The following is a 68,783-nucleotide window of genomic DNA, read 5'->3' as shown; positions in this document are numbered from 1 at the left end:
CTTCTATATTCCCTACTGCATATACATGTCATGCATGTATTGCATACATACATAGTATTAAAGTTTGGTTGTAACTAGCCTCTTTTAAAAGTATTTTAAATATTGAAACTGATATAACTTGAAAAACAAACAGTATTATTTATTTACTCACATGAAACAAACCGGGATGCGGTATTCAGTACGTAGGTGAAACTGGACGACATTTATCAAAACGCACTCAAGAACATCTGTATTGTTTTAAAAGATCCAATAAATTCAAAAGTATCATTTATCAACACCTTAAGAAGCACAATCATCCTATTAAATATTTAGCAGGTCAACCTTTAGAAGTAGTAAATAAGCAGCCTGGTGAATCACATTCAAAGTTTGTACGATCACGGAAAATAATTGAATTAAATTGGATTAAAAAATTATAGACAGTCTATACCCTTTCGGTCTTACTGATAATATCATGGGAATTGGTAATATATCAAGAACCGATTCTGTTAACATTTTGGATATAGTTTCTAAAACTGTTCGTAAAAACCGTTCTCATGGTCGTAGAAAAAAATCGCAATCAAAGAAAATTTCGGACCAATCATACCAATATTTCGGACCTAATTTCTATTTCAAAAAACAACGGCAGACATTATCTGTTAACAAAGCTGTGTTCATTACCGGTTAATAAGTTAAATAAAGTTTTAGAGGATCGCAACACAATTTCATATAGCAGTCCTAAGTATGAAATCGTTCAAATTATAATGGCATATTGGCATATTGTTATTCTAAACTGTTTCCCAAAATTGATCGCCCTGAAGATCATCAAAAACATTTCATTAAAATAAATTATGTAAATAAAGGTTTTGATTTTGTAAATATTGCCGGTATTTTTAACGACCATTCTGTTAAAGAACAAATTCATGGATATTTTGATAATACTGAGCTCCCTCTTATTTAGTTATATTTACAAGAAATCTACCCGGAAATTTGTGTTTAATTATAGCCAATTGTGTAAAGATGTTAATATCAGCGAAAATACACCTACTTCATGTAATTGCAGTAATTCCGAATACATTTATGGACCCATTTCCCATGTTATAACAGGAGATCTTAACATCGTTCAAGACCGAGAGTTAAAATCATTCCTCAGTAAAGGACCTAAATATCGTCCCCCGTCAATTATCAATTGGAATGAGTGTCGTAGTATCATCCACGACTCACTCCGTACTTACTGTTCGAAATGGATAAAACGGGAAAAAGCTGACAAAAAATCTTTGGACTCTTTTTTTTAATTCAGTAATGAACATAGTTGATATACGTATTCAACATTTTAAAGAACATTTTACTCTTAACAATAACCATAATAAACCTATTTCTCGTATCAAACATAAACTAAAAGAATTAGTCAAGGAATTTGTTTTTGTCCCGGCCGATAAAGCTGCTTATAATATTAGTATTGTTTGACGTAAATTTTACATTGAGATTCTGCAAAAAGAAATCACCAATTCACCAACATTCCAACTGACTCCATTTTCAGAAAACGACATCTGTAACAAACATAAACTTTTAGCTACCGCTTTACAAGCAGAACCAAATACAATGAAAGTCCCAACTATGTATTGGCTTCCGAAGCTACACAAAACACCTAACAAATATAGATTTATTTCGTCTTCAAGCCATTGTTCAACTACTAAATTGTCTATTCTTCTTAACAGTACACTTGGTACAATCAAAAACATGATAATAAATTGTTCAAATAAGGCCTTCGAAAATAGTGGAATTAATTACTTTTGGAGCGTCAAGAACTCGTTGGAAGTACTAGACAAATTGCATGCTTATATTGGTGATTTTGAATCTGTTCAAAGTTTTGATTTTTCTACCCTATATACCACATTGCCTCACATTCTCATTAAGAAAAAATTTACACACCTAGTTAAATGGGCATTTAAAAAGTCAGAATGTGAATATATATATTCAAACTCTTTTAGGTCATTTTTTAGTAGCAATAAACAAAAAAACTATGTCAATATTGGACATGCTTTGATACTATATCTGCCCTTGAATTTTTACTAGATAACATTTTTGTTCGCTTTGGAGATTCCGTATATCGTCAGGTTATCGGAATTCCAATGGGGACTAACTGTGCACCACTTATTGCGGACCTGTTTTTGTATTGCTATGAGTTACCATTTATGACAAAAATCAGCAAAGACCCATCGAAACAACATCTGATACACAAATTTAATAATACTTTTAGATATTTGGATGATATTTTGGCTCTCAATAATGACGACTTCAGTATGTATACTAAAGAAATTTATCCTGTTGAACTGACTTTAAATAAAGCTAATATTAACAATGACCACTGCCCTTTCCTCGATCTTGATATCTATATCATTAACGGAAAGCTTAATACTAAAATTTATGATAAAAGAGATGATTTTTCATTTCCTATCGTTAATTATCCATTTTTAGATGGTGACGTTCCCTTGTCACCATCTTACGGTGTTTATATATCTCAACTTGTACGATTCGCTCGTGTATGTAACAATGTTTTAGATTTTAACGAGAGAAATTTATGTATTACTGAAAAATTATTACACCAGGGTTTTCGATATCACAAACTAGTCAAAACATTTACTAAATTTTATCATCGGTATAAGGACATCATTCGTAAATATAGCTCAACATGCAGACTTCTTATACGTTCAGGTATTTCACATCCAATTTTTTATGGAAATATTCTTTATAAAGCACAAAAATGTCAGTATTCACCTCAGAAGCTAACAAAACCTTTAAATATACTTATTAAGAAGGGATATAGTTACGATACTGTTGTCAGGTCATTAAAGATTGCATATTTTGGCGTTAATATTGATTCACTTATAGGGTCTTTGCATCGGAACTAAACACATTTATTTAAAAACCAGTTGTTGGCATGACACGGGTTATGTTCTTCTCATATATGTTATGATGGTATGATACTAAACCCCTAACGGGAAGGATTGTGCCTGATATTCATATGATGAAGACATAATCTTTCAATCAGTTTAATTGAAGTCTGGAGCTGGCATGTCAGTTAACTGCTAGTAGTCTGTTGTTATTTATGTATTATTGTCATTTCGTTTATATTTTTCTTTAGTTATATCTTCTGACATCAGACTCGGACTTCTCTTGAACTGAATTTTAATTGCGTATTGTTATGCGTTTACTTTTCTACATTGGCTAGAGGTATAGGGGGAGGGTTGAGATCTCATAAACATGTTTAACCCCGCCGCATTTTTGCGCCTGTCCCAAGTCAGGAGCCTCTGGCCTTTGTTAGTCTTGTCTTATTTTTAATTTTAATTTCTTGTGTACAATTTGGAGTTTAGTATGGCGTTCATTATCACTGAACTAGTATATATATTTGTTTAGGGGCCAGCTGAAGGACGCCTCCGGGTGCGGGAATTTCTCGCTGCATTGAAGACCTGTTGGTGACCTTCTGCTGTTGTCTGTTCTATGGTTGGGTTGTTGTCTCTTTGACTCATTCCCCATTTCCATTCTCAATTTTATTGTCAAACATATTTCGCCGAGCGGAGCGAGGCAACATTTTTTTTTGAAGGGTTTGGGAGCCGCCGAAGGCCCAAGAAGATATAGAACAAATGATACAAAATCATGCTTTCTGGGTGTGCCCCAGACCCTTTCTTCATCTGAAAATGCAAGTTTTGTTTTAATAATTTTTTGACAATATTTTGGTCTCAAATCAAAAGACCAATATGCATGATAAAGCAAAAATGGAATTCACATACTAGTAGTTAAGTCTGTGGTTGCTGTTTTATTTTTTAAACTCATGATCAAGTTCATAACAAAATTACTAGATTACAAAAGGAATGCAACACTAACAGAATACAGAAGGGTAATCAATGAACAAAAGACAAATAAATAAGAAACATCGATCACGAAAAATCAGGGCTACGTCTGAGGGAGAACAGAACTTGCTTCTTGCATTTGCACTCGCCGTGAGCACAATTTGATATGGAGACAAGCGTTTGGTTTTGAAATTTCCTATACATGAGGCATTTGCCTCAATGTAGTTACGGCCCTGTAAATAAAAGTGAGGTAAGTGTTCCTGAGACAATATTCCTCAAGTTAAATTATACCAATTTTCAGACATTTCAAGTATATTTAAATAATATTTATACTTTTATTATTAGAAGATTTGGGAAGTGTTTCCCGATTTTTTTGGGGAAAAAAGATGAATTTATGAAGAATCTGGGGCCATCTCATACTTTCGATTAGACCTGCTGAGTTATTTATTTTTAATACATTGCAAGTCAGGTAATTTATTTTCAAACTACCACAGAACAAACCATTTATTTTTGTGATTATCAAGGCTGAGTTATTTATTTTCAAAATCCAAGTCTAAATTGAAAACAACGTTCAAACCTATGATTGCGTTGGATAAAAACCGCAATTTTTATACGTGTGCATGCAAAACAAATTTCTTGTTAGAGGGGTCTAAATACAGCACAAACAACATTTTCCAAAAGACCAAAAAAGTGAAAAAGTATATTTTAACAAAACGCATTTGACTAACAGGTCGAACAACAAATGTTCTTAAATCCTGCTGACTGCCATTGGCGATTGCCAAATAAACGGATCATAAGGTGTACTAAAAAGGATCTTAACTATAAATTTAATACCAAACAGAAAAGAATAAACTTGCGGCAAAGATGGTATACCGCAAACAAAGGTGCAAAGATTTTTTGTACACCATATCCGGATTTCGACAATTAATGTCTCTTCAGTGATGTTAGGAATCGAAACGGTTATTGGAAGGCCACATAATTTACCTCAATTTAGGATAGACTCTTGAATTTTGAGGAAATATATATATAAGACTCAAATCTATGGTGGGTTCCAGATCTATGGCAAATTCCTAATCTATGGTTCATTTGATCACAAACGTCAAACAAATCATAAATCTATGGCAGTTTTGTTTTTGTTTTCTCCAAATCTATGGCAGATTTCGATAATACGTAATTTTAAGTAACGTCATGTTACGTCCAAGCCATCGCTAACAGTGACGGTTTCGTTATATCGAAGGATAAGAAAAGGCCAGTTTTCAAGGACCCTAATTCATAAATTAAATAATTTTTCAGAATTCGAAATTACGTTTACGGAAATCACTGCAGATGAGAGAATATGTAGCAGCAAAATCGCGGGTGCAGGCAATTTCACAACAAATGAATATGTTTTTGGTTTTTTCGCTATTTTTGTTTCGTGTTTGTAAATTGATTCTTGTTTCCGCTCCCTGTTTTCTTGTTCTCGTGTTTCCTGTGGTATCCTCACCATTAAATGTACAATTTTTCACTGTGGATTTTTAAAATTTGGAATTTTATAAAAAAAAAATCACTAATTAGTTCATTGTTTTTTAAAACTCCTTAAGTTTCGGTGATACCCAACCGTAAAGAAATACACCCGGGGCATATTTACGTTGCTTAGATTCGCTAATTTGATTGGTTAATGAAATGATTTTGTCACGCATGTCAAATTTAACTCTTTCCCTTAATTCGAGAAATATTGAGTAAGTTAGACGTGTTTTAAGTTTGAAGTAAAAAAAATAGAATTTAAATGATGGCAAATACAAACATTGAATTGACAATGAAATAGTTACACAGTTTATAAAAAGACCCATCATTTAAATTTAGTACAATTATGAGTGGGTAAAAATATAATCTTGAGTACAAATCCCTGAGATTAAAGAGTATAATTATGTATTTCAACTTTTCCTGTGAATTTTATACTGCTGTCGATGTCAATTTCTGTATATGCTATAAGAAATCACCCCTAGACATGAATACATACTTGATGAGTGATAAATGATCCAATAAATGTAAACATCCTAATGTCAGAAAATATAAAATGGCCGACTCTATTACAAAGATCTTATATTTAATTGTTGATACGAATTAAACGTGCTTAAGTTACCAAAGGTGACATTTTACTGCTATAAAGCCCTTGATTCACAGCTAATTTCAATGTATGTGAAGATCAGCCAAATAAAATAAACTACCATGAAAGATGATTTGGGTGTGCTTGAGTCTTTTTCTTTATGCAGGGTACCCAACAATTTTGACTAAAATGGATTTGGCTCATTTAATTTCCATAAAATTTTGACAAACATGTTTATTTTGACCTGTTGACAAATATAAGAATTATTCAAGAATATTCATTATTGATCCACACAATTATTTCTCTACTATTAGTATGCAATAAAAACTTTCAGCTGATATTTCAAGAGTCAACTCCCCTAGGCAGAGGTGGATAATGGGTAAAGCCCGGGGGTCCCGGCCCTGCCAAACTTTTGTGGGGGAAAATTTGGTTGAATATAAAATGAAGCAACCCTCTTAAGTAGTCAGTGCCCCCCCCCCCCCCCTTATGAAAATTCATGGATCAGCCACTGCTAGGTCTAACCCCTTGGAAGTCCAGTGGCAAATATTTTGTGTATATTCAGAACATAATATTGAATTAAGGGGCAATTACTTGTTAAGTTGAGTTAAATCTGATATGGACACATCAGGTTTTTAATTTATGTATTGTATTTTATTGTTTGATATTGACAGTGTGTCTTGTGATTCTTTTATCATAAGGCTAAGTTTAAGTAAATGTCAAGTTTGCTAAATTTCCATTATATGCCATCTATTTTAACCCCAAAAAAACAAGTTTACTTTGAATTTAATGTTTTTGACTCATCAATCCTCTTCCTGTCATCACAACTTCTCTGAAACTACTAACAGAATTTCAAGCAACTTTGATTCAACTTTTTTCTTGGAGTTATGTCCCTTGGAACTAAGATTTTTGCATAAATTTACTTAATACTACTGCAGCTGTTTGTCATTGTAACTCTCCTGAATCTGAACTACAGAATTTCATGAAACTTTGCAGATAATTATCAGATAGATGATCAGTACATGTGTATGTGTATATATACAGGAATTTATGATTCATTTTTTTTTAGGAGTTGAGCAACTTTAAACTTAGAATTTTGACCTTGATATACTACAGCAATAGTTTGTCATCAAAACTCTTCTGAAACAACACTACAGAGTTTCATGAAACTTTGTAGATAAGGACATAAATATGTAGATTTTAATATCCACAAAAAATTGATCCAATGACTTTATAATATTTATACCTGACTGTGGTATGGGCTTTGCTCATTGATGAATGAGGGGGCCTCGGTGGCCGAGTGGTCTAGGTAGTTGCTACTGTAATCACTAGCCAGTCAACACTGAGGTTGTGAGTTTCCCCGCTCATGCGGATGCACTGGACTCCAATCTTAATTGGCTAGGATTGTCAGTTTTCCTATCGAAGGTCGTGGTTTTCTCCGGGCACTCCGAGTTCCTCCACCAATAAAAACTGACCGCCACTACATAGCCTAAGTGTGGAGCTCAAAAGTGGCGTTAAAACACCAAAAATCAAAAAAATCAAGTCATTGATGAATGCTGTACAGTCCCATAGTTTGTCATTTGGTCTCTTGTGAAGATTTGTCTCATTGGCAATCATACCACATCTTTTTTTTAGCTCTCCTATCTTGAAAGGTCAAGTGAGCCTTTCTCGTCACTTGTCGTCAGTTGTCCTTTTACAAAAATCTTCTTCCTTTAAAACAACTGTGCCAAATTTGACAACACTTGGCTGCAATCATTATTTGAATGTAAAGTTTAAAAATGTGTCTTGACACCCTGCCTGCTAACCAACATGGTTGCCATGACTAAAAATAGAACAATTCTGTTGTCAGTCTCCATAGTGATTGGTAACTTTGCTGTGACAAACAATTAAAAACTAATAATAAACATGGCAGAATCAAAGTTTACTTGATGATCTTTTACCAGTAACTTTTTACAAAAAAAATTATAAAATGTATGTTTATGAAACACCAGCACACTCTAGCTCATACTTGTTTTAACCTTGAAAACTTAAAATGATAAATGGGTTGAAAGCAGTTAAAATGAAAGGAAAGAATAGAATTTGATCCAGACATATTACTTTAAAAAATATTATTGTTGCATTGTTTCATGCATCAATTGTGAACAAAAATATCAGGTGAGCGACACAGCTCTTGGAGCCTCTAGTTATGTAGGAAGTCTGTGAACTTATGAATCTGGTGACTGGTGAGATTGTGCTTGCTCGGTGACAATGTGGGGGGGGTTGAGTATGTGAGAATGCTGACATAGGTTCTTTAATTGTAAACAAAATAAAAATATTTGAAACAACATGCATCATGTACATTGTAAAATAATTTGAAATTTCTGACATAATGAAAAATTAAATTCAAATACCCTCTTTAATCAGTACAAATTATGGCTTTGTAAGTATCAATGTTGTTACTTCTAAATTACATGTATTTATCATCACTTTAACAAACATGTTAAGTTAAATTATGTTTTTGAATTCACCTTTTACATGATATGGCAAAGAATTCCTGATTTTAATACCACTTATAAAGAAAAGAGATTCTACACATTTGACATTTACAAAATATCTAGAGTTGCTCTTTAAGTATATCTTTTTGTGGAAGTTATTGAAAAAAACATTTTTAATGTTAATTTTTGGTATATATTAACTCACATAGAATTTTCTGATACATTGCCAGAAGATAGATTTGCTGATGTTTTTTTTTTGAAAAAATATTTAATAAATTATTAAAGTAACGGTCAAAACTGCCTAAATTTGCGTAGATTGTTAAAGAAACACTTTTTTGTGAATAAAATAAAATTTTTGAGATAGAATTTTGAAATAAAATATGAGAAGGTACTAAGGTAATGGCTGAATGTTGTTTTCTGCTCTATGGTCAGGTTGTCACTTTGATAAATTCCCTGTTTCTATTTTTATTTTATTTCAAATTTGCTTTCAGAAAATAAAAATAAAAAATGGTGAATAACTGACCTTGTTTTCTTGCTACAAAAAAATATGACAATTTATCATTTCTTTTTAATAAAAATTACCTTTTGAGTTATCTACCCTTCAATTACTAAGTTGACAATTTGAATTTGAACGAACTCATTTATTTGTTTTTTTCATAAATCAGAATAAATCACTTGTTTTACTTTATTCAGATAAACAGTTGAACCCATAAATAGCCAATCTGTCTAAAAATTTACAGATTTAAGCAAAGAACTAGACCTATAGTGAACTCATGTGCAGATTCAGCCATTTTCAAAAGTGGAGGGGAGGGGGTTCCAACCATATGTCCCCATTCTAATGCATTGATCGTTTTAAAAAAAGGGGGTTCCAACCCCTGGACCCCCTCTGGATCTGCCACTGGTGAACTGCTATTTTACAATCCAAAATGGTAGTATACTGGTATCTATACTAAGTATTCTGAACATTTTAGTCATGAAAAACATCAAAGATGTAATTCAAACAAAGTTGTGTCACTCTGTTACATTAAAATTCAATAATTCTATTTTTTTAAAACACGATCACTTACATACACTTTGTAACTATTAAAAAAAGTGAAACAAAAAATTAAATCCGTAACAAAATAAAATGTATATAAAATGGGCCTGGGAGAATAAAGGATACAATAAACTGTACTAATTAAAAATGTTTAATTAATATAAATTCAAAAATTACCATTAGAAAGAAATATTTTAAGAATTATGAAAAAGCATGTTTGAACAAATTAGTTTTCAGTTTTATTCTTAAAACCTTTAACAGAATGAATGTTTTGTAGATCATATTCATGAACTATGTAGTTCTCACTTACCAAATGCCTTCTTTCAATTGAAAAAACTTGACCATTCATGTTTAACATGGTTTGTGAGTATCTTACCTGGCCGTAGACCCCTGATTAGTTGTCTCAGTGGCAAAATAATAGGAACAGTAAAGAATGCACTTTAAAAATCAGCGCTTATAAAAAGCAACTAATTCGATAGAGCTAATGGCTTAGTAGAATTGGCTGATCCAAAAATATTCATGAGGGACCCACTGACTGCCAAAGAGGGGGCTTACTCTAGTCATGCTTTAAGGATTCCCTAAATAATCAACTAAATTATTTCCCACAAAAGACAATTAGTTACTTTGACTAAGTGACTTTTAGATTAAAAGTTATTCCTTTTTAAGCTCACCTGGCCCACAGGGCAAAGTGAGCTATTCTCATTGCTTGGCGTCAGGCGTTGTCGTTGACCGTCTTTATCGGCGTCCGTCATTAACTTTTTACATTTTGAACTTCTTCTTGAGAACCACTGAATGGAATGGAACCAAACATGGCATGATGTACCTTATGAGGTGATGACCAAGTGTTACTTTGTAGCCTATCCAACATCCAAGAGGGCCACCAGCGGAGGACTTAGTTTAACATAGGACTCTTACTAGGAAATACATACAAATGTCTACTTTAAGAGAACCACTGAATGGAATAGAACCAAACATGGCATGAATCTCCCTTATGAGGTGATGACCAAGTGCTGTTACTTTGTAGCCTATCCAGCATCCAAGATGGCTGCCAGCGGAGGACTTAGTTTAACATAGGACTCTACTAGGAAATACATACAAATGTCTACTTTAAGAGAACCACTGAATAGAATAGAACCAAACATAGCATGAATGTTCCTTATGAGGTGATGACCAAGTGCTGTTACTTTGTAGCCGATCCAACATCCAAGATGACTGCCAGCGGAGGACTTAGTTTAACATAGGACTCTACTAGGAAATACATACAAATGTCTACTTTTAGAGAACCACTGAATGGAATGAAACCAAACATAGCATGAATGTTCCTTATGAGGTGCTGACCATGTGTTGTTACTTTGTAGCCGATCCAACATCCAAGATGGCTTCCAGGGGGGACTTAGTTGAACATAGGACCCTATTGGAAATACATACATATGTCTACTTTTAGAGAACCACTGAATGGAATGAAACCAAACATAGCATAAATATTTCTTATGAGGTGCTTACCAAGTGTTGTTACCTTGTAGCTGATCCATTATCCAAGATGGCGGCAAGTGGGGGACTTAGTTTATTATAGGACCCTATGGGAAATGCATACAAATGTCTTCTTTTAGAGAACCACTAATGGAATGAAACCAAACATAGCATGAATGTTCTTATGAGGTGCTGACCAAGTGTTGTTTCTTTGTAGCTGATCCATCATCCAAGATGGCTGCCAGCAGGGGACTTAGTTTAACAATTAGGACCCTACGGGAAATACATATAAATTTCTTCTTTAAGAGAACCACTACTTGGAATGAAACTAAACATGTCATAAATGTTCCTTATAAGATGCTGATGAAGTGTTGTTACTTTGTTTCTGATTTACAATTTATTGTGTATCTGCTATGTTTCATGCCCCTGTCACTCGGCAAAGGGGGCGTTGCATGTTACCTAATTTGACAGTCCTGTCGGTCTCACATTGGTTTCCTTTCTCTAACTGGAGGATGTACTTCGGTGAGGTTTTGGAATAAGTGTCAAATGTTCGGACTCTTTGGTTTTTTTCCATACAATACAAGGTGAAATATTTTGCCCCATAACACCTATTTATTTTTCAACATAAGACTTAATAGCTCATAAAAGGTTATTTGACAAAATTTAAGCAGATTCTTGATTTTGTTTCTTTTGATTTGAGACCCAAATAATACCAATGGAAATATAAGGTAAAAGTCCGAGTCAGCCTTTTCCCGCCATATTTTATAAATCAAATATCTTGAAAAGGAGCTCCATGACCTATCAATATTTTAAGCTTATTTTGATTCTTAACTACATGTAATACTCTTCCAGCTTAAAGTATTAATTTTGAATTCTTGATTTATTTGATTTTACCTTAGATCACCTAAGTACATCCTTAAGTTTGCCTAACATGTGTTTTGGTTGAGAATATAAAATAAAATTAAATAGTTAGTAAAACTATGCTTAGAATATTTTGTGATAATAGCTCTGTTGTATCCTTGAAATCTGGTGCAAATATTGCAAGTTGCTACCTGTTACACAATGAGTACACTGTAATACTGTATTGATAAGTAAAAAAGACAGATGTTATAAAAAAGAAAACAGAAAGTTTGAGATGATCATAATGTTAAGAAGAAAATGCCAATAATAAATACAATCAAATTATTATTGTGATTAAGAGAAACATATCTAGAGCTCCTAATCAGCTGTGTTTGTTGCATTATTATGTAACAGTTACTAAGAAAACCCAATTCAATTTTCCTCAGTGTTTAAAAACCCAATTCATTCTAAGGAGAACCCAATTATTTATTAAAACTATGCCTTACCAACCCTATTAGCTGCTGTCAAGTGCGTAATTTACCCTAAATAATGAATTATTTTTGCGTAATTTATTAATTTATTGTTATATTTGTAATTTTAAGAAAGATACTTTCGTCATTAAAAGTGAGCACCAATCAAAAAGCAATAGTAACTACTGGGACATTCTTGGTCACTTACATTAACGTTAATGTAACCGAAACAATATGGGTCAAGAAATTACAAATGGCAGAACTGAGTCCTAATATGAATCTTTAAATCATTTGTAACGATAAAAAATCGGCAACAGTTCATAAAATTTTCTTTTAATTTACGTGGAATAGAAAATCGCCTCTTGTGCCAAAGAGATAGTTATATAAATTATCTCAAAACTGACACTTATTCTGAGGACTATAGAAATGTCACCCATATTATTGATTCACTCATGGAGAAAGGAATAACTCTGTGTGCAATGGCACTGCCCTTGCGAAAATGGGTCAGGATATCACAAGATATCCTCAGGATAATCTTGAGAAAAATCTCAGGGCAATCTTGAGATATCCTTATCCTGAGATAGGGTTAAACATGGGACGGTATTGGAACAAGGATATTCCAGGGATATCCAGAGACATCCAGACCATAAATATCATAGTGAAGAATCCTGTGATAATCCTGTGCTCAGGATTCATCAGGTCCTGATCTCTGGAAATTATCCTGATGTCAGGATTTACAGATTTGCTTGCATTGAGTTGGCCCTGGGATAATCCTGGTATATCATGTGAATATCCTGAGAATGTCCTTAGTTCAGGACATATAAATGTCTTGCATGTATTCTATATTAAGAAATTACAAAATTTGGGTAAAATCATTTTTTAAGGCACAAATTTGTTCTTTTGCAAATATTTTTTTTAATCAGTTTAAATGCATATTCCTCGTTATAAGGTAGATGTTTGCTCTTGTATTAAATCTATCAGGTATATATAAACATTCAATGGGGTATGAATTAAATTAGCTAATTAATTCATTACAGCTAGATGTGTTGTAATAAGTATATTAGATAGATTATTTCAATGGCTGTCAAGTTCCCATTAAAAAAAATGCCGCCTTAAGCTTCCATCAAAATTAGATACTACTAGCAAACTTGTTGGCCATTTTTAATGGCTCCTAATATTGTTTAATAACAGTTATAAAAATGGTACCCACCCCCACCCCCATGTTCACTTTCATCTTTTATGCATTTCATTGTTTAAATTGTATTTGGATACTCATTGTTCACCATGGCTCAGTCAATGATACTCACTGTTCACCATGGCTCAGTCAATGATACTCACTGTTCACCATGGCTCAGTCAATGATACTCATTGTTCACCATGGCTCAGTCAATGATACTCATTGTTCACCATGGCTCAGTCAATGATGCTCATTGTTCACCATGGCTCAGTCAATGATACTCATTGTTCACCATGGCTCAGTCAATGATGCTCACTGTTCACCATGGCTCAGTCAATGATACTCATTGTTCACCATGGCTCAGTCAATGATACTCATTGTTCACCATGGCTCAGTCAATAATGCTCATTGTTCACCATGGCTCAGTCAATGATACTCATTGTTCACCATGGCTCAGTCAATGATGCTCACTGTTCACCATGGCTCAGTCAATGATGCTCACTGTTCAGTTTCAATTATTCAATATTAAAATTAAATTATGTGATATATAAAAGGATACATGTAAAGTTCTGCTCCTTTCTGTATTATTCTGCTCTCTCTGTTCTTCCAACCATAACTATAGTATTGCTGAATAAAGGTAAGTGGAATCTGCATGAAATCTATTTACTATCAATTGGCAGCTCCATCTAATCATTCAATCCCCTACAAGTATCAAAAAATCCACAAAGAATCAATTGTTTAAGATGTTTTGAAACAATAATTTAATAGAATAATATTGCATGTTTATACAGTAAATTGGAAGCCATTTTGGAATCAAATTAATTTAAAAACCCTCCCCTTTTTTTATCCCCTGAAGATAAAAAAACTAGCGACTTATTATTTTCACAAAAGAACCATTTACACAATTCAATTAAATTTTTACATATCTTCCAGTTACACCTGATATTTGACATTGACATTGTTATGTTAAAAATAAATATATTTTCAGTTTATGCTTTCAGGCTTTCTGATGTTGATTTGTTCAAATAAAAACCATAAAAAAAATCATAGTTCCTCAATAAATTATATTTTATAATCATTATATACACATGTTAAATAAAGAGGTAGGGCCAATTTCCCCTGTAAATTTTTCACAGAAGGGCCATAAACAAGCTTCTGTCCAAGTTTGGAACAAACCCAGGATAGTTTAAGAAAGTTATTAAAATTTGAAAAACTTTAACCACAGAGTGAATGTAATATTTCCCAGCAGAAAAACTAAGTCCATTTATAAGTAAAATACAGAAAAAATGGAATTTTATTTTTACAAAATTTACTTCTGGATACTATCTTATGATCATAAACAAGCTTCTGTCCAAGTTTGGTAGAAATCCAGGATAGTTGAAGAAAGTTATTAAAATTTAAAAAACTTTTTAACCACAGAGTGAATATTTGTGGACGCCGACGACGACACCGATGGAATGTAGGATCGCTATGTCTCGCTGTTTCGACAAAAGTCGAAGGCTCGACAAAAATGATGAGTAAAATCTCTTAATTGTTAAATTTTTAACTCGAGCTCTGCATGTAATCCACTTAGCCAGTGTTCATGCAGAAATACAATAAGATAACTCTAATTGAAATATTAAAATTGTCTCCCTTGTATATTGTCTAGATCAAATTATATAACCAATAATATCTATCAACTGCTTTGGATATTTAATCAAAAACCAATTGCTTCAGTTTAATATAAAGATATTAAACTTTTTCGAGTTTTTGCTTAAATTTAATTCAAAGGAGTCAAACCAAAGATTAATGTACTGGATTGATTTTGATGAAATGGGTGTATTTTTTAGTTTTTAGCTTACCGGGGCCAGAAGGGCCACATGTGAGCTTATGCCATCACTTGGCGTCCGTCGTCGTCTGTCGTCGTAAACTATTTAAAAAATCTTCTCCTCTGAAACTACTGGGCCAAATACCTTCAAATTTTTAAATGAATGTTCCTTAGGGTATCTAGTTTATAAATTGTATCCGAAGTTTTTGATCCATCGACAAACATGGCGGCCATGGCTAAAAATAGAACATAGGGGTCAAATGCAGTTTTTGGCATATATCTCAAAAACTAAAGCTTTTAGAGCAAATCTGACGGAGTATGTTCAATTGGTCAAGATCTATCAGCTCTGAAATTTTCAGATGAATCGAACAACCCATTGTTGGGTTGCTGCCACCGAATTGGTAGTTTTAACAAAATTTTGCAGTTTTTTGTTATTATTTTGAATATTATTATAGATATATATAAACTGTAAGCAGCAATAATGTTCAGCAAAGTAAGATCTACAAAAAAGTTAATATGACCATAATTGTCAATTGACCACTTAAGGAGTAATTGCCCTTTAAAGACAATTTTACACAATTTGTTCATCAAGTTTGCTAACATTTAAAAATCATCTTCTCTGAAACTACTGAGCCAATTACCTTCAAACTTTAAATAAATTTTCCTTAGGGTATCTTGTTTATAAATTATATCTGAAGTTTGTATCCATCGACAAATATGGCCCCCATGGCTAAAAATAGAACATAAGTGTCAAATGCAGTTTTTGGCTTATATCTCAAAAACTAAATCTTTTAGAGCAAATGTGACATGGGTAAAATTGTTTAATTGATCAAGATCTGTCGGCCCTGAAATTATCAGACGAATCGAACAACTCATTGTTGGGTAGCTGCCACCGAATTGGTAGTTTTAACAAAATTTTGCAGTTTTTTGTTATTATTTTGAATATTATTATGGATATATATAAACTGTAAGCAGCAATAATGTTCAGCAAAGTAAGATCTACAAAAAAGTTAATATGACCAAAATTGTCAATTGACCCCTTAAGGAGTTATTGCCCTTTAAAGACAATTATAAACAATTTGTTCATCAAGTTTGCTAACATTTGAAAATCTTCTCCTCTGAAATACAGGTGAGCGATTCAGGCTCTTGAGAGCCTCTTGTTTCTTAATACAGTAAAATGTATGTGTTTCATTCTTTCTCATCTTTTATTGCCTTTAAATGATGATTTTTACCCTTTTTGCATTTTTATGGGGGAAACTTGTATAAAATTGATAGAGTCGGAATATTTTGATTGTAAAATTTTCAACAATATTTGATTTTCTTTTACAAATTTTTTAACACTTTTCCAATTACTGCAACAACCACAAGAACAATACTTTATTTTAAGAGGGTTACACAGTTAGCTATATAACTAATATCAAAGTACTGAAGTACTGAACATCGGATGACCACAAGTTCTTGAGGATGGTCAAAAGCACTTGTCTCAGAAAAAAACAACATATCTCTTTACCTAAAACTGAGGTTAATGTACAGAGATATATTTTTTTCTGAGACAAGTTCGTGCGTGGATGATGAATAAATGACAGGAAATTCAACTTCACCGTAATAACTATTATATTGTAGTGATACAAATCAGTATACACTGAGTTGTTGTTTATATTATATTAAAATAACAGTTACATATATATATGATTTGAATCCATTTGTATATCATTCTATTCTACTATTCTAAAAATAGTGCAATGCAAGTGCATGGTGGACACTTTTCTGTAAAAATTCAATTTTTCTAAGATTGGATACGAGTAGGCATTCATATTTTGCCGCAAAATCAATTACAGAGTTACCGGTCCTTGACGGTATTTTCACAAAACGTTCTTTGAGATATTCTTCCGCATGCTTTAACACAATTTTTCGGTACGTGTGCATTGATATTATCAATGATTTTTTACTTATATATATATATCTAACTACAAAACATTTTCATATTATTAATTTATGTTGTAAACAAAAATATTTTTATCAGTATTCATTGAAGAGATGTATTTATATCAAACGATAAGGAATGGTATTTTGCACTCGTTTATGTGCGCGTATTTATCATGTTTATAGATCGGTAACAAACCTAAAACTAATTTACATAATGGAAATCTAGGCGATAGCAATACATCGGGATGACCTCAAGGTCATCGCGATGTAATAAAAATTCAAACAAAATGCAAACACATACATTTCATACATTTATGGTATAAAAGTCAAGTATGATAATAATGTTCAATACAACTTGATAAAATGTGATGAAAAAATAAACATGACAATAAGCTCTCAATATATTTTCAACAGGTTGATTTCAATAAATGATCTGTTATTTTGTATTTGAAAGAATTAACATTTGTAATATTTCTAAACCGTATTGGCAAATTGTTTCACAAGAATGGTCCAGAATATACAAAAGATTTTTAGAACAATTCTATTTTTGGTTTAGGGAGTTTGAGGTTTCCTTGAACAACAACTCTCCAAGGGGTATGATTTTCTGTCTGAAACATGATGAATTTGTTAATAATAAGACGTGATGGGGCATTATTTTTTATTCATTTATGATATTTTATTCTCTGTTCAACTGTCATCTAGTGTTTGAATAAGGGCTCGGAAGGAGCAAAAGGGTCTGTTTCTGGTATTAATCTAGCAGCTCTCTTTTGTAATTTTAATATCCTATTTAAACCCTCACAGCTGCAACTACTCCAAACTATACAACAAAATCAATTAGTGGCAAGATATAAGGGACGACATCAAAAGTTCAATGATGGATAACTGACCCCCCACCCCCTCTTAACTTAATTTGGGAAAAATTGATTGACCAATTATGAATATGGATATATGTAAAAATCAATGTCGGATAACCAAAACTTGCAGCAGTTCAACGCCCCCCACCCCCAAACTATTTGATTTCAGTTTGTTATCCTACATTGATCTTTTGATGTCGTCCCTAAGTATTATACAAAAAATTTCTGGGTGATTTAGAAATTTCTTAATCTTTAATAGTAGATATAGCCTAGATGAAATTTTTGAGCATTATTAAGGTATTTAGTTTCAAAATTTGTCTGATGATCCTGCCCGCAAACAAAGATGGCAGACATGCCTAAAAAATGAACAGGGGAAAATGCAGGTTTTGGCTTGTATCTCTGAAACTAAAGCATTTAGAGCAAATCTGACAAGGATAAAAATGTTGATTAAGTTGAGATTTATCCAACATGAAATTTTCAGCTTAATCAGACACTTCGTTGTTGGGTTGCTGACCCTGAATTGGTAATTTTAAAGAAATTTTGCAGTTTTTGATTATCTTGAATATTATTAAAAATAGAAATATACTGTAAACAGCAAGAATGTTTTTCAAAGAAAGATCTACAAAAAAGTCAAATCATCCAAATTGTCAATTGACTCCTAAGGGATGCCTATTTACTGATAATATAAATATTATTCATCACTTTTAAAAGACAATGGTACTTAAGTTGAAACATTTTTGCAATTGCTTACTAGAATTTCATTGTCAATAATAAATTAATCTGAAAAAACTGAGTTATTTCCCTTTGAAAAAGTATTGTGAAGTCTTGCGTTTGGTTTTAGCTTCCATCTTAATAAAACAACTGTCAACAGAACATTTAGACATCTTATTTCAAAGGTTGGAAGCAACTTTAGGAAAAATTCTGTTGAACATAATACCATATAGCGGGTTATTTTTCATGGCGTGTAAATTTTTGCTTATTTTCGCAGATAGAACAAAATTGCCAAAATAAATTCTGCCAATTTAAAAGTGCACATGCATTATAAGTATTGATACAAGTTTTGAATCCGCCAAAATATTTCGTATACCTTATTCAATAATTATCGCGCAATTTTACACTCGCGAAAATAACCTGTTATACAGTATACCTTATTACCAATAACTCTCAAAATCAACAAATACAGCTGAGTGAGTTTCACTTGTTTAATTGAATAATGTGCATGCTCAATTTTGGAATTGAAAGTTGTCATCCTCATTATTTAATGCAGGGGAGTTGGCTGCATGATATAAATGAGATAAAATTTGTCAGGAGTATTAAGATTATTTGCCATTTCATGTTATTTGTTGTAGCTATGAATTTTGTTGGTTTCAAACATTTATAAAAAAGGAATATTGATTAATAATAATTCTCTCTTAGCTACCAGTTACAAATGTTGTTTCAATTTAAAAACAGATGGCTCAAAATATTATTGTCTTGAAAGCCAAAAATTCCACCTCATTTTGGTCCATATACATGCAACCTTTGATCAGTTAGTTGCCTATTTTATGTCAAGTGCTTGGTCAAGTGCATGAAATGTATGTCATCTAAAAGAGTAGGGAAGACAGGAAGCAATATGAAGATTTTTACATCAAGATGACCATGAGGTCATTCCGATGTATTGCCATTGCCCAAATTTCAATTATGCAAATTAGTTTTGGGTTTTCAACCGATCTATAAAAATTATAGATCCGCAGACATTATCTAGTGCAAAATAACATTACTTATCGCTTGTTTTAAATTCATTTTTTCAATGGATACTCTTAAAAATATTTTTTTTTTAACACAATTAATAATATGAAAATGTTTTGTCTTTACACACACATATATATATATATATATATATATATACATGTATATATAAGTAAAAAATATTGATAATATCTATGCACACGTACCGAAAAGTTGTGTTAAAGCTTGCGGAAGAATGTCTCAAGCCATTTAGGATAACGTTTTGCGACACTCCCGACAAGGACCGATAACTCTGTAATTGTTTTTGTGGGAAAATATGAATGGCTTCTCGTATCCAATCTTTTAGAAAAATCGATTTTTTTACAGAAGAGTCACAGTCCACCATGCACTTGCACTGCACTATTATTAGAATAGTGGAATAGAATGATATACAAATGGATGAAAATTATTTAAACATGCAACTGTTATATTAATATAATATATCACTGTGTATCATCAGTACAGCGGATATAGGTACTAACCAAGTGGGCATGATCGATTTTGATCTTACACGGTAACGAAAATCTTTGTTTTGCTTTATCAATATTAAATGTACATTTCTCAACATTTGAAATTCCTGCTCCCAAGTAATTTTTGCATCGATTTTTTCCTATTTATAAAACCACTTTGATATTCTAATAAGATCAATTAACTTGTTCATGCGCAAATAGTTGTGAATTTCAACACCAACTTTCAATTTCGATACAGTTGTTAAAAAGTAATAGTTACAAATCATAAACCTATACCTGTGATTACTCATTCCTTGAACTTTTTGGGTAATAAATGAGTATGAAAATAAAGTTTTTGTGTACGGTGTACAGCAACTTAACTATGCACCGTACAGAAGAATTTGTGTGGTCAGCTAAACACCGTACACAACTCTCTTTTCGGAATAAAATATCGAAAAATAACATATGTACGAAAGATTTCAATGTCAATTATTGAAACAGCTATAATTATTACACACACACAGTGGCCTTCTATCAGAAAAAGAGTTGCAATGAATATAGAATTATATTGGATAAGATGAGCGCCAACTTCTTCGACAAGTATTTGCACAAGTTTTTAGTAATCGTTCTTGTTTTGGGAAAATAATGAGACATCTCTTATCATCAACCTACGAACAAATCATTTCTTAAAACAACAATTATGTTTAGATTGAAGTACACATTGATCTTTTGTGAACAAAACAAAGATTTTCATTTCCGTGTAAGGTCACTCTGCTTGGTTAGTACCGATATCCGCTGTACGATGATACACAGTGTATATTACAACAAACCGCAGTGTATACTCTGGGACTATTATTATTATTTTAGTATAATAATCCCAGGTATACTGATTTGTATCACTACAATAAAATAGTTATTACGGTGCTGTTGTATTTCCTGTCATTTATTCATCATCCACGCACGAACTTGTCTCAGAAAAAAATATATCTCTGTACATTAACCTCAGTTTCAGGTATAGAGATGTGATCTTTTTCTGTGACATGTGCTTTTGACCAACCACAAGAACTTGTGGTCATCCAATGTCAGTACTTCAGTACTTTGATTAACTTACTGTGTTATTTGAATCAAATTGAAAAAAATGTTGACCTTACAGATTAGTCAGTTTAGAGACTTTAATATTGCCATTTAAAAACATACAATTCCAAATGACATTGTATACTATTTTTTTTTTTTATATTGGTATCACGTTGTCTCTGTCGTCTGGCGTTGTCTGAAGACACTTGGTTTCTGGACAATAACTTTAGTTTAAGTGAATGGATCTCTAATGAATTTAAACACAAGGTTTGAAACCACAAAAGGAAGATTGGGATTGATTTTGGGGGTTATAGTCCTAACAGTTCAGGAATTAGGGGCCAAAAAGGGACAAAAAACAAGTAATTTTATAGTTTCCAGACAATTACTTGTGTTTTGGTGTATGGATCTTTCTGAAATGGTATTGCAAGTTATCACAACACAAAGGGAAGGCTGGGATTAAATTTGGGGGTAATTGCCTCAAACGTTCAGGAATTAGGGGTCAAAAAGGTGCCAAAAACAAACGTTTTTCTAGTTTCCAAACAATTACTTGAGGTCATTATAAGTGTATGGATCTCTCTGAAATTGTACAGCAAGGTATCATACCACAAAGGGGAAGCTGGGATTGTGTTTGTGGGTAATTACTGAAAGGCGGGTTAAATAAATTGGGGGTTGGGGGTGGGGATTTTTTTTTCCTTTAAATTTTCCATTTTTCCATTGATTTATATTTCTTGTTTGTATATTAAGGCAAAAAATACTGATATGACAGAAGATTATACACACCAAACATGATGTGTAAATTATTATATAAAGTATTGTAACATGAATGGAAAATTTTCCTTTGATCTTCTGGTGAGTTAACTCGGTTATTTTTAGTAGAGTGCGTTAACTGAATGATTTTTTTGTTATTTCACTCTCCAATCCCGCCGTAGAGAACTTCTCGTTTGAAAAGCAAAGAAGTGGAGGAGCTTAAACCAGTGCATTAACTTCCATCTCAAAAGTTGTTAATGCACAGTCTAGTTCCGCCTCCTTGGGGTAGTAATTAGGGAGCAACCATTTGAACTTCAAGGGAGCTATGTTTTTTTTTGTCTCAATCGGAAATTTGTTTTCGCACAAAGCGCGATCAATCTTATTTAGTTTTTCAACACTATCAATCAAATTATTTTTAGCTCACCTGGCCCAAAGGGCCAATTGAGCTTTTCCCATTACTTGACATCCGTCGTCCGGCGTCCTGCGTCCGTAAACTTTTACAAAAATCTTCTCCTCTGAAACTACTGGGCCAAATTTAACCAAACTTGGCCACAATCATCATTGGGGTATCTAGTTTAAAAAATGTGTCCGATGACCTGGCTAACCAACCAAGATGGCCGCCATGGCTAAAAATAGAACATAGGGGTAAAATGTAGATTTTGGCTTATATCTCTGAAACCAAAGCATTTAGAGCAAATCTGACACGGGGGTAAAATTGTTAATTAGGTCAAGATCTATCTACCCTGAAATTTTCAGACAAATCCGACAACCCGTTGTTGGGTTGCTGCCCCTGAATAAGTAATTTTAAGGAAATTTTGCAGTTTTTGGTTATTATTTTGAATAATATTATAGATAGAGATAAACTGTAAACAGCAATAATGTTCAGCAAAGTAAGATTACAAACAAGTCAACATGGCCAAAATTGTCGGTTGACCCTTTAAGGAGTTATTGCCCTTTATAGTCAATTTTTAACCATTTTTCTAAAATTTTAGTATTCTTTTACAAAAATCTTCTCCGACAAAACTACTGGGCCAAATTTAACAAAACTTTGCCACAATCATCATCGGGGTATCTAGTTTAAAAAATGTGTCCAATGACCCTTCCAACCATCCAAGATGGCTGCCATGGCTAAAATAGAACATAGGGATAAAATGTAGATTTTGGCTTATATCTCTGAAACCAAAGCATTTAGAGCAAATCTGATAATGGGTTAAATTGTTTATCAGGTCAAGATCTATCTGCCCTGAAATTTTCAAACAAATCGAACAACCCGTTGTTGGGTTGCTGCCCCTGAATTAGTAATTTTAATCAAATTTTGCAGTTTTTATGCCCCACCTACGATAGTAGAGGGGCATTATGTTTTCTGGTCTGTGGGTCCGTTCGTTCATTCGTCCGTTCGTCCGTCCGTCAATCCGTTCATCCCGCTTCAGGTTAAAGTTTTTGGTCAAGGTAGTTTTTGATGAAGTTGAAGTCCAATCAACTTGAAACTTAGTACACATGTTCCCTATGATATGATCTTTCTAATTTTAATGCCAAATTAGAGTTTTTACCCCAATTTCACGGTCCACTGAACATAGAAAATGATAGTGCAAGTGGGGCATCCGTGTACTTGGGACACATTCTTGTTGGTAATTATTTTGAATAATTTTATACTTATAAGAGATAAACTGTTAACAGCAATAATGTTCAGCAAAGTAAGATCTACAAATAAGTCAACATGACCAAAATTGTCAGTTGACCCCTTAAGGAGTTAGTGCCCTTTATTGTCAATTTTTAACCATTTTTCTAAAATTTTAGTAATCTTTTAAAAAAATCTTCTCTGAAACTAGTTAGACAAATTTAACCAAACTTGGTCACAATCATCATTGGGGTATCTAGTTTAAAAAATGTGTCTGATGACCCCGCCCACCAACCAAGATGGCCAACATTGCTAAAAATAGAACATGGGAGTAAAATGCAGTTTTTGGCTAATATATCTGAATCCAAAGCATTTAGAGCAAATCTGACAGTAGTAAAACTGTTCATTAAGTCAAGATCTAACTGCCCTGAAATTTTTAGACAAATCAGGCAACCCGTTGTTGGGTTGCTGCCCCTGAATTAGTAATTTTAAGAAAATTTTGCAGTTTTTGGTTAATATCTTCAATATTATCTTATAGATAGAGATAAACTGTAAACAGCATTTATGTATAGCAAAGTAAGATCTACAAATAAGTCAACATGACCAAAATGGTCAATTGACCCCTGAAGGAGTTATTGCTCTTTATAGTAAATTTTAAACAATTTCGTAAATTATGTAAATTTTGGTAAACTTTTACAAAATGTTTTCCTATGAAACTTCTGAGCAAAGTTCATTATAGATAAAGAAAATTGTAAACAGCAAGAATGTTCAGTAAAGTGAGATTGACAAACACATCATCATGACCAAAACACAATTTTATCATGAATTCTATTCTCGTTTATAATTTGTGTCCTTTGTTTAATATGCTGCTTGCGCATAGACCAAGGTGAGCGAACAGGCTCTTTAGAGCCTCTAGTTTCAATATTTAACACTATAAGTTATGGGGAAAATCTGGATTCAGAATTTATTTTTTTTGTCATCTGCTTGAGTCAGACAGACCAGAATAAAAGAAACTTTTCATCAAATTGAGGATCAGAATATTATTTAGAAGAATAGAAAACATACCCCCCCACATAAAATTCTATTTTCGTATATTGAACAAGCTTCAAACATTTGTCCCTGGACCTTACGTGAATTCAACACACAATCAATTAACTCATAATAACTGATCTTCCCCAGTTTTGGGGAATGAAAGAACATTTTGATTTACCTTCATAATTGGTATTAGGGATATGTTTCCTTTTTATCACAACATCCTTTGAAACTATAAGTCTTTTTATGTTTTGATGGCAAATAATCATAGAATAAATTTTTGCATTACCCCCCCCCCCCCCCCTTTTCTCTCCCAACCACAACCCCTTTTTCAAGAATTTTTGGGAAGAAAAAATAAATGACTATCGAGTATGAATCAAAGGGCAACAATTCTTTGAATTTTAAACGTACCTTTATCGAACAAACAAATCCAACTGACATTTATTTTCTGAAATCATATATAGTATCACGCCACTATTTTATGGACGTATGATATCTAAAAGTGCAGAAAAGTTTTATTGTTTAGGGTTTAACCTTTAACATGTGTCATAGCCCATTAATGTTACAAATCATATATAGACACGCCTTACTCATTAACATATTTAATCCACTCAAAGCTACGCTTTTCGTGAATTAAATAAGTTAATTCGTAAAAGGCATGCTATATATATATAACTTATGCAATAGCAGGAAATCTTCAATTGCATAGTATTGTGCTATAGCACAGTATTGCGCATTAGCAGGAAGTCTTAAATTGCACAGTATTGCGCAATAGCAAGAAATCTTCATTTTCACACTATTGTGCAATAGCACAATATTGCACCAAAGCAATAAATCTTCAATTGCACAGTATTGCACAATAGCAAGAAATCTTCAATTGAAAATAAATACATATATTTCTACCAATTTTAAATTTGTAAAGATCTATCACCACATTTATTTTTTGTTAGAAACCTATATTATTTCAAAAATTTGATCACAATCCAAATTCAGACAGTATCAAGCTTTAATGTTGTGTCCAAACTTGCACCAACTGTTCAGGGTTAGACTACTGGGGTCATATCAGGCTGTGCTCAGCGAAGCATTTTATTGTAACGTATTGTTGTCTATTAATTAACAAGCATAACTAAGATTATTTTACTTTTCTATATTTTCAGACAAAACGACAAAAAAAGCAAGAAAAATGATTGGTATACTATGTATGGTGAGAGAGCTCGTCGACTTAGTAGGTCTGTGTCCGTATGGTCCCTCGGTTAGACCATGTGTTGAGCCAGAGAGTAGTTCACCCCAGGTTCAAGGTTTGTGTCGTGATGAGCATGTTCCTTCCCCTGTGGTAGAGTCTCCTGAGCTACCAAGGGCTGCTGACCCCGAGCAGTGTTTGGTGGGAGCACCCCGTGTTGCATTGTTTTCAGCAATGCCATTTGAGGTAGAAGTCATTTCTACTTTGGATGACACTGTTGAAAATGATACAGCGGTGTTTGAGGAGGTAGAGGAACATGAGTTGGTCTTCGACACAGATGATGCTGACCTTTTCTCAACCTGGGAACAGGAGCAGCAGCAGGCTGATGAGCTTTGGGAGGATTTGGAGAGGAGAGTTCTTGAGGTTTCAGAGGAGGTGGAGGCCCTATCCGAGGATTGTGGTGAGGTAAGACACAGGTTGGAGAGTGATGATGAGACTCTGCAGATGTTTGGCGCAAACTTGGAAAGTGAGGGTCGAAATCTGCAGATGCAGTATGTAATCTCCAGGGTTTTACCTTGCTGTGGTCCTTTGAATTTAGAAGAAGGTGTAAGTGATGTGGAGGAGCTGTCTCTAGAGGATGACGAGGTCTTTACTAGTGAGCAGGATAGAGTTGTGATTTGGGACGAGGAAGGCAGAGCAGCTATGAGGAGAGTTTGGTTCAGGAGGCATTTCATGGAGAGTCATGGTCTGAATGGTTTTTGGAGGACTTTTAGAGGGTACAATTTGAGGTGTCGGATGTTTCAGCTTAGTATTGTGTGTCGTTGAGGAGAGTAGGTTCAAATTTATATTTTTGTTAGTTTTGTCACTTTTGGCCAGTTGCCCCCAAATTACCTGACAAGTAATAAATGAATGACTGATGGTATTGATTGATCGGTTGGTTGATGTTTTAGTGATGATTGTATCTTGAACACTTCATTGACGGTTTGGTCTTTTAATAGGTCATAACAGGTTAGGAATTCTCTGGCAAAAATGAAAACTATAAAAAGATAGAAGTAAACCTGCCCTTAGTCTTACTCCCCGAGTCCCCCCCCCACCCCCTCTACCCAAGTACTCTACCCTTACTTTCTTTGTATATATATGTATATATGTGTAAATAAAAGCATGATTGTTTAATACAATTTTTAGTTAAGTCAGACATTGTATGTTACCAAAGGTAGATGTATAATGTTGTTGTAGTATGTTATCATCATTAGGATATCAGAGACCTTCATATGTACAGTAATCATAGAAATAGAGTATTAATTTTGTACAGCAAAAACATTCGGAATCACTAGTCATTTCAGTGCGAATTCGGGATTTCACTATACCCAGGGTAAAACTTGTAATTATCACATGACATCATCATTGAACTCAACACACCTGACTTTATCAGTAACACACACCTTCAAATTTGATATGGATCAGACTTTGAAAAAAAAAAAAGCAGCAGAAATTTGGTACCGATCATCAATCTTTGTCAGTCAACATTTTTTTGGTGTTGTTTCCCTTTTAATGACCTTTTTTTTTACCATATTTTGGACATATACTATTTATAGATACAAAAAACTATGAATTATAAATAGATAGAATAAACTATAAATTATAAATAGATAGAATACAAACTATATTATAGAGAGATAGAATAAAAACTATATTATAGAGAGATAGAATAAAAACTATATTATAGAGAGATAAAATAAAAACTATACTATAGAGAGATAGAATAAAAACTATACTATAGAGAGATAGAATAAAAACTATATTATAGAGAGATAGAATAAAAACTATATTATAGAGAGAGAATAAAAACTATATACTATAGAGAGATAGAATAAAAACTATATTATAGAGAGATAGAATAAAAACTATATTATAGAGAGATAGAATAAAAACTATATTATAGAGAGAGAATAAAAACTATATTATAGAGAGATAGAATAAAAACTATATTATAGAGAGATAGAATAAAAACTATATTATAGAGAGAGAAAAATTTTAAAAGAATTTACAAATTATCAGCAAGACGAGATCTGTTTTGTGGGGAAAAAAAATATATAGAAGATGTAGTGACAATGTACAACTGAAATGAATCAGTAAATCATTGAGATCAGAAAAGTCTCAAATTCCCAAGGTCGTAGAGATAAGGTTTAGAAAGGTCAGATGTTTATGTTCTCCCAGTTATCGTTGCCATCTTACAATATCTTTTTCTTTTTGATAAACATGACTTATTTTTATTTGGATTTTTTCTAAACTATTTTGTAAAATGTAAAATAAAATAACACCTTTCTTAATTAGCTCTTAATGCACCTTACACCTGGAAACCTGGTAAATGAAACTTCTTGTTTAATCATCCCTCCATGTCTAGTACATCAATGTAAAACCATTTTATTCACAAAGTATCAAGAACTAACCTGGGTGGGATAACTAACATGATACTTCCTAAATAGGTTGTCTGGAAGATGTGTGAATGAATGAATGAAAATGAATGAATGAATGAGATAATAATAGAGAGCAGAGAGACAGATATCTTAAGGGTATTGTGTACTGTTCTGTGGAGGGAAGTTATTTAGGAATGTTTATAATTCTAGTAATTTTCAGAACAGTTTGGTATTTCTGAGCTAGGAAAAATTTACTATTTAAAGAAAAATTGGTTAATGTCAAATTTAGAGTCAGATTAAATGTATAACTGTTCCAGTAGATTTTAAAGTCAATATTAATGAATTTATTCAATTTTTGTTTTGTCTTTAGCTTTCATAATTTTTTTTTTATAATTTTCATAACTTTTTCTTCAGACCAGTTATTTTTAGGTTTTTATTTTAGTATAGATGCTGTATTATGAACATCGTTCTGAAGGGCATGACTCTGACCTTGACATCCTTGATCAACCTTGAGGGTCTCCTCTTTGAATATGACCTTAAAAATCATCCCATAGTGCCATATCTATTTACATAGACTTCATGGTAAATTCAAAAAGGGGGAATCTTTAAAACCTGGTTAAGTCAAATGGTCCACTCCATTATGACAACCTGAACAAATTGAAAACCAGTGGTATTTGCCTTACTTGTTTCTTTTTATTGACATAATTGGTTAACATTACAATAATTACGACGGAGGAGCCAAAATTGTGTAAACATACAACACAACTGACTTAAAAAATCACACACTAAAAATTCACACACAAAAAATTCACACACTAAAAATTCACACACAACGAATTCACACATAACGAATTCACGCTCAAAAAATTCACACACAAAAAATTCACACACAAAAAAATCACACAAGCAATAAAATATGACAGTCACCAACAAAAAAAGTTCTTGGAGTTGACAGTACAGTAAAGTAAAACATAATGACATGTACACTGGTAAAAAATCATTTTTCCCTACAGTTGGCGCAGTAGATACCTCTGCTTTATCTGACTGCATGACGTCCATACTTGTTTTATTTGAGAACTTACAATTGTCCAGTGAAGGTTATAGTTGTAGAGGTGTTTAGATCTCTTGTTAGTACAAGTTTCAGTACTTATCTGTCACTAGTAATACTGAGAATAAAAGTCACTACAACTGAGCTTTTCCTGCATACGATTGGTTTCCTCACATTACTTGGTATTTTATGCAAAAGTCTATACTTTTTTAATATTTTGGTCAGTAGTTTTTTCCCTGAAAGCTGAAAGTAACATTTCATTGAGATTTAATTGGGACTGATTCAAACACAAAACATTGCAGATTTGTGATAAAAAATAACATAAACTTCGTTTTTAATATTTCATGTTTGTTAATTAATATCAAAAGTAACCTGCAATACATTTAATTTTAATTTGAAGTAATGTGTTGGAAAGATGGTCTCGGATAATTTGGTGGTGACAAACATTCTACTTTTATATAAAAAAAAAAAAAAAAAAAATATAAAAAAAAAAAAAATATATAAAAAAAAAAAAAAAAATACACTGTAATAAATATGTATAATAATTAATAGTTTTTTTTCAGGTATTTTAATCCTTCAGTTTAATTTCAGAATGTTTCTGATAGACTGGATAGTGGTTGAGAAACACAGATGAAATCGTGATGAAGTAATGGATACATTATTTTCATGAGAAGGCGGAATTGAATTATGTCGTGATGGAAGTAATGGATACATTATTTTCACGGGAACTTTCCTTTTAAATATTTTGAATAAAAACATCAAAATTTGTAAAATTTTAAACAAAATCACCAAAATTTATTTAATTTTATCGTGATGAAGTAATGGATACATTATTTTCATGGGAAGGCGGAATTGAAATATATCGTGATGAAGTAATGGATACATTATTTTCATGGGAAGGCGGAATTGAATTATGTCGTGATGGAAGTAATGGATACATTATTTTCACGGGAACTTTCCTTTTAAATATTTTGAATAAAAACATCAAAATTTGTTAAATTTTAAACAAAATCACCAAAATTTATTTAATTTTAACGATAAAAACAAAATTTGTTAGATTTCAAACAAAATTAGGCAATTTTTAATTTTTTTTTTATTAAATTTCAAACAAATCACTAAAATTTATTAAAGAAGCATTAAAATATATCCATGTAATTGTTGATAAAGAGTAAAAATGCTTTTTTAAAGACGTAACTAAGTAATTATCTTTTTCTGAATTAAAATAAATAACTGTTCATTTTTTCCAAATTTGAATAAATATAACCATTCCATTTCCTAAATTTAGATATCAAAATTTAGCTCACAATAACTAAATTAGTTTGAAAATTTTAATTTTAAGTGTTTCACTGAGATTTGGACTTCCAACAACTTGAATTTAACAATACTGCATTATTAAAGGGTATGATTGCAACATGAATACATTACTTACTTTTTTTTAAAATGTTTAAAAATTGAACACTAGCAAGTCAGTAGAAGATTACCTATAAACTAGACATGAAACCCAATCACCATACCCAATCACTATACCCCATCACGATACCTAATCACGATACCCAATCACGATACCCAATCACAATACCCAATCACGATACCCAATCACAATACCTAAGCACGTTCACTTAGCATGACACCCACAACCATTAACACTGTATGGATAGAATAAAAGGTAAAGTTTATACTGGCTTGCTGATATTTTCTTCTTCGTTTTCTTTAATTATCCCCTCGCCCCACATAGCAACAGCTTTATATATGATTGACCTGGGACTGAGCTTTGGAGCAGGTTGGGTGGAATGAGGCAACGTCCAGGAACTGGAATTTAAGAGTTCAGAGGTCTTTGAGGAGAAGCCTAGGGGTCTGATGAAAGGGAGAGTGAGACTCCAGGCACTTGTTTTTAAGGGCAAGGGGGTAGGGGATAGTTAACCCAAAACAAGTCCAGGGACTTATTTTTAAGGGCATGGGGGTTGGGGAGGGTTATCCCATGGGGGTCCAGGGACTTGTTTTTATGGGATTGGGGGTCAGTGAGGATTACCCCATGGGAGTCCAGGATCTTGTTTTTAAGGGATGGGGGTCGGGGAGGGTTACCCCATGGGAGTCCAGGGACTTGTTTTTAAGGGATTGGGGGTCAGGGAGGGTTACCCTATGGGAGTCCAGGGACTAGTTTTTAAGGGATGGGGGTCGGGAAGGGTTACCCCATGGGAGTCCAGGGACTTGTTTTAAGGGATTGGGGGTCGGGGAGGGTTACCCCATGGGAGTCCAGGGACTTTTTTTTAAGGGTCGGGGAGGGTTACCCCATGGGAGTCCAGGGACTTGTATTTAAGGGTTTTGGGGTCAGGGAGGGTTACCCCATGGGAATCCAGGGACTTGTTTTTAATTAAGGGCTTTGGGTCGGGGAGGGTTAACCCATGAGAGTCCAGTGTATTTAAGGGCTTGGAGGTCGGGGAGGGCTACCCCATGGCCTAGTGTAATAGAGATGAAGAAGTTGCTGGGTAAGGAGGGGAAGTAAGTAATGTGTTGGTGTTGTAATTTCACACTGTTCTGATACTGTTTAGTTGCTTTAAGTTTGTGAAGTACAAATAACCCTGTACTTTTGGATGAAATGCATTATAAATTTCAAAATAATGAACACTTCCCTTTTCTTAACTTAAATAAATAACACTTTCTTTTCTGGATTTTAAATAAATAACACTTTCTTTTCTGAATTTAAATAAATAACACTTTCTTTTCTGGATTTTAAATAAATAACACTTTCTTTTCTGAATTTAAATAAATAACACTTTCTTTTCTGAATTTAAATATAAATAACACTTTCTTTTCTGGATTAAAATAAATAACACTTTCTTTTCTGAATTTAAATATAAATAACACTTTCTTTTTGGATTTTAAATAAATAACACTTTCTTTTCTGAATTTAAATAAATAACACACTCTTTCCTGAATTTAAATATAAATAACACTTTCTTTTCTGGATTTTAAATAAATAATTCCTTTTATAGTTTTAAGATAAATAACCATTCCTTTTTCTAAATTTAAATAAATAAACCTTCCTTTTTCAAAATTTAAATAAATAATCCTTCCTTTTTTAAAATTATAAATAAATAAACCTACGTTTTTATTAAATTTGAATAAATAACCATTTCTTTTTTTAAATTTGAATAAATAACCATTTCTTTTTTTAAATTTGAATAAATAACCATTTCTTTTTTTAAATTTGAATAAATAACCATTTCTTTTTCTAAATTTAAATAAATAACCTTCTTTTTTCTAAATTTGAAATAATGACCCCCTTTTTTTTTGTGTGCTGGTGGTGTTACCACAGGTTTGTGTATGCGTCTAGTGTGGTTGGGAGTCATAGACTCTTACACTGCCGCTGGATAGCTTATATTCATAGGTGAAAAGAAAGCTGAGTGCGTAAGTCTTTCCTTCCAGTACATAGCCTCTACACTAACAAGACTTCTACAGTGCCTCCCCGTGACAGCACATGGTAACTAGGATCTAGTGTCCTAGGCTTAACTGTAGAGGATCTCGGAGTAGCAAGGACCCTAGAGATGAAGTGTGTAGGCCGATCTACGTGCGGACATCCCTAGCACTCATCAACCTTGCCCCAGTTATGGGTTAAATAGCCGGCTGAATGATGGCCATCAGCCTTGAAAGGATGTCTAGGAGAAGAAACTCTGATATGAAATTTTTGGTAGATTTGACTCGTCAGCCTTGGTCTGCAATTGATCTAAAGGAAATAAAGCATGAGTAAAGATTCTCTGGTTCTCCAGGTTTGGGATTGAGAGATATGCCAACAACCTATCCTTGTAAAAAGGAAGAATGATTATATACTGATTAATCTCCCAGAACATCACAACCGGGTCTGCATGAAGCTTTCACATTCAAAAGACAAGGTAAATATGCATAAGGTACATATAGTAGATGTCATTTCATTTGAGTAGTTATGATTTTGATGTATAAATTCATGTCTGGGTATAGTATTACATAAGTCCACAAGATAATTAACATGGAGCACCAAAAATATTCATTGATATTCTGTTTTAGTGTAGAAAAGGGATAAATTTCTAAGGGAGCAATCTGACACTAACCAGAAAACCAGATTGAGTAAGGGGTCATCCATAATTGTCAACCATTTTCCAAAGTGTACAAAACGTACACTTGGGGGGAGGGGGTTAAAAAATCAACATTTTTAAAGTACGCTTTTTTTTATTTATCAAATAAAACAGTCAGATATGTTTCAGTTATTTTCAATGCAAATTTCTATATTAAACTAAACTATAATAGACAGGATCTTAATTTTTTTTAAGAATGATTGAATCTTGTCTTGAAATCTGAAAATAGTTGATGTACACTTTTTATACGCCCGTCAAATTTTTGACGGGACGTTTTATGTTGTACAAATGTCCGGCGTCCGTCCGTCTGTCTGTCCGTCTGTCTGTCCGGCGTAAACATGTCGCACCGTAACTTGAGAATGACTTATCCAAATTTCATGAAACTTAACATAGTTGTTTCTTATGATGGTCAAACGATCTGTATACTTTTTGGTGAAAATAAGATTAAAACTTTTTGAGTTACGGGACTTAGTAACTAAAACAGGTGTGTGTTTTTTTTCACATGTCGCGCCGTATCTCAAAAACTATTTATGATTATTGCTTAAAACTTTATACACTTCTTAGTTATATTAATCTTAAGATCTGTATATTTTTGGGTGATGATTCAAAATTTTATTTTTGAGTTATTGAGTATTTTGTTAAAAAAGGGGAGGGGTTTTTCACATGTCGCGCCGTATCTCAAAAACAGTTTATGATTATTGCTTAAAACTTTACACACTTCTTAGTTATATTAACCTTAAGATCTGTATACTTTTTGGTGATGATTCAAAATTTTATTTTTGAGTTATTGAGTATTTTGTAAAAAAAGGGGGAGGGGTTTTTCACATGTCACGCCATATCTCAAAAATGATTTATGATTATTGCTTAAAATTTTACACACTTCTTAGTTATATTAATCTAATGATCTGTATACATTTTGGTTTTGATTCAAAATTTTTTTTTCAGATATTGATTTTTTTTTTTTAAAAGGGGTGTTTTCACATGTCGCGCCGTATCTCAAAAATGATTTATGATTATTGCTTAAAATTTTACACACTTCTTAGTTATATTAATCTAAAGATCTGTATACTTTTTGGTTTTGATTCAAAATTTTATTTTAGAGATATTGAGTTTTTTGTAAAAAAAAAAGGGGGGGTTTTCGCTTATTGCATAAAAATTCACACACAAGACGACGGGCGTATCATGCGCTTATGGCGCAGCTGTTTATTAAGGGAGGGTAGGGGGTCTGAAAAAGTGTATGTTTTGTACACTTTGGAAAATGGTTGACAATTATGGATGACCCCTAATATCAACCCAACAAAATGGAGAATTTTAACAATGGTGCTCCTGAAAGAATAGGAAGGGTACACAGTTCCTGCTCCACAGTTCACAATTAACAGTTATGACGAAAATATGTATTACAAATAAGAATTCATAGGTTGAAAAAAAAATCATGCATAAACTAAAAATAAATAACTATAAAAATTCACGAGAATTAGCCTAGTAAATTATGAAGTATTATTATGCCATGTTAATATACATGTATATTTATTAGATAAAATGTTATGTATTAGTAAGTTATAAGTTATTATTTATTATAGTGACATGTGTATCATAACATACATCTAAACAATTACATGTATATACATAGCAATTTGATATTTACACCTGGCCCATTGGACCTATATGTCACTTTAGCAATATTGTATCTAATTTATCTGTATTAACTGCTATGATTAGATGTTGATTAATTGACTAAATTCCATATACATGTATAGATATCGAAATAAGATGTGGTATAATTGCCAATGAGACAACTGACTCCACCAGAGACTAAAAGATATATAAGTTAACAACTATTGGTCAACAATAATTACAGGCCTTCAATAAGTGTTTAAAACTATCACAGTTGATGGATTCAATTTTTTTTCAGTTATCCTGGATATTTTGAAAACACGTAAATGATTTACTGAAGGAAAATCAAAGGAAAGTAGGACCTGGATGTAAAATAATACCAACTTTAAGGTATGTATGTTGACGGTTACATTAAATCCTTGTTTTAAGGTAACATTAAAGATAATGAACGGTTCTAGTTTATTGCTTCTATAATAATACAATACCTAATTACAGATATAAAAATATGAAGATGTGGTATGATTGCAATTTTGAAAACTTTCCACAAGAAACCAAATGACATATTAATTAACAGCTATAGGTCACAATTCTGCCTTCAAAAATGAGTAAAACCCATACCACATAGTCAGCTATAAATGGGCCAAAAAATGAAAATTGTAAAAAAATTCAGTCGAGAAAACAAACTGCCTAATTCATGTCCAAAATAATGAACAAAACAAATATGTAACACAGCAACAAACATTAACCACAGCAACAAACATTAACCACTGAATTGCAGGCACATACAGAGTGTGGCAGGGTTAAACTAGTTTGAAGGCATATTGTCCTTATCCATCAAATCTTTGGTTAAATGAACATTTTTAATCCATGGTGCCTGAAAAAATTGACATGTTTATTTTAAACAAATCTGAAGTAAAATGTAAGTACAATGGTGGCATTTCATACTTAAGATGCCATAAGATTTAATACAATTCTGAACTGCTTTATATAAAGAATTTCTTTAGCCTCTGTCTCCTGGTTACCCCATATATGGATAAAATGTAAATATCTTCTGACATCAACATTATATATATTATTTTGTGAATTTTAGTTTGTTTTGAATGAAATTTTATTTTCTATTTGTAGACAAAGCGTGCTTGTTAATTTAGAAATCAACTGAAGCAGAAGAACGGATTCTGTTGATCTGAGGAACTTGGAAACACTTATTGACAAAAAAAATATGTAGTAATACAATTATGTTTAAAGACAGAGATAGAAAGAGGGGGGAGAGCAAGTTGTAAAGATTTATTCTTTTAAACCAGATATGTTGATTACATTTGAATTTCATAGGCCTACAGTTCCCCCCTAAATGGTCTTAGTTAATACATGTACTAGGTGTTTAATGTAAGACTTTGATGTGACTTGTGAGAACAATCAGCTGCCATTGGTTTAAATCTATTTTTATGCCCTTTCAGTTGGGGGGGGGGGGGCATATTGTTTTACTCCTGCCCTTACGCTCTACCATCCTATTGTAGGTATATAGATATAAGAAGATGTGAAATTGGTGACAATGAGACAACTCTCCATTCAATTCACAGCTATTCCAGATAACTACTCCTAGAGTTTAATGAGTTATCTCCCATATTTGTAGGTACTTTTTGTCTCGCCTTGACAGAGTCAAAAAGCAAGACATAGGTATGCTGTTTCCGGCGGCGGCAATGGTGTCAACAATGTATTAGTTTGTGATTAGGTCTAGTTTATGGTGAACCACAAGTGGTATGTCAATCATATTTGGTATGCAGTTGTATAAGCATTGGCACATCTAATTTCCATCGAGATTATTTGGCCCTGCCCCCTCAGTCATGGTCTATTGACTTCGAAACTTTTGCTTATTTTACATGTATTAGTTTGTGATTAGGTCAGTTTATGGGGAACAACAAGTGGTAGGTCAGTGATATTTGGTATGCAGTTGTTTAAGCATTGCCATATCTCATTTCCATGGAGATAATTTGGCTCCGCCCCCTTAGTCATGGTCTATTGACTTTGAAAATTTTTCTTAGTTATCATGTATTAGTTTGTGATTAGGTCAGTTCAAGGGGAACGATTAGTGGTAGGCCAATGTTAATTGGTAATCAGTTGTATAAGCATTGGCACATCTCATTTCCATGGAGAATTTTTTTGGCCTCATCCCTCAGTCACAGTCTAATGACTTTGAAACTTATCTTAGTTTATATGTATTAGTTTGTGATTAGATCAGTTTAAGATGAACTGCTAATGTTATTAAGTCAATGATATTTGGTATGCAAATTTATTGGCATTTGCAAGTATTGTTTCCATGGAGATTATATAGCCCCAACCCCTCTTCATGGTTCATTGACTTTGAAACTTTTACATAGTTTACAAGTTAATAATTTGTATTTAGGTTTGGGAACGACTTATAATAAGTCAATGGTATTTGGTATGCAGTTGTATTAGCATTGGCACATCTCATTTACATGGAGATTGTTTAGCCATGTAACTCAGTCATGGTTCATTGACTTTGAATATTTGCATAACTTGTGTAAGATGTTAAAGTATTGCTATTTTGATTTCAACATTTGCATAATCAAAATTACAAAAAGGCGAGACATATCTCTGTGATAACAGTTTATGATATTTCCTGATAAGGCTAATGCAAATAAAGATTTAATTTGTTTTTAAATTTAACAAACTGAGCATAAGTTGTGAGGAATGGAAACTAGCAGGCTGAGTTTTAGGGTTAAGGGGAGGGAATACACTTGTTTATCTCTTCATATGAGCTAGTTTTGTTCACTGCATGGAAGGCCTGCAATAAATTAGAATGTATTAGTTTTATATATAATTGTTATATATTTTTTGTTAGATATGCTATATAAGATGTAAATAAAGTAAGATGACAGTAATATTTAGAGCTCTGTAAATAAAATCGGCTTTTAAACAGGTCTAGATAATGCATTAAGTGGATTGGTCTGACATTGGGATTTCAAATTATATTTACGTCGTCATCATCTACAAAAGTGCTTCCATTCTCAATATTATCTGATATTAAACGCCCCTTCCTCCCAATTATGACTTCATTTTAAGTTTAATGAGTTATCTCCCATATTTGTAGGTACTTTTGGTAACAGTATTTCATGATAAGGCTAATGCAAATAGGAGACAACTCTTGTTTTTTGTAGAAAAGAAGATTTAACTTGTTTTTAAATTTAATGGTTAATCCTGTGACTTCGTAAATTTTTTCTTAGCTTTAAAATAATATTTAAAACCCTGTCCATGAAATTGAACATTGCTCCTCTTGATTTTAGTAAGTGATTTCTTTTGCAATAGTTAAAAAGAAATGTCAAATAGTATTTCATAATGCATTAGAAGGAATGGTATATTTTATAGAATGCTAGTATTGTTTTACTTGTATGTTTAGTAGTCACAAAAAATGTAATATATTATTATTTGTTTTCCTATTTACTATTATCAAGTGGAATAAAATGACCTAATTTCCCTGTTTGCTAGTTCATAACGATTGTAAAGTTGAAATTTCTGTAACAATTAAACGCCTATGATTCTTCCCTACAATGTATGAGTTTTTTTTAAAGCAGGGTGTATTTTTTTTCAATATTGCCATATTCTTATGTTTTAAGTAGCAGTATTATATAAGGTGATTGCTACATAAATCATTTCTCATTTTAATAAATAACATTTATTTGATTTTTTTTATGTTTCAATTTTGTTCCGCTTTTTAGAAATAATCTTGTTTCAGTTATTTTGTGAGGAAGAGTTTTTGAGTTTAAATCCCTGGCTGGGTCAGACTACACAAGACTAAAAGCTGGTATTTGCTTGTAATAATATTTCAGGTTATATTTATCCCTTCAGAATAATATTTTAGGGTATAGTGATTCTATAGATATAAGAAGATGTGGTATGAGTACCAATGAGACAACTCTCCATCTTCTGAATTATGTTTTGGGGTATGGCGATTCCTGTCGATTTTGAGGTTCACTTTTAATTCAATGGTAATCATTTCGAATTGTTTTTTTTCGCTTGTTTTTTTTACATAGATCAGGCCATAATGGTTTCTGCATTTGAAATTGTATCATGTTTTGTTATATTGGCGCCTCTTATAACTTGCTTACAGTGACCTATAGTTTTTAACACCTACATCATGAAATAAGTACCTTCTAATTTGTACTACTAGTATATAGTAATAAACACTGTCTGTCATCTGACCCTTGTGTAACCTCGGATCAAGAATATCAGGACCTGTTATGTTTTATGCACAGTATACCTTTAAAATGAAGGTACATTGTCATTAGACAATAATCAACATTTGATAGTTATTTCAAAGCTATGTGGAGGTAATCTGACTAGCATTTGTATGACATAGATGTGACATTTTTCATGCAAAGACTTGCAAGGCAAAAAGAATAAGATACCATTAGTTATTATCGTTTATTGGGAAAGACTGTACTTTGACATTTTCATAGCTTTTTTTTGGTTTTACTCTATTGTTGAGTTACTGTCACATTGTATTTACCCAAAAGGTGACATCTTCTTGGAGCCTTTTGAAAACCTTAAGGAAACCAACTAAAACTGGACTACTTAGTACATTTGAACTTGTATAAAAAAAATATTTCACTTCTTGCCACAGGAAACTTGGATGCAATGTTTTTATCTAATTATTGTGGTAGGTTTTTCATTAGTTATTTTATAAACATAATATAACAATAACAGTAATAGCATTGGATATTTGATTACATGTATGGGAAGTTAAGTCGCCATCTGTGTTTAGGGTTCACAGATACTATACCTCCCATTTAGGTATAGTAACGTCCCCGCCATACATATCAAGTATCTGCTAGTACTGGTATGAACTGAGGGAGATAGATCACTCAGTTGGACCCTGACCGTCAGACCAAGGGTGACTTGGTCAGACTGCGACCCAGTCGTGGTCTAAACCTTTTCCATAGTACCATGCATGAACTGAGTGAGATCGATCACTCAGTTGGACCGTGACCAAGGGTGACTTGGTCAGACCGACCGTTTTTATCTTTTTATCCATATTTTAATTGGGAATGTTTTTATCTTTTAATCAAATTTTTATTGGGGATGTTTTTATCTTTTATTCAAATTTTTATTGGGGATGTTTTTATCTTTTATCCAAATTTTAATTGGGGATGTTTTTATCTTTTATTCAAATTTTAATTGGGGATGTTTTTATCTTTTATTCAAATTTTTATTGGGGATGTTTTTATCTTTTTATCCATATTTTAATTGGGGATGTTTTTATCTTTTATTCAAATTTTTATTGGGGATGTTTTTATCTTTTTATCCATATTTTAATTGGGGATGTTTTTATCTTTTAATCAAATTTTTATTGGGGATGTTTTTATTTTTTATTCAAATTTTAATTTGGGGATGTTTTTATCTTTTATTCAAATTTTAATTGGGGATGTTTTTAACTTTTTATCCAAATTTTAATTGGGGATGTTTTTATTTTTTATTCAAATTTTGATTGGGGATGTTTTAAATTTTTATCCATATTTTAATTGGGGGTGTTTTTAACTTTTTATCTAAATTTTAATTGGGGATGGTTTTTTTTATTTGTTAAATGGTTCAGGTTTTTTCATATTGGCTGTATAAGTCATGCTTTAGTCAAATCAGAGACTCTAAAATTGGTACTCCGAAAGGAAGAGACTGGTGGTCACTGCGGCCATTTGTTTCGGTGAACTAGCACCTTAAAGTCCAGATAACCCTCAGGCCAGCTGGCTAGTACATTAGCAGACAGGTACTTTTGTACCATTTGGCATTTTAAAAACTTTTGGCAATTTTTACTTTAGACTATTTTTTTTCATTTTTTTTAAATATTTTTTACACCTTTCAATTAAATATATATTTTGGCTGCAAAATGGTTATTCAAGGATAATTTCTTCAAATAAAATTTACATCACACATTTTGGCTTATTGTAACTTTGGCTGTTACCCTAATTTTAAAAATAATAACCATTTAATATTGAAATAAAAACTACAACTCCAAATTTGCTCAATATTAAAAAAAAAACATGAAAAGTTTAGATTGTCTTTTCAGTATTGAAATTTTTCATTCTTCCATGCCTGGAACTTCATGATTAAAATCTTTTCATCAACTAACACTTTCATGGGGATATTTAACACACAGAGTAGGCTAATATAGGTGGTTAAGGTTGATATTGGATAAGACAGAAATGGAGGGAGGATGAGGGTAAATAATGAGAGTGGTATGTATGGATATATGTTCTATAGGGAGAAAAAGGAAAAATTGAGTAGATGAGGGTAATATTGAGAGCTGTATGTAAAGTAGTTAGGGAGAGAATGTTAATTTCTTTATAAGGGCTTGATGTACTGGTCTAATGGAAGTGCAGTTTTCTTTTTTCTCTTGTGTAGTTCTTATTTTCTTCAAAAATCTGGAGTAAACATTTTAACTTCTAAAAGTACTGCTGTCAAAAATTAACAAGTTAACAGCCTTTTTTGTTACTGATTATGTGCTGCTTATATATAAACATTGTAGCACTTCTCAGTGACTTGATAGGGTTGCAGCTTTTCATCAATTTTAACAGCATTATCTTAGAGTTATAGATGCAGTGATCAGCACACTTACCCTATATTAATGTTTCATTTATTCTGAGAAAATTTGCTTTCCAGTCTTATATAAATTTCTTGGTCTAATGTTTCTTCTGTATCTTTGCTGTCCTGTTTGTAGTTCATTATCATCATATACGTTTTATCAGTCTTAGAATGCTGAAATTGTGTGTAGTGTGTACTTCACAAGCAACATACAAAATGGGTCACTAAGCCATTCTATAATGGCATACATCATTTTATATCCAAGCCTCTTTTAAACTTTTTAAAAACAGCCTCGGTACTCTTGTCAGTGTTTGAAGCACAACAAAGTGGAACTAGACTCTAAAATTGGTATATACTGGTTCTTACGCTAAGCATGCTGGTGTTTGGAGTCGAAATATTGAGTCTGGGATAGGATGACACATTTCCATTAGGACTTTCTTGTGAACTTGCATGTTAAAAAAATTCACATCATCTTTTTAGCTGGGCGAGGTTAGCTTTTCTCATCACTTGGCGTCCTTCCTTTAATTTTACTAAAATCATCTCTGTAACTACTGAGCAAAAGTTGACCAAATTTGGTCATTATTGGGGCATCTTGTTTAAAAAATATGTCTGATGACCCGGCCTACCAAGATGGCTGTCATGGCTAAAAATAGAGCATTGGGATAAAATGAAGATTTTGGCATATATCCCTGTAACCAAAACATTTAGAGCAAATCTGACAATGGGGTAAAAATGTTCATCAGGTCAAGATTTATCTGCCCTAAAATTCAGACAAATCTAAATTGGTAATTTTAATTTTTTTTTTTCCATTTTTGGTTATAAGCTAGAATATTATTATAGATAGAGACAAATTGTAAACAGCAATAATGTTCAGCAAAGTAAGATCTATACTTGGACCTTTATTGTTCCTTATTTATATCAATGACTTACCATTAACCTTAGAATATACAGAATCTGATCTATATGCTAATGATACAACTTTACATTTGTCATCTAAATCTATTGTAAATTTAAATATATGTTTGAATAAAGACTTAGACAATGTTATTAAATGGTGTAAAGAAAACGATATGATGATAAATAGCAAGAAATCAAAATGTATGCTTGTTGGATCAGACAGAAAACTGGAAAGCTGCAATGAATGTTTATGTGTTTTATCACAAGATAATATCACTTTAGATAATGTTGAAGTTGAAAAACTTCTTGGAATTCATATTGATAAAAATCTATCATGGTCAAATCAAATTGATAAAATATGCGAAACTATTTCAACCAGAATATACCTGTTAAAAAGGTTGAAACGTTATTTACCGTTAAAGGGTCTTATTCTTTTTTACAATAGCTATATATTACCCATTATTGACTACTGTTGTACAGTATGGGGTCTTACCACAAACTGTCATCTGGAGAGGATACATACCGGTAAGCTCCAAAAACGTGCTGCAAGATTAGTTTTATCTGTTTCTTTTGATTTTCCATCAACATTAATGTTTTAAAAGCTTGCATGGATGACTATATTTACAAGAATACAATATTTTCAAGCTGTGTTAATGTTTAAATGTATGAATGGTCTAGCACCTGATTATCTATCTATTAAATTTACTGCTTGTACTGATCTTTATAATTATTGTCTCAGGTCGACAACATCAAGACTTCTTCATGTACCAAGACCTAATTCTGAATTTTTAAAAAGAACATTTAAATATTCTGGTCTTATTGGAATAATTTACCAAATAATATTAAAGAAATAAATAATTTAGATACATTTAAGATGAAATGTTCAAACTATTTTCTAACTGTACAGAATGAAGATGCTTGATTCTAATGTATTTTTTCTTCTTCTATTGAATGCATATGTACTTATTCAATATTTAAGCCGCTATGTATAACAGTATTATGTATTTTATTTTGTTTGTATTTTGTTTTTTTTTTCTTTTCTATTTGTATTAATAGTTTTTGAAGGCCTCATGGAAGATTAACATGTAATTGTTAAATGTGTTACCTTCGTTAAATAAAGAATTTTATTATTATTTTATTACATATAAGTCAACATTACAAAAATTTTCAATTATCCCTTTATGGAATTTGTGCCCTTTAATGTCAATTTTTAACTTTTTTTTTGTAAAATTTTGTAATCTTCTTCTCTGAAACAGATATGACAAATTCGACCAAACTTATCCACAATCATCATTAGGGCATCTAGTTGAAAAAATGTGACCTATGACCTCACCTTCCAACCAAGATGGCTGCCATGGCTAAAATTAGTATGTAGGGGTAAAATGCAGTTTTTGACTTATATCTATGAAACTAAAGCAAAATATAACAGTTGCATTATTTCATGCATCAATTTTAAACATAAATCAGGTGAGCGTCACAGGCTCCTCTGGTTTACATATGTAGCACTTAGAAATGTGAACACCACAGGCAGGCATGTACAGCTAACAATTTTTCAATACAACAAATATAATAGACCTATTGCTTATTGTTTAAGAAAAACAGACCAAAACACAAAAACTTAATACTGAGCAATGAACTGGGAAAATGGGTCAAAGTCAAATAAAACCTTCGCGACGACATATAGATCATAAAAAATTTCCATACACCAAATACATTTGACCTATTGCATATAGTATTAGAAAAAAAGACCAAAACTCAAAAACTTAACTTTGACCACTGATACATGAAAACGAGGTCAAGGTCAGATGTCACCTGCCAGCTAGACATGTACACCTTAACATTATTCCATACACCAAATATAGTAGACCTATTGCATACAGTATAAGAAAAACAGACCAAAACACAAAACCTAACTATAACCACTGAACCATGAAAATGAGGTCAAGGTCAGATGACACCTGCCAGTTGGACATGTACACCTTACAGTCCTTCCATACACCGAATATACTTTACGTGACCTATTGCTTATAGAATCTGAGATATGGACTTGACCACCAAAACTTAACCTTGTTCACTGATCCATGAAATGAAGTCGAGGTCAAGTGAAAACTGTCTGACGGGGCATGAGGACCTTGCAAGGTACGCACATACCAGATATAGTTATCCTATTACTTATAATAAGAGAGAATTTAACATTACAAAAAATCTTAGTCACTGAACCATGAAAATGAGGTCAAGGACATTGAACATGTGACTGGAAAGCGTCCTATTATGTAACAACCCAGTAAATTATAGAAAGCAACACCATTCTCGGGGGGGGGGGGGGGGGGGGGGGGGGGTTAGTCACAATGATTACATTACATACATACATACAACAAGTACTGTATTATATATGACATATAAATATATTATAATTCGGCTCAATAACTATCGTTCATGGTACAAAACCAACAAAAACTGTCCTCTCACAAGACATCTTCGTTCAACGAAACATTCTTTTGATAATGTTACTTTCCAAATCATAGAAGTCAACACCGAGTGGGAAACCACGGCGAGAAGGAGAAGAGAACATTTTTGGATCCACCAACTCCACACTTTAGAACCTGATGGTCTTAACGAAAAAGATGAGAAAAGATACAGGAAAGATAAAGAATAATTTAGTACTCCTTTTTATCCTGTAATATTGGCCAATGGACGTTGCTAACTTCAACTACCAATTTTGTAAAAATCTTGAACTTCATCCAAATTATGTATTATTTTCAACGAAGGCAGCTAAATTCAAGTGCAACATATACATTGAGCTCCAAAAGTTTCTTATCATCTACATCCGATTTCACCTGGATAGATGCACGCTTGATAAAGCTAGTTAGTCCAGCGAAATATTGCGTTTATTTTCATCATTTTGTAAGTATTTTAAACATTCTTATATTTACATACTAAATAGTGTGTTAAAATTACATTGTTAGGCAATCTATAATTTTATTTGTGTAATTGAATTAATCTCTGTACTGATTAATCCACACTCCCATAGATTTGTATGTCATGTGCTGCTATTTATAGGCACTTACATATAAATATATTTTAAAATATATTAATTGTCATACAATGTAATTTTTACACACTATTTCAATATTTAGATGTTTAAATTGTTTATAATGCGATAAAAAAATAAACGCAATGTACTTGCATCTACCAATATCAGTTGGACCCTATCCCAAATAAGTTTATATGGACCCCTGAAGCAATCCATCTCTACACATTAAATAGTAACAGTATAGAGAGTAAAATCAAATTTGAACAGTTTTTGAAATCCACTTTTAAATACTCTGAATCAGCAGTAAATTCATTTAATACTATACTATATGAAAATGCTTTCAAGTCTGCTAAACTAGTTAAGAAAGTCCTAGTCAGAAATAAAAATCAAAATAGGTCAAAAAGACGACCTTGGTTTTCTGAATCTTGCCGTGAACTTGGTGTTACAGTAAAAAATTATGAAAAGTTAGTTAATAAACATCCCTATAATTCTGAATACAGACATAAATTTTATTCTTTCAGATCTAAACTTAGACGTCTATGTAAATATGAAGAAAATAAAAACAAAAAAGATATATTTTCAGAACTTTATACATGTGAGAAAGACCCAAAGATGTTTTGGAACATTTTGAGAATACATTAAGTAGACAAAAAAGTAATAACCAACAAAACGAATCTTTACCACAAGAAGATTTCATCCAGTTTTATAAAAAAATGAATAGCTGTGACATAAACCACAATAGTTTTCACTCTAAAATTATTAAAGATTTTGACTCTCTAAAAGAAAAGTTTAATTTATCACATGTTACAGATGACTTGACTCACTTGAGTTCAGAGATAACAATTGAAGAGATAGTAACAGCTATTCGTTTAATTAAAAATTGCAAAAGCACATCAGCCGACATGATTTCAAATGAAATGTTGAAAAATGCAATCCCTGTTTTAATAAAACCACTTCATAAACTCTTTAATAGCATATTCGAATCTGGTCAATTTCCGAGAATATGGAATGAAAGCTTACTTGTTCTCTTGCATAAGAAAGGGGACAAATTTGATCCAGGGAACTATAGAGGTATATCTATTAGTTCCAACCTGGGTAAACTTTTCAATAAAGTTTTATATAAACGTTTAGTAAAATTTATGGATATCAAAAAAATCAAATTGGTTTTAAAGAGAAAAGTCGTACAGATGACCACATATTCACTCTTAAGACCATAACTGATCAATATAGACAAAAAAAGAAAAAGTTTTTGCTGCCTTCATAGACTTAAAAAAGGCATTTGATACCGTATGGCGACTAGGTTTATTTTCTTAACTCATAAAACATAATATCCCCCAAAAAATGTTTAAAGTTATTTATTTATTTAATGTATACTGATACAGTATGTAGAATAAAATTCTCTAATGGGCTGAGTCCTTCATTCCTATCAGAAAGGGGTGTTAAACAAGGCGACGTATTGAGTCCCCTTCTTTTTAACTATTTTATAAATTAACTAGTAGGTAATCTTGATAAAAAACATACGGATCCAGTTGCCATTGGGGATACCTCTTTGAACATTCTTTTATATACAGACGATATTGTTTTACTATCTGAAAGCAAAGAGGGTCTACAAAAATCTCTTGATAGTTTACATGAATATTGTTCATCATGGAAACTACAAGTTAATACTGATAAATCAAAAGTTATGATATTTAATTTTAATGGCAAGACATTGTTCAACCATTTTACCTATGAAAATGCATATCTTGAAACGGTTACAAATTATTGTTACTTGGGTATTGTTTTCAAGTATAATGGCAATTTTTGCCTTGCTGTGAATACTCTAATGGAAAAAGTCAGGAAGGCATACTATAAGATAAAGAAAACTATAGGTCTCAACAACCCATGTAATAAGATAAGATAAGAAAACTTTATTTTGATTCGGCATAAGTTAAAAGACACAACACAAGCTCTAAGGAGCTTTTGACCGAATATAAAAACATATACATAACATAAAAACAGTCTAATTTGACATATAAAACAACCTGTTATACGAAGTTAAATCTCACTTACATAGCATGCAATAAAAATTTAGCAACAAGTTTAAAATGAAATAAAACATGCTAGACCAGAGCAACCAAAAGCAACATAAATAATAAACATCTCAAGAATTATCTGCAAGCAGAACAGCGACATTCCAAGCCGTTCCAGGACTGAACAAGACTTTTAAAATGTGAAAAACTATTTTCAGTTCTGAAATGGTTTGGAAGGCTGTTCCATAAAGTAGCGGCAGCAAATTTGAAAGATTCTTTACCGTAACGGGTTGACTTTACCTGTGGAACATCCAGAATATTTACATACCTGAAAGAATACTTAGATTTTTTTTACACTCACCAAATTTTGTAAGCACACAGGAGCTATATTATTTATAATCTTAAAAGTTTCTAGAGCCATTGTTCTAATCCGGCTAAACTGCATTGAGGGCACCTTAGCTTTAAGTAAGAGGTCCACGTAGGGGCTGGTAAAATCCTCATATACAAAACGGAGTGCTCTTTCCTGCACCTTTTCTAATTTTTTGGAATTTTTCTCATTGCAAAAATGCCATGCCAAAGGACAAAAATTAAAATTACTAAGAATAAAGGTATGAAAAATAGTAAGTTTACTAAGTCTATCCAAAACTGAGCCCAAACGTTTTAAAACATTTAATTGCTGTGATGCCCTCCTACAGATTGAGCTGATATGAACATCAAAATTTAACTGATAGTCAATTTCAATGCCTAATAATTTTACTGTTTTTTCACATGTAAGGTTCGAGTTTTGAATATGTATAGATGGGTTTTGTTCAAAGGTCTTTTTGCCAACAGCCAAAACTTGAAACCTGTCGGGATTTGCTTGCATTTTATTCACCCGGAACCACTCAATAAGTATTTTTGACTCAGATTCCAAAGTTGAAATTAATAAATCAAAATTTGGAGTACAGAAAGACAAAGTATTGTCATCTGCATAGTTATATAAACTACCATTTTTAACATTTTGTAGACTTCTTGAAAAATTGTTTGGTTGTTTAGTTACTCCCATTCTTACATATTGTAGTGAAATTTGGGGGGTGGATTCACATTTTTAAAGACTCTGATCCCTTTGAAAAACTTCATGTTAAATTTATCAAAGATATATTAGGGGTTCACTGTAAGGCATCTAATGATGGATGTCGAGCCGAACGTAATAGAATTCCCTTGAAAAATAAAATATTATATTCAATATTCAACTACCTGAACCATATAGTTTCTTCGGAAAATTCTTTGGCATATGATATATTCACTAAATCTGTAGATTCAAACCCTTGGGTCATAAAGGTCAAGAGTCTTTTGAATGGACCTGGAATGTCTTATATCATCAATAACTTTAATTATGTTAAAGGTAATTTAAATTCCATTAAACAAATAATTAATGGCCAATGTTTGCAAGTTCAAAATGCAAATATATTTGAATAAAAAAAGTTAGACTTTTTCAAGAGTGTCTACATAATGGGCAGAAGACCACCCTATGTTGATATATTGAAAAACAGAAGTGACAGAGCTGCAATATGTAAGATCCGTATAAGCGCTCATATACTGATGATTGAAAGAGGGAGACATCTAAATATTCCCAGAAATGAGAGATACTGCTCTGTAGGTAATTCTGGTCAAATTGAAAATGAAAAACATTTTCTTTTACATTGTGAAAAATACTCAACTAAAAGGGCCATATTTTACCAAAAAGTTTCAAATATAATCGCTGATCCTACAAAATTCCAAAAATATAAAAATAATATAATCTTTTTGTTAAATAATAATTCATACACAATCCTAAAATTGACTTCCTCTTTCATTTCAGACAGTCTGAACCTGCGTAAAGCAGAACAAACTCTATAAAATTGTCAATATGTCTAATTCATAATCATTGTTTATAATATTACATATTAATATAGTCATTATTTGCAATACTTATTATGTATGATCAACTATGTAATTAATATACCATGAGCCTTAACCATTTATTGTTGATGAGTTTGTGCTAATAAATAAGATATTTATTTATTATCTACCAAAGTGAAATCAGAGCGAAGATGTCTTGTGATGGGATTGATGATTATCTAGCCGAATATTTCTTCCACGTACTGAATTCCACAGATGCTATATGTTAAAACATAAACAGAGTTCTCCGTTTTACAGTTGCAATTTACGTAGATGGTATATTTTTGTTTTGTAAGGGAGCTGATGAAAGATCTGCTAGTATTAGCACCTTTACAACGTAAAACTAGAATCTACAATATATATGAGTTAATATATGTCATTATTGTGGCTTATGTAATTAGGTAGACAGGATGTAAAGTACATGTCAAATTAGATGTATAAACTTATGTATCTATGGTGTAAATATTTTTACATTTTACCAACCAAAAAATTACTTTTCTCTTGGAAAATAACTAAAACTCCGCTATGTAATATTTGTGATGTCATCGAAGATTATGAGCACTATTTTTATACATGCAAATTTCTGAAATCATTTTGGGAACTATTACTTGATAAACTCAAAATAGGACATCAAATAATATCAATTAGATCACTTTTGTACGGATACAAAATAAACGATACAAGTTATTACAGTATTAATGATTTAATAACAATTATACTTTTTACTGTATACAAAGGATACTATATATCCGAAAAAAAACAAAACAAATTAATGTGTTTGAAATGTTTAAAAAGAAATTTCTTCAATATCATGCAATATTGATAAACAAAGAAGGCAAATATGAAAAATTCCATAATCTGGTTGCAGCAAAAATTAAATTAATTCCATGAATTAGAATTTATAATATATCATGTTATCTTATTTCTATTCAGTTGCATGTATGTCATTATTACTATATATATTGTGCACTAACAAGTACTAACCTTATCACTGAAATGCTATATACTAACCTTAACGAGGCCGGGATAAGGTACCGGTACTTTATGTATCTCTAACAAATGTAAAATTCAAAAAAAATATTTTCCAAAAAAACCCCAAACATTTGGTGTGTCCGTTTTGTTATTGTTTCAAAAATTATAAGATAAATGAATCATACGTATAACAATTTGACAATTAATTATACACATCTCATTATATACCGTCAATAAAAACAAGTCACGTATTGTTTTAATAGCTTGTCTATGTTGGCTAAAGAAATGTGATTAATCCTTTTATAGTCTTACTAGTCTTATTTTTCATTTTGTGTATATTCTAAGCAATTCACAGCTTGATGATATATTCTTCTTGTTGAACATGTATGTCATTTGTTGACCTCTAAGAGTTTTCTGATTTTTATTATTGTTTTGTAGGGTTTCTGTTTCTACAACGTATACTATTTCTCATTATATACATATTAATCAAATGTCTAAACCATAGCCAAAGACACCATCAAGTAATTTCACTGCTTGTCTGCAAAGACTTTAGCATAAGAAGGGACATCTGCTTGTCTTGTTTTGAAGTAAAAACATATAAGAATATCAATTTTTATTTGGTTTGTTTTGTTGTATGACTGCTATCTCAAGATCATTAATACCAAACTGAATTCAAAATCTAAATGGAAATTTTTGGCACTGAAACGGGGGGAAATTATTGTCTTTTTTTCTGATGCAACTGCAAAGTAAAACAAACTAGAAAATCATTTCATTAGAAATCCACAAGGATCAACATTTTATTATTGTCTAAACATAAAACATTTTATGAAGATCACATACAAATGATCACACAGCCTTTAGAACTCACTGATCACATGATCCATTATGGATCACTGGTCATGTGACCACCACAGATCACATATCACATGACCATCATGGATCACTGGTCATGTGACCCACAATAGATCACATAACACATGACCCATCGTGGATCACTGGTCATGTGACCCACTATAGATCACATATCACATGACCATCATGGATCACTGGTCATGTGACCCACTATATATCACATATCACATGACCATCATGGATCACAGGTCATGTGACCCACCATAGATCACATAACACATGACCCATCATGGATCACTGGTCATGTGACCCACCACAGATTACATATCACATGACCCATCATGGATCACTGGTCATGTGACCCACCATAGATCACATAACACATGACCCATCATGGATCACTGGTCATGTGACCCACCATAGATCACATAACACATGACTTATCATTGATCACTGGTCATGTGACCCATCACAGATCACATGACCCATCATGGATCACTGGTCATGTGACCCACCACAGATCACATATCACATGACCTTCAGGCTCACTAACATAATTTTATAAAATCTATCAAACAAATTATTTATGTAAAATTACACATAGGTGTTTCTGTTCAAAAATGCATTATAATCTTATACAAAACTGGCTTTCGACATTCAATCTTAGTGAAATACAAAACATACTAATACATGTACAAGTATTCCAAAATTACTCACATATCAATTAAATGACTATCTGGATTATTGAAAATGTATTTTAATTAATATCAAGGTTAACATTTTGTAAATATTCAAACAGATGGTCAAGGTTATCGTTATCGGATACTGCTTATTTCAACATAATTTCATCTTTCCAAAGGGAAACATACAAGTGAACTGGAGAATTGGTCAATCATGTAAATCTATATTTATTTTAATTCAGAAATTGCAACAAAAGGTATAAAACAATTATTTGAAATAAATTGGTAATTTTTTATAATATTTTTTTAAAGATATATTTTCTGATAATTTTATTTCTACGGAGGGCGTTAAAAGCGCATCAAATTAAATTATTAGATTAATTTATAAAACACTGCATCAAGCTCAACCGTTCTAATTTATAATGCCTTATGATATGGATTTTTATTTAGTAAAAGCGCAAAAAGTTTCAAATTTTCACACAAGACATTAACATGATTAATAAGGGGGGAATTATAATTTTGGATTATCAAATATCCTTAATGTTTGAAAGTGAATTATTAATGTTTGATTTACTAATATAACACCTTAAAAGTGCGTACTGACCAATTAAAAGTGAAGTTATACTAAATTGTTACCTACTCATTTAGTATTTTCTGAGGTGGCATAGAATATGGACTAATCTATTGTTCTATATGCCTTTATGATATTGATATCACATATTATTTCATCATGTTTATATAATGCTGTTATTTATGACCTTTCTATTGTAACAGTGTCAGAGTTTAATAAAAAAAATCTCAAGATATAATTTTCTAATTTGGTTAAATCAGAATGAATCTATATATAATTACTTCTCATATATGTCAACAAAAAGTACACTTTTTCTTAGATAAAATTTGAGTTTGATATACTCTAAAAAATCAACAAAACAAACTAACTCAAAAAGTCGTAAAAGTATAGCACTATATATTTTATTCTAACAAAGAAAATTGCAAGATATTTAAGCCAGAAAACCATCACAATTTGACTCCTATCATAATTCAAATAGATATCCAGTTTCTACCCTAGAACAACCAGTTTACGATTAATAACACGTTCAGTCTTCACAATAAGATTTTGAATCCACAGGCCCAAAGCTCAATTTTACTAAGATTCAAGTTTAAGACTCTTTATAATTTGGATATACATTTTAGTTCATATATATCATAATTCAAATATGACGAATTTGAGCCGTGATCTTGACTTTGACAGCTAATGCCACTTTAACAGCCTGCATTTCTTTTATTAACCTTGAAATTTTAATAAAATATTCCTTGCCAAGTTTTAAGTATAATTGTTTCTGATCAACAATAAAATGTTAAGATACCTAATTGGGATAATGTCAAGAAATAAAAACAAACATAAACAAGGAAAATAGCTTGATGTCAAAAGTTCAGAAGATTTTATGACATAAGCAATCAAATTAGCCAACATATGACAGCATTGTTGTGTTCACCTTACCTACAATAGATTTAAAGGTAAACTGAGGTGTGTGTATAACCAATTACAGGTAAAACAGGAAGTCAAATTATGAAGTATAAACTTATTAATAGATTTATTAAAAACGGTTGATTTTTTTACATCAACAAGAAATACATTAATGTCCAAAGACAAACATATCCATGTTTAGAATACTTGTTAATTAAAATTTTAAGATTTATGATAAAAGCAAATATGAAGAGAAAGAAAAGTTCACAAAACAATAAAATCTAAATGGGACATGTTTGTGATGATACATTGTACCTACAATTATAACATACACTTGCAGTTCTGCCTAATTATAAGTTTGGAATGTTGTACTATATGCTGAATACTAAGTTAACCTTCTACAAAAAAATCAAGCAACAAATATAAATGAAACTTTCATACAGCTTTAAATTTGCAATCTTTTCCTTATCCTTGTTGGTCCTTTAAATGAAAGTTTTTTTTTATCCATTTTACAAAAAAATTTACTTGTATAATATAATGTAGCGAAATATATCCAATATTTATTACAGCCTCGCTAATGGTCATGTATACATATGTCTACTGATTTGTATCCATACATATAGTCACTTTTCTTTTTAATATAACTACTCTTTCCAAATGTATTCATGATTGGCAGATGAATTTGTACAAAATTCAAATGAATAAGCTGCTATATTTTTTTTCCACACTGATTTAATCTTTTTTAACCGACTCTAACGTTAACTCATCTTATGTTTTAGTGATATCAAATACTGGGTCTTGTTTAAAATAGATACCACCCACAAAGAAACATATTTGAAACTAGACAATGCGATTCCTCTGCACTCAACTCTTTAAGTAACTGTATTACAACAAAGGCAATGTAGGACTATATTTGAGATATTGTGACTGGGAGACACTATAATGATGCCCAAACAGATACAAAGTGTTATTTTAAAATACACAAAGCTGAGCATGGGTTGAATAGTCTATGGTTCACTGTAGGAGGAGTTATCCAGAAATACTATGCACCTCTCATGCAAGTAAATACTCAAACAATTACTAAGTTCAACTATCTCCCAAAAGAGCTATTATATATATAAAAAAAAACAAAATCCTCTGTACCACATGCACACCTTCAATATATGTTCAAACAGCCAGAAAAGTGAAACTTCTTTCTTTGAATTCCAACTCTAGGAGTAGTTATCTGGAATAGCTGTGATTTGGATGGAGAGTTGTCTCATTGGCGCAAATTTCACTTCTTCTTATATCTATATAACCATAATAGGACGGTAGGAAGTAAGGACAGGAGTAAAACAATATGCCCCCCCCCCCCCCAACTGAAAGGGCATAAAAATAGATTTAAACCAATGGCAGCTGGTTGTTCTCACAAGTCACATCAAAGTCTTACATTAAACACCTAGTACATGTATTAACTAAGACCATTTAGGGGGGAACTGTAGGCACATGAAATTCAAATGTAATCAACATATCTGGTTTGAAAGAATAAATCTTTACAACTGGCTCTCTCCCTCTCTCTATCTCTTTCTTTAAACATAATTGTATTACTAAATATATTTTTTGTCAATAAGTGTTTCCAAGTTTGTCTGATCAACAGAATCTGTTCTTCTGCATTAGCTGATTTCTAAATTAACAAGCACAGTTTGTCTACAAATAGAAAAAAAAATTTCACTAAAAATATGTAAACTAAAATTCACAAAATAATATATATAATGTTGATGTCAGAAGATATTTACATTTTATCCATATATGGGGTAATCAGGAGACAGAGGCTAAAGAAATTCTTCATATAAAGCAGTCCGGAATTGCATTTAATCTTAAGGCATCTTAAGTATGAAATGCCACCATTGTACTTACATTTTGCTTCAGATTTGTTTACAATAAACTCGTCAATTTTTTCAGGCACCATGGATTAAAAATTTTCATTTAACCAAAAGATTTGATGGATAAGGACAATACGCCTTCAACCTGTTTAACCCCGCCATACTCTGTATGTGCCTGTAATTCAGTGGTTAAAATTGTTTGTTGCTGTGTTACATATTTGTTTTGTTCATTATTTTGGACATAAATTATGTAGTTTGTTTTCTCGATTGAATTGTTTAACAATTTTCATTTTTGGCCCATTTATAGCTGACTATGCAGTATGGGTTTTACTCATTTTTGAAGGCAGAATTGTGACCTATAGCTGTTAATTTCTGTGTCATTTAGTATCTTGTGGAGTTTTCCAAATTGCAATCGTATCACATCTTCATATTTTTATATCTATAATTAGCATGATTAGGTGTTGTATTAGGATAGAAGCAATAAACTAGAACCCTTCATTATCTTTAATGTTACCTTATATGAAACAAGGATTTAATGTTACCGTCAACATACATACCTTAAAGTTGGTATTATTTTACATCCAGGTCCTACTTTCCTTAGATTTTACTTCAATAAATCATTTACGTGTTTGCAAAATATCCTGGATAACTGAAAAAAAATTTAATCCTTAACTGTGATAGTAGTAAAAATACTTATTGAAGGCCGTATGTTGACCAATAGTTGTTAACTTCTACATTCTTTAGTCTCTGGTGGAGTCAGTTGTCTCATTGGCAATTATACCACATCTTATTTCGATATTTATACATGTATATGGAATTTAGTCAATGTAATCAACATCTAATCATAGCAGTAAATACATAACATTTTATCTAATACATATACATGTATATTATCAGGCATATAAGTCTTCTTAATACACTAGGCTGATTTATATGAATTTTTATATTTTGTTTCCTTTTGTCGAGCCTTCGACTTTTGTCGAAAAAGCGAGACATAGCAATCCTACATTCTGTCAGCGTCATCGGCGGCGGCGGCAATGGCAGCCACACATATTCACTCTTTAGTTAAAGTTTTTGAAATTTTAATAACTTTCTTAAACAATCCTGGATTTCTACAAACGGTGACAAAAGCTTGTTTATGATCATAAGATAGTATCCAGAAGTAAATTTTGTTAAAAAAAAATCTGTTATTTCCGTATTTTACTTATAAATGTACTGTGTACTTGTTTATGTCGGGATTAACATACAAGACATTTTCAAAGGACATTTTCAAATAAAACATTGTATTGTGATAATTGAAAATCTATGAAAAATGATTTTTTTATAAATTTGTGTGATAATTATTAATAAGACGTCAATACAGACTGATAGCTTTAAATGCTTTAAAAACAATGTATTATGCTGATTTGTGGCATGCGTATAGGTGAATTTAAAATAAATCAGTTGAAATACATTGAAGTCAAAAAAATGTGTTATACTACAACAATGGATATCACACAAACAACAAACAACTAATTTGATTTTGGAACATGAAATACGAACACATTTGGAAAGAATTAAATGTGGTTTGTATTCATTGAAAAAAAGAAATAGTGTAGATGGATTTAAGATTTTCCAAAAAATTGTAAGTCCCTACATAACTAAGAAATTTTGAAATATTCACTATACATCTTATTATGCATGTGCCTTTCCTCAGCTAAGAGCCTGTAATTCAGCGGCTGTACTTTTTTCCTGTATTTTGGGTTTTTCTCGCATTGGTGGAATTCGGCTGTTTTCTCCTTTTGGTAGAGTTGCTGTCTCTTTTACACGTCAATCATTTCAATTCACAATTGTATCCATGCTTGTTTTTCGTTTATAATTTGGTACAAAAATAAGACCGTTCGTTTAACTGTTTGAATTATATTACTTTTATAACTGTGAGGACTTTTATAGCTTAATATGCGGAATAGTTTTTTTATTGTTGAAGACTGTACAATGACCTAAAGTTGTTAACTTCTATGTCATTGGGTGTTATGTGGAGAGTTGTCTCATTGGCGATAATACCACCTCATTCCTATTTTTTATATTGGACGTAATATAGTTTCAGACTTAGACAAATGGCATCAGTTAAAGAAATGCAATTTATAATATTTTCTGTGCTTTTTTACTGATTCTTATTCAGCAGTTTCAGGAGATAATGCATTATACATATAAAACATAGCAAGTAGCATTTATAACAGCAGACGCTTTGTCTTTAGGTTAACATACACATTTTGATATATCCTACATTTACATATTGACTGTGTTTTTTAATAAGAAAATTCCCTCATTGTGTACAATATTTATTATAATTATAAATGTACACGAATACTTCACCAGAACGTTGATAATGGAGGACTCTTTAACTAGAAATAGCAGAATATTTGTATCTCAATCACTCTTATATTAGCTAAGAAAGGAATTGACAACTTTTCTAATTGAAATCCCGTAAACGCCAATAAAATGAAAATGAAAAAAAGTTAAGTAGTCAAGTTTAAAATTTTTCTTTTTATACCAAGATTAATATGTTCACTATAATCTAAGAAAAACATCTAAAATTTGAAAGGTGTCGATTTTATCCATCAAATGATTTATAGTTCATTGAAAAAAAAAACATTTCGGCTAATCTTGCCCCTTTTTTGCCTTGTAATAAGATATGAACTCACTTCACCTGTGAAAAAGATAATCAGATTGATAATTAGTGTTGAAATTAGCACATCCCAATGAAGTATAAATGTTATTCAGACTTCAAAAGGGATACAGGTTCATATTCCCTGTCAGGTTCCATTTTCCCTTTGCCTGGTGGCTCATTGGATATAACACACTGACAAAAAACATGTGCTCATATCATCTGTGGAGATTAACTACTTTTTTCTCGCAAAATAACGAAATAAACAAAAGATAGAAATAGGTTATTATTAACAAATTAAGATAGCAATTCTAACAAGTGGTGTACTGTCTTAACAAGATTGATTTTGATCAAATACAGATGGAAATAGAAACAGATAAATCCAATATAACAGAAAATAACGGCATAGAAAATAGATATTTCGAGTTATCTGCTTTTTCGTCAACCATAATCTGAAATCAAGCGTCACTCGCATCGAAAAGCAAGCTCTAGTGTTAAATGAGTCAAAACACGAGCGTCCTGAATACAAAAAATGGCGTGCGTAGCATTAAATGACAACATTTGTGTAGCACGTGTTCACATAACTGAGTTATTGTGAGATTCGCGTTTTCGATCTTTAATTTTCTTGATTGTCGCATGTGAACTGTTGTTTTATTTTTTTAGTCATGATGATTCGACGTATGGTAGTTTCCCCTCTTTTTTTTTGTAATACTTTTCAGATGCATGTAGTCTATCATTATCAGACCTGGTTATACTGTCTTGAAAAGGCATTTTTGTTTACATTTTTTAACTTTCAATTAACGAAGATGTATGAAGACTCAACAACTAGAAAATTAATGCAAAGAAAACTTACATATATATGGTCCAGGAACACAGTTATCGTTCTTTTATTTTCGTTCTCTATAAATACAGAACCTACTGTGGACAGTTTAGAAATTGCAATTTTTGTTATACCCCTTCCATTTTTTTGTTCGTGTTTGATGCCTCAATTAGCAAGTATGGGGATGAATTACACTAAAAAAAACAGGTCATGAACTTTAAAGCAAAATGGTGATTTTTACCAGTTGAAAAGGATATAAATTAGTATGCCTGAACACCCCTTCAATACAAAATTGTCCAGAGTTTGAGTTAGACCTGATGAAGGTTTTTTATAGTCTTCATATAATTTGTCCCAACATTAGTGCATTGCACTGCAAATATATAATGAGAAAGTGCAGGTGGGATTTTTTTCAACTTTCATATATTATTTGAAAGAAATGCATTACAAAATAACTGTGTTCAAGGGACATATATAGTCTGTCAAACTGTAAGAAACTTTGAGCTGCGTCTCATAGAAATCGACCTTATAAAAATGAATATATATACACCGCTTGTAATCTATTTTTGGTTAAGAAATCTCTACGGAAAGGTTTTAAATCGTTTGAAATTTGAGTTTTTAGAAGAACCTATAAAATTCACCTCGTATTCGAATGTTCTAAACTAATCAATATCTTATAGTCGATTTATGTCCGACGCAGCTCGAATGTAAACTTGAACTATAAGTCATAAGTTTACACTTATGTTTCCTAAATGAGTTCACATCAGATATATTGGATACATGTTTTTTTTTTTAAATAGCGTAAGGAAAGAAATCTTGATACAATATGCCACTCATTGGCAGGGTAACCGCTTATGATATAAATCATCCCGATTATGTCATAGTATACCCTTTTAGCATAACATGCCAACCCTTTTGTATCACGAGTTCACACATTCGAGTTTATTATGAAATTCGTGTTGTTCAATCTTTTTTTTTCTATATAGTCGCATGTGGACTGTTGTTTATCTTTTAGCTAAGATGATTCGACCTATGGTAGTTTCCCCTCCTTTTCTTTTAATACATTTCAGATGCATTGCGCCTAACACTATACGGCCAAGTTATGCTGTCATTAAAAGGAATTTTTGCTAAAAACATTATTAACTTTTAATGAAAGAAGATGTATGAAGACGCAACAATTAGGAAATTGATGCAAAGAAAAAAAAACATTCAATAATCGAACACTTACATATCGTCCTTTGATTGTCGTTGTCTATACATATAGATCCTACTGAAGACAGTGTAAAAATTGCAATTTTTGTTATACCCCTTCCAATTTCATTTTTTCATGTTTTATGCGACAAATAGCAAGTATCACTGCAAACTGCTCAGAGTCTGGAAAGACCATTTTTGTGCTCGACCAGTAAGGCCGAACACATATTATTCTTGACCAGACAGTACTTATTTGTACTTAATTGTACTCAACTCTAGTCTCGACTTTACTTAATAAGTCTGATTCAGTACTTGATATTATTGGTGTAGTCTGAAATGGTCTCGAAAAATGCTCGACCAGTCTCGACTCAGTCTCGACCAGTCTCGATCTGTCTTGACTCAGTCTCGACCTGTCTCGACCTGTCTCGACCTGTCTTGACTAAGTATCGACCAGTCTCGACATATCTTGACCAGTCTCGACCTGTCTTGACCATACCGACCTGTCTTTACCAGTCTCGACCTGTCTTGACCAGTCTCGACCTGTCTTGACCTGTCTCAACCTGTGTAGACTCAGTTTTGACATTAAAATCTAGTCTCAGCTAAATGTATATTTTTCCTACAAAATTCCAGGTTATTTGGTAGATTGGTTCATTGCTGTCAAATAAAAAGATTTAATTAATAGGTAAAAAAACACCAAAATTTTCAGTTTTGATTAAATTCAGATAGTCACCTTTTATTATTTTATAAAACTCTACAGCTATCTCAATTATACATTTTTCTAACAGAATGCAAGGTTGTTTGGTAGGTTGGTTTATTGCTGTCAAATTTAAGGATTTTTTTTTAATTAAAAAAAACTATAATTTTCAGTTCTGACTGATTTCAGATAGTTAACTTTAATTTTTTTTTAACTTTTCCAAATCATATTGGATATTCATAAAATTATACAGCTATCTCAGTTATATATATGTTGATAGGCTTTTCAGTCCATAACCAAAAAAATCACTTATCAGTGACGTTCAAATTGTCCATGTTTTATTGTTAATGTCTTTTCATCCTGAAGATGTATAACATATCTACTGCTAGACGTATATTTTACAACAATCGATCTTTAAAATACGATGACATTTGTCTATTCACTGAAACACGTTGAAATCTTTGTCAAAGGCGTATTGGTGAATTACAAATGCTAAACTACAACATTTAAAATGCACTGTATAGCTTTGAACACTTCACCAAAACATAGAATACTATAAGATTTCAAAAGCCCCCGGAATCCGATATATAAACTGCAAATCACACTATGACGCTTTTGAAATTGAATCATGCTGATAAAATTGTTGATATTGAATATTAGTCGAATAAGGGATATAGCTTATTGTATAGCCTTATGAATAATTATGAGAAAATGGTTATTGTTGAAAAATAATACGATTATGGCAAGGATAATCCTCCATATTGTGGTATTTACATTAGAGTTTGCTATAATTATTTCTGTGTTTTCACAACAAAAATACAATCTAACCACTTATAAATCTGGTAATAAAAATTTCAATTTCATTTCTTAATTTATTTTACCCCGATTATATAAAAAGATTCGTAAAACGTAGCCAATTTTTTTCCCCTGTTCTGTATCGACTACAAATGACTTGATGATCTCCTACACTGCACAGGCATTGTTTTATTTTACAATTGAGATTTGAACTTATACACATATTGTTTTATTTATATTTTTCTGCACTGTATGAATCTTGTTTAATCTTAAAATTAAGCATTTAACTTATACACATATTATTTTATTAGTATTTTCCTGCACTGTACGAATCTTGTTTTTATCCTTGAGTGTGTAGAATTCAACTTCAAAATATAGTTTTTATATTTTCCTACAAATAGCCAAATACACTGATGATAGATACCAGGATTGAAATTTTAATTTCACGCCATTCGCGCGTTTATCCTACAAAAGACTCATCAGTTACGCTCGAACCTAATAAAGTATAAAGTTTAAGAGCATTGAGAACCAAACATTCCTAAAATGTTTACAAAATACAGTTAAGGTAGTCATGATGTGGAAAAACCTAAGCACTTTATAAATGTAAAGTTTTGTAAACAGTTAATTTATAATTATGACCATATCAATGATAATTCATGTCAACATAAAATTGCTCGACTACGTTTCCGTATCGACTAAAATGACATTATACTACTTTGGTTTTAAAACTGGATCAACGCAAACCTGTCGATGTCAAAATGTCATCGTCTCTTACCGGCTTTGTAGAGCTAAACGAACCCAAGGGTTAATTCTTTACTACGAGATACTTCGATATGCAATTGACAGAGGAACTACTCACATAGTCACTAGAAGTTTATTGAGGAATTAGGCACATTTATGTTCCGCAGAATTAAATATGGAGACCTGATGTATCTGTCGAAAATGAGATTCGAGATTTAACATCGCTTGGTTCAGAAAACATTTTAGGCCGAATATTCTAAAACAGGACTGTTCATTGGTTACCATGCCAGTTGTTTGAAACGATCTGTCTCATACATTTAATTAACTATCCGTATGATTCTCAGAATTGCAATTTCAAATTTCTATTTTGAAGCCTTAATTTTTCGTCATAAATCTGATTGTTTCTTATGTATTATTAGCACTGTTGAATAAATTTACATTCGGTGTACCAGTCGGCGGTTAAAGAATCGGCAAAACTGTGACCGCTAGGCTTTCGTTTGTAGTATACCTCACCCTGATTGCAGCATAAGTTTCAACAACAAACGATGCAATACCAGTTCTCAGTATATATCTTTATAATACAAATTGTATCTTGCATTAAAATCGTTTTACTGACATAGTCATTCTAAACTGGAAGCAAATCCAAAAGAGTTTACAATTTCCAACCGTAGTTGGAGTTTTTTTCTCTTCGTAGCTGGGAATAAGGTGGAAAATTAAAGATTCCAGAACCGCACACCAGACGGTCACTGGAACCACATTGCCAACGGTGCCGACAACTAACATGATGATTGGTGGTTTCGACAGTAGCAATAATTTGAAGAATGAATACAATTTACTGGCGTCTGGCGTAAATACAAAATTTAATCCTGGTATTTATGATGAGTTTATTTACTTCCAGTATGACGATGTCCAATAAAAAATAGAGACAACCAGTTGTTGCAAATGAAAACAGACTTGATCATAAATGAAAGAAATTAGTTTTTAGAGAGATTTGGCTGATTTTAAGTTTGTGACTTGTGACTGGATGGTTTCCCATAAAACTATCTTTTCATGGCATTGTATGTAGGATGACGAAAATGTAATACTATTTCTTACTACTCAAGTGATAGCATCTCTACATGTTCTAGTTTCGGTAATTCTGAAGTTTTTCATAGACATTTGGAACACTTTGACAACCAAAACGAAGACACAGATACCGAATGTCACAATTTGAACTTCAATCAGGACATTCAACATTTCATGGACAATGTGAAGAACGTACCAGCGAACTCATCATCCCATGTTCAAGTCATTTGATCCAAAGTTCAAGTAAAGAGAACATTTATTGGCAATAACAATGATGAACTAGCAGATTGTTTAGGTTACTTTGAAAGCATTGCAACAATTAATGTGTGGACGGAAGAGAGAAAAAAGGTTAGTGCTCTTCACAATCTTACGAGGATAGTCAGAAACATACTTGTACGGATTGTTTCCATATACCCAAATACGAGTTTAGTAAATGAGATGGAGTTACGGGTTGGACATTCAAACACGAAAGAAAGCTACCTTGCAGAGGTAAAACTAAGAAGAAGGACACCTGGTGAATCGTTTAGAGATTTTGCTCAATCTATAGAAACGTGTACAGACGCGCATATCCATATCAGATAAAAGAGGGGCGAAAGATACCAGAGGGACAGCCAAACTCATAGATCGAAAATGAACTGACAAAGCCATGGCTAAAAAAGAAAACGACAAACTGACAAACAAACAAATAATAGTACACAAGACACAACATAGAAAACTAAAAAACACAAACCCTACCAAAAACTGGGGGTGCTCTCAGGTGCTCCGGAAGAGTAAGCAGATCTTGCTCCACATATGGCACCCGTCTAGTTGCTCATGTTAATACAAAACCGTAAAATAGTCCTATTCGGTAGGTCACATTCGTGAAAACGGAAGGGAATTGTAGTTATGACATAAGGAACATACTTGATACCATCTATGAAACGGATATGTCAGCGGTACAGCGGTAAACTACTGTTGCCTTTATTTATTCAGAACGGTCAACCGATTCGTGATGGCGTCCGTAAAATTTACGAAGTGATGATTTCAACTTTACCATTTGGAACTCGTGGTTTTAACGCTTCCTTGTGAGCAGCAACACTCTATCGAGGAAATCTTGATAGGAAATACAAACCCAGTAATATCGTATCAATTGGGAAGCTGAAATCATCTCTTTTGTCGGAAAGTTTTCAACCGACCCTCATTGTCAATTTCTAGATGTAAGTCAAGATATGTGGTAGACTTAACTGTTGAATCTTTTATCGTTAGTTCAATGAGAAAGATGCGTTCAACGTAGTCAACAAAATTTGAATTAGTTCTCCCTTAGAAGTTCCCATAGGAGGTCAGCCTCATAATAATGTAGGAACAAGTCGGCAAGAAGCGGGGCACAATTTTGTCCCATTGGAATCCTGACAGTCAAAACTGGTGTCAAAACAAGTCCTTTAAACGTAACAATATGTCGTCAATCAAGCAATCAAGCATCTTAAGCTTGATAATGTCAATTTCAGAGAATTTTTTGATTAAAGCAGAGTGATTCTAATATATTTTGAAAAGTAATCGGTAATTGTGTTTGTTATATATATGTGAAACTGAGTTGTCTTGTTTTGTTTACTACACTGAAATAGGAACAACGTAACTGTAACTGAGGTATCAACCCATAAACACCTTGGATTACATATTTCAAACTATGGCACTTGGCATAAACATATTGATGTAATAACCGAAAAGGCATACAAACGACTGAATGTTCTACGAAAATTTAAATTCATCCTTGACAGACGAACACTCGAGACCATATACCTTACATATATAAGACCATTATTAGAATATGTTGATGTCATCTGGGACAACAACACACATTCTTGTGATTGATAAGATTAAAAAAGTACAAATAGAGGCTGCCAGGATCGTAACTGGGGGTACTAGGTTGGTGTCCCTAGAGAGATTATATCTCGAAATGGGTTGGGAAAAGCTTAAAGATCGAAGGGAGGCCCACAGATTAATTTATTTTTACAAGATGAAAAATAATATTACTCCGGAATATTTATCAACCTTAGTTCCAGAATCCCATGCAACCATACATGATCATAATACGAGAAACTCGTCCCTAATCCCCCCTGTTCGAACAAGAACAGCCCTGAATTCGAATTATAATTTACCGGCAACTCTACGTTCATGGAATATCCTCCCTGAGAATGCTAAGACCAGTACTTCGTTGGGGGCATTCAGGAATTGTGTTCAGTCTCGGGTGACTAAACCTCCAATTTTTTTTTACATTGGTAAGCGATTAGGTCAAATTTATCACTCAAGACTTCGTATGCAATGCAGTTCTCTAAATCAACATATTTTTGTTAAAAATATAGTGGCCTCGCCACTTTGTTTATGTGGTGCTATAGAAACAACAGCGTATTACTTGTTGCACTGCCCCCGATTTCACATTATGCGTGAACAGCATTTTTATAATATCAATATCATACATTTCTTGTCGGAAGAAATCTTGCTACACGGTTCAACGGATTTCAGCTACGAACAAAACATTGAAATATTCTTGGCAGTTCAAACATTTATACTCAGTAGCAAAAGATTTGTCATATGATAGCACTCATCTTGTTCAACAAGTAATACTTATATCTAAAATAATTGTGTCCGTCCAGAAACATACACTTTATTATTGTATTTCCGATGTATATATATATTTTTTTTCCTTTCTTATGTGTTCACAACCTTATTATAAGTTTTGTTTCTTTCCATCTAATGTAACATTGTTATTTTTTTAACACTCTACTCCTTGAGTATTACAATATGAAATGTTCTTATTTGAATTAGGAAACGGATTAATATAAGCTAACAGCTTGTTTCTGGATCCTATTAATTATTCACTTGTATTATTATGTAAATGCCTTTTTGTGTACATTACTTTACCTGAATATGTTTACACTAATTGTTAGTTTAGAGGATTGTAGCCATGTTAGTCTTGGTAGTTTGTAATTACATGATCTGTTTTTATATTAATACCTTTAGGTTCAATTATATTTCAATATAGATAACATTTCGATAGAGTACAACCGCTATATTTTCATTTGAAAGGCACTGCCTGGGATTTTGTAGATAAGGGGATGCAAATCAGATCGGAAGAGAATTGATATTCGCTAATGATATGTTTATTAAAATGGTTATGTTAGAGAGATAAAAGAAATATTTTTTGTCATATAATTGTTCCTATCAGTCCAGTATATTTGTTTACTAAAAGAGTTATCTCCTCTTAAATGGCTTAGTTGAAAAAATTATTTGAAAAAACACAAATAGTTGGTATTTGATTAAACATTTAGATAATGCTATTACTCACTAAATTTTCTTTATATAAATAAACAGTCTAACTAATAGATTGTAAATATGTTTCCATATTTGCAGATTTGAACAAAGATTTAGTCCGATTGTTTACTGCTATTGTACAATCAAACATGGCGGTATACCATGCATCTCCCTTAATCAGATTTATTGGCAGACATTTAGGACTCTTAGTGTTTTTTATGGAACTTTGCAGTCAACACTAAATGTGTGTTTATTAGTACACGAACTAAAATAAAAAAATTGAGAAACATTCTTTCAATATCTAGTATAAAGTCGTTTGCATATTTGATAAGCAAAGAAGATTCATATTTACACCAACTCTTTTGTCTTAACAAGTTTGTGTTTCGTATTTCGTTGGTACTATATTTTGCAAAATAAAAAAAAAGCTAAAAACAAATAGCAATATTACATGACGTCTTTTGTATACAACAAGTTAATAAATTAATAAACACAGAAACCAATAAATAAATATATGTTTGCTGTGCACATAAAAATGAAAACACTATTCAAAAATGTTCTCTATAACTTTGTCATCAATACCCTTTGCAGGAAAAAATAAAGAATAGAAATGTCCGTTTTGCTTAGATGCAAGGAAATAACACTATTATTATTGATTGAAGTGAGTTGCAATGCCAACGAAGATTGTAAGATAATATCAATTTGTGAAATGGTGTGTGAGACCAAAGGACCTCGGTATGTCTGCGACAGAAGAGGGATAATAGAAATACCAAGCTTCCCTGAGTCAACATTAGAGTTGTATGTAGTTAGTATATGTAAAAAAAAAACACATGTTATATATCATATATTGTATACAAGATTTCATAGTACAATATCCTCATTTAACTGCAATTACTAAACTTTTAAAATGACTTGTTGAGACTAATAGAACGGACTGCTGATAAAGAACATTCAAATCGCAAACATTGAACTTCAGTAAAAGTCTAAGTACTTCGAACAAAATAAGTAAAATGTATTCCTGACTAAATTTATGGAAAATTGCACACTTTACATACAGGAAACGACAAAAGGCCGACCTGAATGGTTCAATGATAATAGGAAAAAAAACTAGATAAAATATTCTTATCATGAAATGATTTTACAACGCCAATGCCTAAAAGTATACAATTAATGTAAACTGGTAAAGACAAAAATGAGGGTTTAATGCTTAATCACTTTGCTAACAACCTTGTGGTATGTTCATATTAGGAATGTCAACAATTTCTCAAGTACGTAGTATAGCTCGGCTACGAATAGTATTGAATATCTTAAAAAAGAAGATTTGGTATGATTGCGGTGACCTATAGTTGTTCATTTCTGCGTCATGTTGGTCTTTTTTGAAGAATTGTCTCATTCGCAATCATACCACATTGTTTTGGAGATTATATATTAACCGGAAACAAATGCATTTAACTAAAATCGTCAAAAATAAACGTCAATGGAGGTCATATGATATTCGATACTTATAGCCGAGCTATACCTACGTACTTGTAGTTGTTGACATTCCGGATATGAACTGCACCGCTCGGTCTTATAGCTTCCTTATGAGCCCTAGAATATCGAATGATATCTGATATATATACTCCTTATGCGGTATCTTTTAACTTTTACTATCCGCTATAAAGATGAAGTGAATAATTCAAAAATTTGATGACTGTGTTGAAAGAATATATCTTATCGAACTTAGATTGTATATACTCTTTAAAATTTTATGATTTTATTAGAATACACATTTGATTACACCACCTCTAGAATAGGTAGTGTTACAATAAATTTGATGCCAAGCTTTGATTACTGATAACATTGATGTTAAAATTTCAGAAAGAGGTTTCGTAGAGCACTAAGGAGACAAAGCAATTTTTCATTGTTTGTAAGGACATTTGCGTAGTTTAGGTATCGAATACAGTGATGAAAGATCAAATTCTTCATCTCTGGTCGAAATTGCAAAGGAATAGAACAGGCCTATTATTATTCAGGATTTCCTGTTGCGTTAGGGTCGTAGGGGTATATTTTGAGTTTCAAAGTGAGTTGTCCATACCTAATTCATTTATCACGCAGCAACACGATGGGTGCCACATGTAGAGCAGGATCTGCTTACCCTTCCGAAGCATCTGAGATCACCCCAAGATTTTTTTTGGTGGGATTCGTGTTGCTAATTCTGTTGTTTTCTATGTTGTGTCATGTGTACTATTATTTGTCTGT

At 32.1% G+C, this 68,783-nt stretch overlaps 1 long non-coding RNA gene across 1 annotated transcript; it reads left to right on the top strand.

Annotated features, from left to right (window-relative positions):
* The first annotated feature begins 32,497 nt into the window (after nucleotides 1-32,497).
* Nucleotides 32,498-38,718, top strand: LOC127725208 (uncharacterized). Its single transcript, XR_007992844.1, has 3 exons — nucleotides 32,498-33,186; nucleotides 35,318-35,409; nucleotides 36,145-38,718. It is a non-coding gene; the product is annotated as an uncharacterized LOC127725208 (long non-coding RNA).
* The last annotated feature ends 30,065 nt before the right edge of the window (nucleotides 38,719-68,783 follow it).

Source organism: Mytilus californianus, unplaced genomic scaffold (genome assembly GCF_021869535.1).
Source record: "Mytilus californianus isolate M0D057914Y unplaced genomic scaffold, xbMytCali1.0.p SCAF_15, whole genome shotgun sequence".
NCBI classification, from domain to species: Eukaryota; Metazoa; Mollusca; class Bivalvia; order Mytilida; family Mytilidae; genus Mytilus; species Mytilus californianus.
This window is presented reverse-complemented; position numbering and strand designations above follow the sequence as displayed.